The 60,948-nt window shown below is 45.7% G+C and overlaps 1 protein-coding gene across 1 annotated transcript; it reads right to left on the bottom strand.

The window, feature by feature from the left end:
- Positions 1 to 3,915: 3,915 nt before the first annotated feature.
- Positions 3,916 to 48,529, bottom strand: LOC116971871. Its single transcript, XM_033019049.1, has 3 exons — positions 48,277 to 48,529; positions 11,528 to 11,689; positions 3,916 to 5,283 (listed from the first exon to the last, which is right to left on the bottom strand). Exons 1-3 carry the CDS (start codon positions 48,502 to 48,504, stop codon positions 4,330 to 4,332), a joined length of 1,344 nt encoding a protein of 447 aa, XP_032874940.1. The 5' UTR covers positions 48,505 to 48,529; the 3' UTR covers positions 3,916 to 4,329.
- Between the last annotated feature and the right edge of the window lie 12,419 nt (positions 48,530 to 60,948).

The following is a 60,948-nucleotide window of genomic DNA, read 5'->3' as shown; positions in this document are numbered from 1 at the left end:
TGCTGACTCTGGAGAGGGGCCAGAGTGTTCCCAGAAATGAGTGGGTTAACATATGATGAGCTTTTGACGGCACTGGGCCTGTACTCGCTGGAGTTAGATGAGGGGGAACCTCATTGAAACGTACAGAATAGTGAAAGGCCTGGATAGAGTGAATATGGAGAGGATGTTTCCACTAGTGGGGGAGTCTAGGACCAGAGTTCATAGCCTCAGAATTAAAGGATGTTCCTTTAAGAAGGAGAGGAGGAATTTCTTTAGTCAGAGGGTGGGGAATCTGTGGAAATCTTTGCCACAGAAGGCTGTGGAGGCCGTCAATTAATATTTTCAAAGCAGAGATAGATAGATACTTGATTAGTATGGGTGTCAGAGGTTGTGGGGAGAAGGCAGGAGAATGGAGTTAGGAAGGAGAGATAGATCAGCCATGATTGAATGGCGGAGTAGACGTGTTGGGCCGAATCGCCTAATTTTGCTATCACTTATGACCTTATGATGGTTCACACAGATTGCTGAGGAAAGCAGAAAAAGTGATGAAAAACTTAAAAAATGTTTAATTTTTTTAAATGCATACTTTTACACAGATACAATTATGCACAATATGCCAAGGCACATTTTACACATACAAATTCCACGTAATTTATATATATATATATTGACAAATGATATGGAACAGTGGACTTAGGTTGGGCAACAAATAATGTTGTGTATCTTCTGAAATGGGAGCAGGATACATTTGAATAGAAAATGGTCTAAATGCAAAATATATATATATATTTAAAAAAAACTTACATCTCTTTATTGAATCAGAAGGAAAGAATCATGCTTGAAATTTTGCAGTGAAATTAAAATGAAGAATAGCTAACAAAAATACTGTATGTCTTGAAACCAAAACATAAAAGACCTCGTCATTCTAGAGAACATTTCGCAACTGCTGGGTATCCCAATGGCTTACATCTATAACATATTTTTGAAGTGTGATCATTACATTAGCATGGACAATGTGTCAACGATTTGTCCTGGGTCAAGATCACATGAACTGCAATTAAATTAATGGCCAATTAATCTATTTTTAAGGATGTTGAATGAAAGATACATATCGCTTAGGTCACCAGGGAAACTGACATTAAAAAAAAATAGTATCAAAGGATCTTTGGTATTTAACAGAGAAAGCAGGATCAAGGGAGGGGGAAGAACAATGGAGGAACCGGTGTGGTGGGACCGACATGAGGGGGGGGGGGGGGGGGGGGGGGGTTAACAAACAGATACTCTGTATCTTTGTCAGCGCCCTTTATGTGGTGACTATTTGCATACCTTGGGTTTGCAAGCAAAGAATTTCACTGTGACTAGACACATGTGACAATAAAGTATTTATACATCCCTTATTCTCAAGAATGGAGCAAATAAAAATTAATATCTAAATATCTTAACATTTATTTCACTGCAGTTTATGTCATGACTAACGAATTCTTATCTTATCGTCCAAACGTGATGATGACAGGGACAGAGTGGTCAGGCTACACTCGGTCCCAAAGGGATGTTTAGACCTACCCTACTCTGGGTTGTCCTCTTCCTGATCCTAAGATGCTCCTACAAACATTTTCCTTATGGCTTGCCTGAATGTTGGCCTCCATTTCTTGCCCCACCTGGGATTGTCTCATTCAGCTCCACATTACACTTCTGCTTGTAAGAAAGGTACCTGGTTGATCAGACGTGTAGATGACCCCGTGCATTTAAATGTCAAGGTCAGAGGCTCCCAGCAAACTCTCACCCAATGTGTTACAGATAGTTTAGTTTAGTTTAGTTTAGTTTAGAGATACAGCGTGGAAACAGGCCAACCAGCGATACCCACACACGAACACAATTTTACATTTATACCATGCCAATTAACCTACAAACCTGTACGCCTTTGGATTGTGGGAGGAAACCGGAGCAACTGGAGAAAACACATGCGGTCATGGGGGAGAACATCACCCCAAGACTGCACCCGTGGTCAAGATTGAACCTGAGTCTCGAGTGCTGTAAGGTAGCAGCACTACTGTCGCTCCATCTTGACAGCTTAATATGAATAGATAGCTCTCAGCATTTACTGTTTTCCCTCACTTTCTCATTTCTGTGTCCTTCACTTATTGATCTTCCCGAAAATGGAACAAAACACAAAGGGCTGGAGGAACCCAGTGGGCCGGGAAGCATCTGTGGAGGGGAAAGGACAGATATTGTTTTGAATCGGGAAACTTTCTTCAGCAATTTGCGTTTTGCACAAGATTCCAGCATTGCAGTTTATTTTGCGTTCATTCCTGCAACTGGAAACCTGATTACAAACAACCACAATGAAATGCTCGATTGTAATCATGTATTGTCTTTCCGCCGACTGGATAGCACACAACAACAGTGTTTCACTGTACCTCAATACATGTGACAGCAAACTAAACTGAAATTAACCTGCTCCGCCCAGGCGAAGTAAACCCCTGGATTTTCTTTGGCTCCAATTAGCTGAACTGTCCAGTTCTGGAAAACCTTCTCAGCATATTCAACAAAGGCTTTACATGCTTCCAAAACGTGATGCTCAGAATTCCAATGTTAATAATTTGATTATGCGATTTGATTAATTGAGATTTGTGGACTGCTAATGATGAAACATAAATAAAAAATGTACGGTAGACAAAAGTGCTGGAGAAACTCAGCATCTATGGAGCAAAGGAAATAGGCAACGTTTCGGTCCGAAACCCTTCTTCAGACTGAAATAGGGTGGGTGGGGGCGGGGAGAAGAAAGGAAGAGGAGGAGCCGGAGGGCTGAGGGAGAGCTCTCTCTCAGCTCTCCCTCAGCCCTCTAGCTCCTTCTCTTCCTTTCTTCTTCCTGCCCCCCCCCCCCCACCCTACATCAGTCTGAAGCAAAGATCTTTGGTCTGAAGAAGGGTTTCGGCTCGAAACGTTGCCTATTTCCTTCGCTCCATAGATGCTGCCACACCCGCTGAGTTTCTCCAGCACTTTTGTCTACCTTCGATTTTCCAGCATTTGCAATTCCTTCTTAAATAAAAAATGTACGATTGTTTTGCTCTGGAATAGTTTTCTTCTGCTATTGCAATCAGTACTTGCGACTAGTGTTATTATTTTTGCATGTCGTTGGATCAATGCTTCGAATTCTCTCCAAGGTATACAATATACAATAATACAATACAATATTTATTCCATGTCATTTGAACCTCAGTGAGGCTCAAACGAAACTCCGTTTCCACAGCCATACAAACAAAGTCAATTCCTACAAGACATACAAACAATTCAATTTACACAAACATCCATCACAGTGAATCTCCTCCTCACTGTGATGGAAGGCAGTCTTTTCTCTCCCCTGCACCATTTCTCTCCCGATGTCGAAGCCCCAGGCAGGCAATGGTAAGTCCCACGGCCATTTAAGGCCGCGCCGGGCGATGTACGGCCCTGCTCCAGGCCCAAAAGTCACAAGTTGGAGCCCCCGGCGGGCGCTGGAATGTCCCGCGGCCATTAAAGCTGTGCCGGGCGATGTACGGCTCCGCTCCGGGTCGTTCCAACCCCGCGACACGGGCTGGCGAAGTTGCGTTGCGGGAGCTCCGAAAAGCGGTCTCCCATCCGGGCCCGCGAGCTCCCGATGTCCCAGTCCACCGGTCTGCAGCTGGAGCCTCTGAGCTCCGGAGTCGGACCGCAGCAGCGAGCCATCACCGCACCCCACGCTCCGAGGCCGGCCAGCCACACAATGGTGAGTAGTCCGCAGCTCCGCAGGCTCCGCGACTGGAGCCCCCAGATCATTCCGGTTGAAGGCCGCTCCACGATACTAGGCCCATACGACAACGGAGACCCGACAAGGAAAATTTAAAAAAGTTTTTCCCTCCCCCTCCCCCGCCCCCCACATATACACAGTTAAAAACTGTATTATAAAAAACACGGACAACTACATTTAACTAGACAAAATATTTAAAAAAAAGACAGATAGGCTGTAGGGGGCCGCTGCAACGTGAGTCGCACCGCCGCAGTTATGCAATATGCACTGTATTTTTCCTGTTTTTACAGAAGCAATTATTACTAGTTGCAGAGATTTCTATTTGCAATTGACTTCGATCACCCTTACAGAATAAAAATTGGTCAACTGGTTCACCTTCACGTAATTAACATTAGAATGTTAAACTTATGGACAGCAATAAATTAAATGTGCAAATGAAATCATTGTATTTTGGCCTGCTAATTAATCACACATGCTGCTTTCATTAATGCTGTATGAAAGTGTACAGGGTAAACCTTCCCTTTGAAATTGACACGTAGATGGCTTATTTTCTGTACGTTCAAGATTCTTAGCTAACAATTAAGTTAAATAAATACAATTTTATCTTCAATGGATTCCTTGTCAGCCACCCGTCTTTGTTTGGTCTCTAGATTATTTTTTGAGTCAATATGAGACTTGTTCCCCTCGGGAATCAAATCCAGCAATTGGGAATCCACATAGGAAAGCACACCTGAGTCCTTGGACGATGATTTCTCCAGATCTTTAAATTCCGTTTCGTAGTTTTTATGGCTCGGATAAGTCACAGGTCTCGGCACTGCGTACTTGTTCTCCTGGACCATTTCTAGGGGTATTTCAAAGGCAGCCGGGCCAATTTCACTTAAAGAGCGCTTCAAAGGGTTGTGCTGGAAGTCTGAAGCTGGAGTAGGCCAGGAGACATCATGGCATATTGAAGAGCACAGGCAGGGCCGTGGCACATCATAAATGGCGTAGCTACTGGAGTCGGGAGATGGCGGCTCTGGGATGCTTGCTGCTGGCCGGGACGTGGGCTGTTTTGTAGCTTTCTGGTCAGTTTGGGTAACTATGGAGTTTTTGTTTGGAGCATGGATACATGTTGGCGATTCTTTGGTCTGTGGAAGGATGTTCCTCTGGGAATTGCTCAGCTCTCTCTGAGAACAATTCCTGGAAGCATTGTTGTGGGAAAGTGGCGAGGAACATTTGGAAATATTCAATGTCAACTGGCTATTCCCTCTGACCCCGTTGGCATGTCTCGCCGAATCCATGTCAAGTGTTGCTTCATTGGGAAACTCCAGTGAGAGGGCTCGGACCATTCCATCAGGAAGATTGTGGTAAGGACACTTGGTTATCATCCTTTCCATGCCATGTTCACTGCCAGTTTCCACAATGCCGTTATTTCCCTTCACGTTTCCACTGGTGCTAACCGAGTCCTGGTCCTTCCTTAGTTTCTGTGCCAAAGGAGTTAGATGTGTGCCAATTTGTGCGTAAGTCTCATCATCTTTTTCAGACAGCATTTTCTGGATCTGGAACAGGAAATGCATTTTTTTAAATCAGAGCTTATGCGGAAATTAAGCAAGAGAGAAGAGAGTTATTTGGTGGCAATGGCATATGTTTATTTTAGAAGATAATTTAAAGTGACATCAATGATTTTCCCTATTCATTCATATGGGATGTGGGGAGAAGGCAGGAATGGGGTACTGATTTTGGATGATCAGCCACGATCATATTAAATGGCGATGCTGGCTCGAAGGGCTGAATGGCCTATGCCTCCACCCATTTTCCATTATTCTATACACTTTTCTCATTTACATGGGGCAGGATGTGGAATTGTCACATTGCCATGGTTTAGTCATCTGCACCAGTACAAATTCAGCCTCTTGAAGAGTTGATATTATTGTCTGGGTTCGACGTAAATACCCTCCCCTGCAACTCTCTTCCTTTCTTTTGATCAAAAAATGCATCATCCAGCATTACAGACCATGCATCAGATATTTAACACTTCAGAGACGGTTCACCTGCATTTTAGGTGAGACAAACCCAGAAAAAACCTAGAAATACAAAATAGGCCAGGCAGCATCTGATGAAGGGGCATTAAATGGAAACGAATCAAATGTCAAATATTTCCAACACTTGGTGTTTTTATCTCAGTTTTTCATTGGCTGCAGGCATTTGCTTTTCCTGTACTTGTGGTAAGTCTAGCATGTCTCACTTGATCCCCCGACCAGCACTGATTCTCTGATTCCTCATTCTTTGACAGCAGTGCAAGCCCTATCATAGAGTCACACAGCATGGAAACAGGCCTTTCGGCCCAACTCGCACAAGCCGACCAAGATGCCTCAGCTAAGCTAGTCTCGGCTGCCCGCATTTGGTCCATATCCATCTCAACCTTTCCTATCCATGTACCTGTTTGAATGTCTTTTAAATGTTTAGGCTTACTTTAGATACACAGTGTGGAAACAGGCCCTTCGGCCCACTGAGTCCACGCCGACCAACGATCGGTCATATACTAATTCTATCCTACACACTAGGGACAAGTTACAGAAGCCAATTGACCTACAAACCTGCATGTCTTTGAAATGTGGGAGAAATCCCGAACATCCAGAGAAAACCCACGCGGTCATAGGAAGAACATGCATACTTTATACAGACAGCACCCAGAGTCAGGATTGAACCTGGGTCTCAGGTGTTGTAAGGCAGCAATTCTACTGCTGCGCCATTGTGCTGCTCGGTACTATTTTTGCCACAACTATCTCCTCTGACAGCTTATTCCATATACCCACTGCCCTCTGTGTGAAAAAAAACTGTCCCTTAGGTTCCTATTAAATCTTACTTCTCTCAACTTAAGCCAATGTCCTCTGTTCTTGATTCCTCTTTTCTGGGTTAAAAACTCTGTGCATTTACCCTATCTATTCCCCTCATGATCTTATACACCTCTGTAAGATCATGCATCATCCATCTGTGCTGCATGAATAAAGTTCTAGTCTACCCAACCTCTCCCTATAGCTCAGTCCTTCAAGCCCTTCAGGCCTTCAACTCCTGGCAAATAAATCTTCTCTGCACACTTTCCACCGTTACTATAGCTGGGTGACTAATAACCCTGTCCCACGGTACGAGTTCATTCCAAGAGTTCTCCCGAGTTTGCCCTGATTCGAACTCGGACATTTACGGTAATGGCCACTCATCGGTACTCGGGGCTCTCGTGGACATTTTTCAACGTGTTGAAAAATCTTCACGAGTCTTCCCGTGCTTACCTGTCATTAGCGAGTCTTCCCGAATACCTGCCGTTAGTGTTACGAGCCGCTAAGAGATGTCCCCGAGCTCCGACGTACCCGCTACGTTCATTCGCCGTGCTTACCACGAGTTTGAATTTTTAAAAACTCGGGAGAGCACTTGAATGAACTCGCACCGTGGGACAGGGCTATAATACTGAACACAATACTACAAATGTGGCCTCACTAATGTTTTGTACAACTGTAACACAACTTCTATTCACAACACCCTAACCAGTGAAGGTCAATGTGCCAATAGCCTTCTTGACCACCCTATCTACCTGTGATACCGCATTCAAGGAACTATTGTGTGTGCACTTCTAGATCCCTCTGCTCTACGACACTGCCTAGAGCCCGCCATTCACTGTGAAAGTCCTAACCTGGTTTGACTTCCCAAAATGCAACACCTTGCCCTTATCTGCATTAAATTCAATTAACCATTCTTCAGCCCACTTGACCAACTAACTGATCAAGATCGTTCTGTAATTTTTGATAACCATCTTCACTATCTACGATACCACCCACTGTAGTGTCAACTGCAAACTTGCTAATCATCCCTTATACATTCTTAGCTCTGGGCTAAGCTCCGATCCCTGAGGCACACCACTAGTCACAGGTCTCCGATCCAATAATTTAGTTGAATTTAGTTCAGTTTAGCGATACAGCATGGAAACAGGCCCTTCAGCCCACCGAGTCCACACCGACCAGCGATCCCCGCATATTAACACTATCCTACACACACTAGGGACAATTTTACATCTATACCAAGCCAATTAACCTACAAACCTTTACGTCTTCGGAGTGTGGGAGGAAACCGGAGCTTTCACAGGAAACCCACGCAGATCACGAGGGGAGCGTACAAACTGCGTACACAACACCTGTAGTCGGGATCGAACCCGGGTCGCCGGCACTGCATTAGCTGTAAGGCAGAAACTCTACATCTGTGCCACCGTGCGACCCTTAATCTTCCACCTTCGCCCTCTGCTTCCTTCCATGAAGCCAATTCTCGATCCAGTCGGCTAGCTCTCCCTGGATCCCATACAATCTATCCTTCCAGAGCGTCCTACCATCTGGAAGCTTATCAAATACCTTGCTGGAACATGCATGCCCTCAACTCTTGTCGTCACACTTTTAAAACCATCCCGCTTTCCGGGTGTTCCTTTGCCCGCAGACAACTTACTCCAATTAACTCGAACAAGTTCCTGTCCAATACCATCAAAGTCGGCCTTGCCCAAATTTGGAATTTTAACTTGTGGGCCCTCCCTGTCTTTATCCATAACTATCTTAAAGCTAATAGAAGATAGATGGAGCAACTCAGCGGGACAGGCAGCATCTCTGGAGAGAAGGAATGGGTGACCTTTCGGGTTGAGCCCCTTCTTCAGACTAGAACAGTGGTCGCTGGTCCCAAAAGACTCACTCACGGACACTTCAGGTCACTTGCCCTTCCCAGTTTCCAAATAGTAGATCAAGGTTTGTCCTCTCCCATGTAGGGCACTCTCCATATTTCCGGAGAAACTTGCCTGAACACATACGACAAATTCTACCCCGTCTACGAGCTTGGCACCATGATAATAATAATAATAATAATGCATTTTATTTGCTGGCGCCTTTCTGGACAACCAAGGACACCTTACAGGACATAAAATCACAATACATTTATCAATATTACAATCAAGTTGATTAAAAAAAAAATATATATATATATATATATATATATATATATATATTCTGATATTCCCAGTCGATATTGCCTGCAATCTCCTGGCATATTCACTCTTCCAATTCCTGTTGACTATTTGGAGGCCTGTAGTACACTCCCAACAAGGAGATCATCCCCTTTTTATTACTCACCTCCACTCATATAACCTCCCTGAGCAGTCCTTCAGAAATGTCATCTCAGATTACTGCTTAATCAACAAAGCAACATCGGCTCCTGTTATACCCTCACCTCTCTATCTCTCCTGTAGCACATGTACCCTGGAACATTAAGCTGCCAACCCTCTCCCTTTCTTAGCTAGGTTTCCACAATGGGTACGTGTGATATCCCAGTCACACGTTCCTATCCACGCTCTGAGTCCATCCACCTTACTTATCAGGCCTCTCGCATTAAAATGTGCAATTCAAACCAACTGTCCTTCCTCACACCCTCCTATGTTCTTGCCTATTCGCTACATGGAAATTTCTTTCATCACCATCCATAGTGACTTCAAGCTTCTCACCCGTCTCAGTCCTGCATTGGATCTCACTCCTCTACCAATCTAGTTTAAACCCACCCAGCAAACCTGCCTGCAAGGATATTGGTTCCCCTCCAGCTCAAGGTCAACCCATCCCTTCTGTACAGGACACCTCATCCTCAGAAGAGATCCCAATGGTCCAAAGGTCTGAATCACTGCCCCCTGTGCCAGTTCCTCAGCCACACATTTATCTGTCCTATCTTCCTGTTCCGACCCTCACTAGAATGTCGTACCAGATGTTTTCCGAAGATCACCACCTTTTAGGCTGACTCCCGATAATCATTTTGCAGGACCTCATCCTTTTTCATACATATGTGATTTGCACCAACATTCACAAGGACTTTTTTACTTTAGTTTAGAGATACAGCACGGAAACAGGCTCTTCGGCCCACCGAGTTGGCGCCATCCATCGTTCCCCGCACACTAACGCTATTCTACACACACTAGGGACGATTTACACTTATACCAAGCCAATTAACTTACAAACCTGTACATCTTTGGAGTGTGGGAGGAAACCGGAGATCCCGGAGAAAACCCGAGCAGGTCACGGGGAGAACGTACAAACTCCGTACAGACAGCACCTGTAGTCAGGATCGAACCTGGGTCTCTGGTGCTGTAAGGCAGCAACTCTACCGCTGCACCACCGTGCTAACTTCTTTGGCTGTTCATTATCCTTTAAGTATTGGAAGTGAAAGCCAGCAGATGTGATGAATATTAATTACAATTAGTTTATTGTAATTAATAATAATTCACATTATATAAATTATGCGAATAATGTAAAATGAATCATTACATTCCAATGATTTAGGAGAGGGTTTTTCAGTATTTCAGGCCCAATATAATGGATTAGACTTTGGATAAACTGAGCCAGCAGGTTAGAATATAAAGTTGTCTCACTCACAATAAAAATTCAAATAGAATTTTTACAAATTCAAACATTGTGGGATATTTTTTTATACTTTTACGCTAGAATAACATAAACAGTAGCACAGGTGGTGGGAGCAGGTATTGAGGCAGGTTGTTCTAGAACACCAGAATCAACTGTTGAGGCTTCCGGAGGTGTTGTGGGCCTGACTCAATGAAACACCAGTGAAGGGAGGTGCCCACTTGATAACCCCAATGATATGCTGGCATCTACATAATTTTTCTTTTTTACTGAGGTAGTTAACATGTAGGTAGCTGTTTGGCACATATGGACTTAGTTATTGTCCTTAGCATAAGTGGTATATTCAGTTAGATAGTTAAACAACAGACAATAGAAACATAGAAAATAGGTGCAGGAGTAGGCCATTCGACCCTTCGAGCCAGCACCGCCATTCAATATGACTGATCATCCAATATCAGTACCCCGTTCCTGCTTTCTCCCCATATCCCTTGATTCTGTTAGCCCTAAGAGCTAAATCTAACTCTCTCTTGAAAACATCCAGTGAATTGGCCTCCACTGCCTTCTGTGGCAGAGAATTCCTCAGATTCACAACTCTCTGGGTGAAAAGGTTTTTCCTCATCTCAGTTCTAAATGGCCTACCCCTTATTCTTAAACAGTGATCCCTAGTTCTGTACACCGCCAACATGGAGAACATTTTTCCTGCATCTAGCCTGTCCAATCCCTTAAGAATTTCATATGATTCTATACTTTGGCGTTGAGCTTGGTTTTCTTAATTGAGCGCTTATCCTGGAGTTATGGCACACGTACTTTGTGTTTTAATTGTAATCTACAAGATGTAAAATCAAACATCACATTTTCAATTGAACTGGCGTGGATATGAAACTCTTGCCCACAGATTTTTATCAGGTAAGGTTGTCCCGGGATATAGTGTCCAGGCAGGATGACGGTGCTGAACTCCCCGATAATAATAATCTATTGAAATAAAGGGGTGGCCTGAGAGAATAGGAAGGAACTGCAGATAGACACAAATTGCTGGAGTAACTCAGCGGGTGAGGTAGCATAAGGAATGGCCGATGTTTCGGGTCGAGACCCTTCTTCAGACTGAGGGTCTGGTTCAGACTTCATTTCATCTCTCCTAAGATGCTGCCTCACCCGCTGAGTTACTCCAGCATTTTGTGCCTACCTTCGATTTAAACCAGCATCTGCAGTTCTTTCTTACACACAGGAATTGTAGATGCTGGTTTACACCGAAAAGAGACACAAAATGCTGGAGTGCTTTTTAGAATGCCCCTTTCTACAACCACAGAATGGACAAGCAAATCTTTATTTTGCATTTTTTACCATGCAGCGTGCATGTTAATTTGTAAAGTGTAAGTACCTGACTCAGTTTAAAATAGATGAGAGCTACTCCAATGACTGCTGCAAAACACACCAACAGAACTATCACCAGCAAGGCAATGGCCACTATTAAGTATGGCTGAAGAGGATTGGAATCATCTTCTACTCCATTAGTACCATTTAGTTGTCCAGTCACAGGCACCTACAATTAAAAGAAAGACAAAATAAATGCATTAAATAATTTTCCCAAAATCAGAGAAGATTTACGAGGATGTTGCCAGGACTAAAGGGTCTGAGCTATAGGGAGAGGTTGAGTAGGCTGGGTCTCTATTCCACAGGAGCACAGGAGTGTGAGGGGTGATCTTATAGCGGTGTACAAAATCATGAGAGGAATAGATTGTGGGTAGATGCACAGATTTTCTTGCCCAGAGTTGGAGAATCGAGTCCCCCAACCCAATTACAAAGAGTCCCAATACAATGTTTCTACAGAAGCTTCTGGAAAGTAGTCAGATTAACTGCATAATACAACATTTACCCTGGTAGTACAAATAATTCAGCCAGGGCTTTACACTTCAGCCAATCATCAAACAGCAGTGTAACTGTCCTGCAACATTATTAACATTATTTACAATCACTTTGCAGCAATCCAATCGAAAAAAATGCACCTACAACACCTCAGAGTTTCTCTGCAGTCCTCATACATTCTATGAATTGGGAGGACATCTGGACCTCACCTTATCTGATGCATTGATCTGGGACCTAGACTTCCTGGCGCCAGCTCACAGCTTGAGGCTTCTTACAGAAAAATACTAACAGGCCTTGTAGATGCATAAATCATTTGCTTTATTTTAGCTCTGTTTTGGCCAGGATTTACACTGTAGCCGAGCCAATCACACAGAATAAGCTCTCCACCATTGACTCCGTCTACACTTCATGCTGCCTGGTGAAAGCAGCCAACATAATCAAGGACCTTTTTCATGCCAACCATTCAATCTTTTTCCATCTCCTGTCGGGTAGAAGATACAAAAGCTTGAAGGCACACACCACCAGATTCAGGAACAGCTTCTTCCCCTCTGTTATCAGACCATTGAACGGTCCTTCCATTGGTTAGGGGGTATTCCCAATTTTCCAACTGACCTTCATTGTGGACATATGACTTTTTCTCTGGAACTGTAACTGCTACAATGCTGGAAACCGATATTCTGCACTGATATTTTTCTTTGTCCACAAGCTAAAGCCCCTGTCCAACTTACGTGTCCTTGGCACGCTAATTACGCGACGGTCCCGCGAAGGTAGCACACAATTTAATGCGCCCGCACAGCCGTCTGGAGCGCGTGACGTCAGTTGAAGATGGACACAAAATGCAGGAGTAACTCAACGGGACCGGCAGCATCTCTGGAGGGAAGTAATGGGTGATGTTTCGTGTCGAGACCCTTCGTCAGTCTGAAAGAAGGGTCTTGACCCGAAACGTCACCCATTCCTTCTCTCCAGAGATGCTGCAGGTCCCGCTGAGTTACTCCAGCATTTTGCGTCTATCTTCAATTTTCTTGGCCCCGTTCTGGGAGTAGAAGTGGGGGCCGATCCGAACCGCAACGGCCGTGAGCCCCAGGCCGAGTTCGGCGATCGTTTGCCTGCTTCTGCTGCTGTTGGAGTTGAGATGTTGTGTTGCACCAGGGTCTTGGGCCTGTCCCACTTTGGCCGTCAGTTCCGCAACAGGCCGTTGGTGCGCGAAGATTTTGTTCGCTACAAAAATTTCGGAGCCCCGCACGATGTCGCGCACAACTACATACCCCTCCGCGCTTCTCAGTGGGACCGGCCCCGCGCGGCCATACGATGCCCGTGCGCCTTAACGCGACCACGAGGTCGTGTAATTTGTGTGCCAAGGACACGTAAGTGGGACAGGTCCTTTATGCACTTCTGCATGGCTTGGTTGTACTCCTAGATAGCATGAAATGATTTAATTGGATAGCACACAAGCAAATGCTCCTCACTGTACCTCGGTACATGTGATAATAATCGGCAATAGTAGTGGTGATTGTTGAAAATTCCAGCAGATACCTGCAAATACCAATGTTTCATTGTCTTACTCAGGACCCTTTAATTCAAGTTCAAGTTCAAGTTCAAGTGAGTTTATTGTCATGTGTCCCTGTATAGGACAATAAAATTCTTGCTTTGCTTAAGCACACAGAAAATAGTAGGCATTTACTACAAAACAGATAAATGTGTCCATATACCATGATATAAATATATACACACATGAATAAATAAACTGGTAGTGCAAATAACAGTAAGTGGTTGCTAATAATCAGAGTTTTGTCCGAGCCAGGTTTAATAGCCTGACGGCTGAGGGGAAGTAGCTATTCCTGAACCTGGTTGTTGCAGTCTTCAGGCTCCTGTACCTTCTACCTGAAGGTAGCAGGGAGATGAGTGTGTGGCCAGGATGGTGAGGGTCTTTGATGATACTGCCAGCCTTTTTGAGGCAGCGACTGCGATAAATCCCCTCGATGGAAGGAAGGTCAGAGCCGATGATGGACTGGGCAGTGTTTACGACTTTTTGTAGTCTTTTCCTCTCCAGGGCGCTCAAATTTCCGAACCAAGCCACGATGCAACCGGTCAGCATGCTCTCGACTGTGCACCTGTAGAAGTTAGAGAGAGTCTTCCTGGACAATCCGACTCTCCGTAATCTTCTCAGGAAGTAGAGGCGCTGATGAGCTTTTTTGATAATTGCGTTAGTGTTCTCGGACCAGGAGAGATCTTCAGAGATGTGCACCCCCAGGAATTTGAAGTTCTTGACCCTTTCAACCATCGACCCGTTGATATAAATGGGGCTGTGGGTCCCCCTCCTACTCCTTCCAAAGTCCACAATCAGTTCCTTGGTTTTGCTGGTGTTGAGGGCCAGGTTATTGCGCTGGCACCATATGGACAGTTGCTCGATCTCTCTTCTGTACTCTGACTCATCCCCATCAGTGATACGCCCCACAATAGTGGTGTCGTCAGCGAACTTGATGATGGAGTTCGCACTGTGGTTCGCTACGCAGTCATGGGTATAGAGTGAGTACAGCAGGGGGCTGAGCACGCAGCCTTGAGGTGCTCCCGTGCTGATTGTTATTGAGGCTGACACATTTCCACCAATACGAACAGACTGTGGTCTGTGGACGAGGAAGTCGAGGATCCAGTTGCAGAGGGATGCGCAGAGACCAAGTTCTGCGAGTTTGGTAACCAGTTTGGAGGGGATGATTGTGTTAAATGCCGAGCTGTAATCAATGAATAACAGCCTGACATATGAGTTTTTGTTGTCCAAGTGGTCCAGTGCGGAGTGGAGGGCCAGCGAGATCGCATCCACCGTTGATCTGTTGTGGCGGTATGCGAACTGCAGTGGGTCCAGGTTTTTGTCGATGTAGGAGTTGATTTGCTCCATGATCAACCTCTCAAAGCACTTCATCACCACCGGCGTTAGTGCTACTGGTCGATAGTCATTGAGGCACGTCACCTTACTCTTCTTGGGCACCGGTATAATTGATGTCTTCTAATTCTCTTGGAAGTTAAAGCTGACAGGTTACACATTATTCCTCCAGTTTCTAACAATAACAGGCTATAACAAGCTGCAGGCTTATCTTTAGTTTTGTTTATTTAGTTTAGTTCAGAGATACAGCGCGTAAACAGGCCCTTCGGCCCACTGAGTCCGCACCGACCAATGATCCCCACACACTAACACACATGTGGGACAATTTACACTTATATCAGGCCAATTAATCTACAGACCTGTACGTCTTTGGAGTGTGGGAGGAAACCGAAGATCCCAGAGAAAACCCACGCGGGTCACGGGGAGAACATAGAAACTCCGTACAGACAGCACCCGTAGTCGGGATCGAACCCGGGTCTCCGGCGCTGCAGGCGCTGTAGAGCAGCAACTCTGCCGCTGCACCACCGTGCTGCCCTTAAATCTATTTAATCATCCTGTGCACCAACGTCACCAGAAATGTGACAGCTCGTCTAGAGTGAAATAACACTCATGAACACTGCGCCCAACTTCCTAATGGATGGCATCAGGTGCCAATTGACTTTCAAGCACCAAGTAAAGGATCTGTCCCACTTAGGCTATTTTGTAAGCGACTACAGGCGGCTAGGGTGTCGCCTGTATGGTCAGGAGTAGTATCCTCAGTCGCCCAAAGTGTCGTAGCGCCTTACTGGTTGCCGCTGAATTTTCAAAATTTGTCGGAGGCAATCGGCGACAGTGGGTTTGACACCAATGTACGTAGCTTGACTTCTCCTGACTTAGGTGTTGTCGTAGTTGTTGCCACGGTAACGTAGGTTGTCGCCAGGTGACGTAGGTTGTCGCCGGTGCTGACCGGGTTTTATTTGTTGTTAAAGTAATGATTCTATTTCAAATTTTATGTCAAAGGGAGATCCAGTCGCCGGTTTTTCAGCAACCTGCTACACTATGACAATCGCCGACAGTCACCTAAATATAGCCTAAGTGGGACAGGCCCTTAAGACCTATCAGGTGCACTCTCTCCAAAGTCTTGTGCAATAGAGATCTGCGTGGGCATCAAGCTTGAGATTTTTTTCCATGCCCAACCTGACAATCTTGGGAAGATGAAGTTGGGTTAAAAAATATCACTGAAAGCAGTATTAAAGGAGAAAAGAGTGACGAGGTAAAGAGAAAGGCACATTGGGACATCTAAAACTATCCTAAACAAACACGTTTCACCTGTATTCGCAAAGAAAATGGATTTACTATTTGGAGGATACAGCAAAGGGAAATCCTAATCGGTTTAGGTTTATTAATGTCATGTGTACCAAGATACAGTGAAATACCTGTATGTAGTTTTGTGTGCTATCCATTCAGATCAGGTAATGCTATGCACAAATACAACATCACACTCATGCAATAGGTAGATGAAAGAGGACGATACAGAGTGCAGAGTATTATTCTCAGCATTGTAGCGCATCAGTTAGTCGACTACGTCCAATGTTCACAATGGGGTGGAGATGAATTGCACAGTACCCCAGCTTCTGAAGGACCATTGCAAAGCTTAATATCAGAGAGGAAGAATCTGTTCTCGAGTGTGGTGATGCACACTTTCAAGCTTCTATATCTTCTGCCTGGTGGGAGCGTGGAGAAGAGGAATAACCGGGGTGGGACAAGACTTTGATTATGTTTGCTGCTTTTCTTGGGCAGCATGGTAATACCGGTCTTCGTAGAATTAAAGGTGGATAAATCCCCAGGACTGGATGGGATTTAACCCATGCTATTGTGGGAGCAAGGAAAAATGTTTCTTTGGTTCTGGCTGACATCTTTGATGGACACAAATAAGGTGCCAGAGGACCAGCGGATGGCAAGAATGGTTCCCCTTTTCTTTGCTTTCTCTTCCGCCTTCCTTTACCCTTCTTTGTGGTCACCCAGCTACTTTCTGCACCTCACTAAAGCTCCTATCTGTGGCTCCCTTGGCTTCCGGATGATCCTGAGTTCATCAGCTGCAGCTCCGGTTCCACAAGGATTGGTGCTGGGATTTTTTGTTGCCTGTAATATTTGAGAATGATTTTTGATGTAGACGGAGGAGGCATGGTCAGTAAGCTCGTGGAAGACACAAAAATTGGTGATGTTATTGATGGTGTGGAAGGTGATCAGGCTTCAGGGGAGACTAAAGTGTTGGTGAAATGGGCTTACCAATGGTGTCTGTACGGAGTTTGTACGTTCTCCCCGTGATCTGCGTGGGTTTTCTCTGAGATCTTCGATTTCCTCCCACACTACAAAGACATGCAGGTTCACAGGTTAATCGGCTTGGTATAATTGTATAAATATAATATTTTCCCTAGAGTGTGTAGGGAAGTATTAATGAGCGTGGATCGCTGGTCGGTGCGGACGCAGTGGGCTGAGGGTCTGTGTTGTGCCTCTAAACTAAACTAAAATGCAACGAGTTGCAATTTGGGAGTGCTAATGAGGTTACTACATATGCCATGAGCAGCAGAGGGACCTTGGTATTTGAGACCAATGACCCTTGAAGCTGGCTGTGCAGGTAGCAAATAGTTTTAAGGGCATATGGACCGTTGGCCTTCATTAAGGACCTGTCCCACTTAGGCTATTTTTTAGGCGACTACAGGTGACTAGACTGTCACCACATGGTCGCCGTGGTGTCGCCTGTATGGTCGTGAGTCGTCTCCTCAGTCACACAAAGAGTCGTAGCGTCTTTCTGGTCGCTGCTGGATTTTCAACATGTGGGTTTGACGCCAATGAGCGTAGCTTGACTTCTCCTGATGTAGGTGCTGTCGTAGGTTGTCGCCTGGTGACATAGGCTGTCGCCAGTGCCGACTTTTGTTTGTTTTGCTTGTGATGATTCTATTTAAAATTTTATGTCGAAGGGGGGTCCAGACACCGGTTTTTCGGCGACCTGCTACGACTATGACAGTCGCCTGCAGTCGCCTTAGAATAGCCGATGTGGGACAGGCTCTTTGGTCGGGTTACAGTGATACAGCATGGAAACAGGCCCTTTGGCCCAACTTACCTATGCCGACCAAGATGCCTCATCTACACTAGTCCCACCTGCCTGTGTTTGGCCCATATCTCTCTAATCATTTCCTATCCATGTAACAGTCCAAATGTTTTTTTAAATGTTGATACAATGTATACCTCAACTACCTCCTCTGGCAATTTGTATCATATATCCATCACTCAATCTGTGAATAAATTCCTCCTCGGATTCCTATTATACCTTTCTCCTCTCACCCTAAACCTATGTCATCTGGTCTTTGATTCCCCTACTCCTCTGTAAAGGACTCTGTGCATCTAACATCACTGGGTTATTCAATACAAGCGCAAGAGGTTATACTTCAGATTTATAAAAATTGGATGGATCTCAGCTGAAGTATCACAGTCAGTTCGAGTCCCCATGTTTAGATTAGTTTAAAGATATAGCATGGAAACAGGCCCTTCGGCCCACCGGGTCCGCGCCGACCAATGATCCCCGCACACTAACACTATCTTACACCCACTAGGGACAATTTTTATATTTATACCAAGCCGATTAACCTACAAACCTGTACGTCTTTGGAATGTGGGAGGAAACCGGAGATCTCGGGGAAAACCCATGCAGGTCACGGGGAGAATGTACAAACTCCGTACAGACAGCACCCGTAGTCGGGATCGAACCCGGGTCTCTGGCGCTGCATTCGCTGTAAGGCGGCAACTCTAGCGCTGCGCCACTGTGCCGCCCCTAGTATTTCAATGATTAGGAGACACAAGAGAGGTTAAAGTCTGTTTCCTCTGGAGAGAAGGATCTCAAGGGGGACAAAATTGAGGAATATAAATTTACGAGGCATAATTGAGGTACAGGTATATAAATTTACGAGGCATATTAGGTAGGGCAGGAAAAAGGGTGATAGCAAATCTGAAGGGGAACTTTTCCACCCACAGAGCACCAGGAATAAACTGCCTGAGAGAATGAGGGAAGCAGAGTTACTGACAACATTTAAGAAGTTTTTCGACTAGCATTGTCTAGGCATTGAAGGCCGTGAGCCATTGTGCTGGATGTGGGATTAATTTGGATGTGTGCCTTGGTTAATCCTGGCTAAATTGGACCAGTCAGGACTTCTAAAATGGGGCTAAATTTCAGGGCTTGTTGGGAGATTTGGTCAGATTGGGAATGATTTCTGCAGAGCTGGGACAGGCTGCGAGAGGTGCCAGAGAGTCTGGAGCTTCGATATATGCAAAAGGTTGGGAACCTGCTAGCCTTGTCAATCTGATTCCAAATGCATAGAATGGATTGGGTGATTTCAAACTAGATAGTGTTGCAGATCTAGATAACGTTGCAGAATCGGACTCTGCTGGATGTTTATTGGATGGAGTGTTAAGCTTCGTCTGGAAACCCTGTAAATCAGGGTACATATTTCAATAGGCCAGAGTGAGCAACACCGGAAATTGGAGGATCAGCACCTCATATTCCGCTTGGGGAGTCTGCATCCTGGTTGGATGAACATTGAATTCTCACAGGTACACAAAAATGCTGGAGAAACTCAGCGGGTGCAGCAGCATCTATGGAGCGAAGGAAATAGGTGACGTTTCGGGCCGAAACCCTTCTTCAGACAGTTGAATTCTCACAATTCTGTTAGGCCTTGCTGTCTCCTCCCCTTCCTACCTCTCCCTCAGCCCTTGGGCTCCTCCTCCTCCTTTTTCCTTTCTTCTCCCCGCCTTCACCCTCCCCCCCCCCCCACCCTCCACCAGTCTGAAGAAGGGTTTCAGCCCGAAACATTGCCTATCTCCTTCGCTCCATAGATGCTGCTGCGCCCGTTGAGTTTCTCCAGCATTTTTGTGTACCTTACATGTTTCAATAGTTGACTTCACCCTGTAGTTCGTTAGCAATACAATGTATTGAGCTGTTGTATTATTGGGTTAGGGAAACGTCAGTTATGTATGGGGATAATCGATATCTGTTATTGGGTAATTGTAAGACAATCCCCTGTGTGGTTCGGCCCTTGAGTTCGCGGGGCATATAAAAACGGTGATGACGAGGTTCGTGGTCGATGTCCTGGAGAACTTCTGGAGTGTCTCTGTCTTACGCGAGGCCTAGAGGGTTTGAATAGACGGAAGCAGGGATCAAACCCACGATGGGGATAGTAGATACAGTGTTTGATCTACGATGCGCTTTTGGTAAAATAAACTTTAGTCTTTTCAAGTGCTTGAGTCGGTGGTTTTACTGAAACTAGACTGGAGGGAAGGTCAGAAACGAGCAATTATCACCTTCTTGGTGTTCACCCAGCTACTTTTGGCCTTACAGTGCAGAGACCTGGGTTCAATCCTGACCACGGGTGCTTGTATGTACAGAGTTTGTACGTTCTCCCCGTGACCTGCGTGGGTTTTCTCCGAGATCTTCGGTTTCCTCCTACGCTCCAAAGACGTACAGGTTTGTAGGTTAATTGGCTTGGTGTAAATGTAAAATTGTCCCTAGTGTGTGTAGGATAGTGTTAATGAGTGGGGATCGCTGATCAAGTTTCAGGATGATGGGATCAGGGTGTGAGATTAATTTGGAAGTGATCCTGGTCAGCATGGACATTGTGGACCGAATGGCCTGGTTTCCATGTTATGTATTACTGTGACTCTGTGAACATTGCCGTGATTATGGCAGTCTCTCATTCCCTTTTCATGAGAGATGGTGCTGTTTTTTTTCCTGATCTGGATAGATTTTTTGCACATGACCATCTTGATCACATGTGAATCTGCAATCCTGACCCAACCCAAGCACACACTTGTGGTCGAGTTCTGTCCTTCTTGCGTTGGTAACAGAGAAACACAGAAACATAGACAATAGGTGCAGGGGTAGGCCATTCAGCCCTTTGAGCCAGCACCGCCATTCAATATGATCATGGGTCATCATCCAAAATCAGTGCCCTGTCCCTGCTTTCTCCCCATATCCCTTGATTCCTAAGAGCTATATCTAACTCTCTTGAATACATCACAGAGCGGAAACAGGCCCTTCAGCCCAACGAGTCCGCACCGACGAGCGACCCCCATATATTAACACTATCCTACTACACACAGATGATGGTTAAGAGACAAAAGGACTCAAGGTGCTGGAGTAACTCAGAGGGTCAGACAGCATCTATGGAGAACTTGGATAGGTGACATGGTTGGAGCCCTTCTTCAGTCTGCTGAGTTACTCCGGCACTTTGTGCCCTTTTGTCCACTAACCATCATCTGCAGTTCTTTTTTTCAAATACATACAATGATAATGCCTTACTCATTTATAACAGATAATCGCCAATAATGAACACCATTCCCTGTCACCTATGGTCCATTATAATGAGGGTTTACTGTATACTATATTATTTACTGTATTTACTCTACACTATATTACCATATACTATATGCTGAAGTAACTCAGGGGGTCAGGCAGCATCTCTGGAGAACATGGATAGATGGTGTTGAAACCCTTAGAGTCATAGAGTGATACAGTTAGAAAACAGGCCCTTCGGCCCAACTTGCCCACACTGACCAACATGTCCCAGCTACACTGGTCCCACCTGCCCGTGTTTAGTCCATATCCCTCCAAACCTGTCCTAGCCATGTACCTGTCTAACTGCTTCTTGAACATTGGGATGGTCCACTTCTTCAGGCTGTTAAGTTACTCCAGCACTTTGTCTCATTTCACCTTAAAGTCAGTAGCCGCTGCTGCTGGGCTGCACCAGCGAGCCCTTCTTCACCCACCTCATGCTCTGATTAACACGGCCATGGTTGCGGCTCAGGTTGTAGCCTCTGGTTAGCAGCGCTTTCTTCAGGCTGCCGCCACTGACAGAGCCGCCCTCCCCTCTCACCAGCTGCGGCTTCTCCCTATCGATCGTCGGTCTCTCCACTCCTCCCTCCACTGCCAATAATTCCACGTCCACCTCCTTCTTCATGTACAATTCTTAAGGGATTGGACAGACTAGATGCAGGAACAATGTTCCCCATGTTGGGGGAGTCCAGAACCAGGGGGTCACAGTTTAAGAACAAGGGGTAGGCCATTTGGGGCTGAGATGAGGAAAAACCTTTTCACCCAGAGAAACATAGAAACATAGAAACATAGAAATTAGGTGCAGGAGTAGGCCATTCGGCCCTTCGAGCCTGCACCGCCATTCAATATGATCATGGCTGATCATCCAACTCAGTATCCCGTACCTGCCTTCTCTCCATACCCTCTGATCCCCTTAGCCACAAGGGCCACATCTAACTCCCTCTTAAATATAGCCAATGAACTGGCCTCGACTACCCTCTGTGGCAGAGAGTTCCAGAGATTCACCACTCTCTGTGTGAAAAAAGTTCTTCTCATCTCGGTTTTAAAGGATTTCCCCCTTATCCTTAAGCTGTGACCCCTTGTCCTGGACTTCCCCAACATCGGGAGCAATCTTCCTGCATCTAGCCTGTCCAACCCCTTAAGAATTTTGTAAGTTTCTATAAGATCCCCTCTCAATCTCCTAAATTCTAGAGAGTATAAACCAAGTCTATCCAGTCTTTCTTCATAAGACAGTCCTGACATCCCAGGAATCAGTCTGGTGAACCTTCTCTGCACTCTCTCTATGGCAATAATGTCCTTCCTCAGATTTGGAGACCAAAACTGTACGCAATACTCCAGGTGTGGTCTCACCAAGACCCTGTACAACTGCAGTAGAACCTCCCTGCTCCTATACTCAAATCCTTTTGCTATGAACTGGCAGAGAGTTATGAATCTGTGGAATTCTCTGCCACAGAAGGCAGTGGAGGGCAATTCACTGGATGTTTTCAAGAGAGAGTTGAATGTAGCTCTTAGGGCTAATGGAATCAAAGGATATGAAGAGAAAACAGCAATGGGATACTGATTTTGGATGATCAGCCATAATCATTTTGAATGGCGGTGCTGGCTCGAAGGGCTGAATGGTCTATTCCTGCATTTATGTTTCGATGTTTCTATGTTTCCGCGCAGTTGCCGTCATTTTACAAGGTGAAGCATGTCGACGACTCTGGGGGAGAAGGTGGCAGTGGAGGTGGGGGCGTGTGTGCGCGTGTGTGTGCATGCGCTTGTGTGTGTGTGCACGTGTGTGTGTGTGTGCATGGTGTGTGTGTGTGCACGTGTGTGTGTGCGCGCGTGTGTGTGTGTGCGCACGTGCATGTGTGTGTGTGTGCATGTGTGTGTGTGCGCGTGCATTTGTGCGCATGTGTGTGAGTGGTCTGCGCGCGTGCGCGTGCTTGTGTGTGTGTGCGCGCGCGTGCACGCAAGTGTGTGTGTGCGCGTGTGTGCACGCGCACGTGCGTCTGTCTATCTCTGCCTTAAAAATATCCATGACTCCACAACCTTCTGTGCGTATTGGCTTTCAGTGACTTGTGGATGAGGCGTATACTCAGATAAAAATCGATCTTTTTCTTTTCCCTTCACATTTTCCCAAACGTATACTTTGTCTGCCATGCTCATACACATGCACACCATTTGTCCATATCTCCTTGCCTCTGCCCTTCACGCAATCCCATCTAATTTTCCAGCATTAGTAAACTTGGACGTACGATACGGACCCCTCGGACGCGTCTTTGATGTATTCCATGAATAACTAGGGTACTGTGGTTCCTTGCCAACAAGTCTGCCTTGCCAACAAGTCTGCAATCTGAAGAAGGGTTTCGCCCCGAAACGTCACCTATTTCCTTCGCTCCATAGATGCTGCTGCACCCGCTGAGTTTCTCCAGCATTTTTGTGTGCCTAATTTAGAAGTCTGCCTGTTTATTTCCACTCTTTGCTTTCTTTCCATTACCTCGACCTCAATCTAAGTCAATATATTACCCTAAATTTCTCATGTCTAACCTGGTTGATCAACCTCCTGTGTGCGATCTTATTAAACGATGTTTGCAAGAGAGAGTTTGGACATAGCTCTTCTGGCTAATAGAATCAAGGGATATAGGGAGAAAGCAGGAACGGGGTACTGATTTAGGATGATCAGCCATGATCACATTGAATGGTGGTGCTGGCTCAAAGGGCCGAATGGCCTACTCCTGCACCTATTGTCTATGTTTCTAACATCTACTGAAGTCCATATACGCAAGGTCGCACACAGCTATTCCACTCGTCACATCATTAAGAAACTTCCACAGATTAGTGAGTGTTCCCTCCTACAGTGAGACAGAGTTTTTCTTTCATAAATCCATGTTGATTCTGCACAATTTTATAACAGTGAAAATGTACTAATCTGGCGTTGCTGGTGGTGGACTAAGAGATTTTCTGGATTAGCGGATGTTATTTTATTTATAATGCAACATACTTTTAATTCACTTTCTTCTAAGGGAGTTATATGGCAAAATTGCAGTTAATTCAGTAAATTTAAAGTGGCTAATCGGAATAAAACTGAGTGAGTTTCAAGGAGAATGGGGATCGGGGGCCAAATGGGGGAGAGCTCATGAAACATGACCCAGGTCAGTGGATGAGGAGTGTGGGAACTACAATCTAGGCAAGAGGATGGTGGGTCCGGTACTTGGGGCCTGTTGCGTAGTCAAGTAGTGCGGGAAACATGGACCCGTCGAGTTTAGTTTAGTTCAGTTTAGCGATACAGGACGGAAACAGGCCCTTCAGCCCACCGGATCCGCACCGACCAGCGATCCCCACTTATTAACACTCTCCTACACACGCTAGTGACAATTTTTACATTTACCAAGCCAATTTACCTACAAGCCTGTACGTGTGGGTGGAAACCGAAGATCTCGGAGAAAAGCCACGCAGGTCACGGGGAGAACGTACAATCTCTGTACAGACAGCGCACCCGTAGCTGGGATTGAACCTGGTCTCCGGCGCTGCAAGCGTTGTAAGTCAGCAACTCTACCGCTGCGCCACCGTGCCGCCCGGTGTCAGGGAATGTAGGAACTGAGGGGCCAGCGCGTGGTGAGGAAGTGTGACAGCTGGGGTCTGGTGGGTCCCGTGATCTGGACGGAGAGCGCAGAAACTGGAGCACCATTGAGCGGACAGCGAGCACAGGCACTCGTGTCTTGTCATAAATTCATGTGTCATAGGAGCAGAATTAGGCCATTGGGCCCAGCAAGTGTACTCTGCCATTCAAACATGGCTGGTGTGTGTCTCCCTCCTAACCCCATTCTCCTGTCTTCTCCCCATAACCCCTGACACCCGTACTAATCAAGAATCTATTTATCTCTGCCTTGAAAATATTATTGACTTGGCATCCACAGCGTTCTGTGGCAATAAATTCCACAGATTCATCACCCTGTGACTAAAGACATTCCTCCTCATCTCCATCCCAAAGGAACGTCCTTCAATTCTGAGGCTATGACCTCTAGTCCTGGACTTTCCCACCAGTGGAAACATCCTCTCCACGTCCACTCTATCCAAGCCTTTCACTATTCGGTAAATTTCAATGAGGTCACCCCTCATTCTTCTAAACTCCAGCGAGTACAGGCCCAGTGCCGTCATTCACTGATGTTGTGAGTGAGTGAGGGTCATTGCAAACATTACCTGGTGAGGCAGATATCACACCGTTGTCTTTTATAAATGGTTGGGTGAGCAGGTTATTGCAACCTTTTCAAGGAATTATCTCATTACGCCCTTCATTTTAGATTCCAGTTTTTTTCCTGCCACTGATATTAGGCTAACTTGTCCATAATACCCTGTATTTTACTTCGGAGTCACGTGAATGATTCCGTGAAGAAGTCCCACTTGTGCGCATGTGCGTCATTACGTCTGACGCATTGGTTCACGGACCAGCATGAGGACACAGCTCCTCCAGCGGTAAGTAGTTTAAAAACCCAGTTAAGTTCAGAAAACTTAGCTGGAAGAAGTCGTTTTTTGCTGTGGTGCCGTGTTTTCTGTTCTAATTTTTTCTAGAAGCACCATGGAAAAGGCGACTAAGGGGAAGAGGCGAGCCGCAGGTAAGCCTAGCGAGAGCCGCGAGAGTGCGGTCGTTGAGCGGCTACCTGGTACCCCCACACAGTCGCCGGCTGGGAGCGGGGCGACTGCAGACTTGCTGCTAGAAAGCACTGAGCCAGCGCCAGTCGGGCGTAAGGCTACGGAAAAGTCTGCAAGACCCTTGGACTCAGCTGTCGGGCCGGGAATCCCTTACGGGGAGCGATACAGTTGCGGAACGGCTATCGCAAATGGAGCACCTTATGCAGAGGTTGCTCCAGCAAGGCACACTCCGTGGGGAGGAGATGTGTGGGCGCCAGGCTGCACAAAGTGCCGTGCCAGCAGCACCTATGAGAGACCTGTGAAACAGCACCCTCAGGGATGAGGTGAGTGCAGAAGGTCAGCAAAGTTCTGACCCCGACTCTGACGGGGACGATGACTCTAGCAAAAAACGCCAGTTGTCAGAGGTCCCATGCCTGGCAGCACTATTCGCTGTCCCGTCAGAGTTTGGAGAGCCACTGGGAGACGAGCTGGCCCAGGTTTTTGGCTATCTGGGATGTAAGTGTACCACCACGCCCAACCCTCTCTCTCATAAAGGTCATATGGCAGTTCTCATGTTGCTGATCTTCCTATGTTACTTCACATATTTTGTTATCTGTGATCTGCTTTGAAGATTGACGCACATGTGCACAGGTGGGACTTCTTCACGTAATCACCAACGTAACTCCTCATAAAATAAAGATCAAACTTCAAACTGGTAAGTTGTCGTTCAATCTTACTATTCTCTCTGCCTCTTTTCTTAAATACCAGGAATATATATTCCACCCTGTTATCCACAGCAACAATCCTAGAATTGGTAGAATTTTGAATCATAATAACCAGACCAGGGATGTGCGGTCAGGGGAGGCAGAGCCTCACGTGTCATACTCCAATGAAATTAGCTGTTACGAAAAGTAAAGAAAAATAATAATAAAATAAAATAAATATAAAGATTTTTCCACTGATCTGTTAAAAATGTCATTTCTGTATGAACCCAATCATTTTTTATAGTAAAAATCGCCAAATTTGCGGAGCTCTGATGCAAATACAGGGAGAGGTGATGCAGCGACGAGCTGAGTCTCCCCTCTGATTGCGCAACCCCTCAGAAACTGGATGGAGCGTGGGCAATAAGCATGTGCCTATTGCTATCTCTCTGTATGTCACTAATGTATTGTTTGTAGACCCCTTCATTACATGTCCTCGCCTTCCATAGACCAGGTAACTTATTTCACGTATAAAGATATTTAGGCTCGCTGGTCTCGTTATAAAACTGCAATGAAAAAGCACCAGGGGAGGCAGCTATCACATCTGCCTCACTGAGGGGGGCGTGTCTTGAGCCCAGTGGAGGGAGAGCGAGCGTCAATTACGTTGGCTCAGCCCACGTAATTGACACTACATGTTAGCGGGATTTTGTGACTTGAAAAATCTACCAAGGAGCCTCAACAAACATGAAAAATCGCCAACTCACATCAAAGCCAAATTGCTTTAAAAACTTTTGGAACTTCAAGGATAGATCTGGTTTTGAATGAACAGCAGCGATCAAATGTCAGCATTCCCAATGCTAATGTAAAGGAAAACCGTGAGATTTTAAAAGACCTTATTAATGCGACCTGCTTCCTGCTCTGATACTAGCCAGTGCCTCCCAAGCCATTGACCTCACTGCACGCCACTGAACAAGAATGTTCACTGTTTCTATTATCATGTGTTTGAAAACTCTGATATGAACATTGTTAAATCCATGGGATTTATTGGCTTTTAGTTCCTTGGTATTCTTTTCAAAACTCATACTTATTTTCTTCAGTTCCTCATTGTAGCCAGACCCCATCCAACAATATATTGAACGTATTGAAAGGAACTGGAGATGCTGGTGTATACTGAAGATAGACACAAAGTGCTGGAGTAACTCAGCGGGTCAGGCAGCTTCTCTGGGGAAAAAGGACATGTGACATTTCGGATCGGGATCCTTCTTTGGACTCATTTTTTAAAACAATTTTTCTGTCAAGGCAGACACAAAAGTAGTTTATTTTTCTGCCATTTCCTTATTTACCGTGATAAAATCTCATTCACTAACTGAGAGGGACCTAGTTGTCTTTCTGCATTCCCATGGAAGCCGTTCCAGTCTATTTTTAAGTTTCTTGCTGCTTATTCTCTCATAATGTAGTTCGTCTATCTTTATCAAAGGCGCAGTTACTGACTTCCCTGACATTCCGTCAGTCATATTCTCTTGTCTGCACTGCTCTCATTTTGGAGCAGAAGGTCATGTTAGCTTTTATTTTGGAAACACAAGAGACTGCAGATGCTGGAATCTGGAACAAAAGTAAACTGCTGGAAGAACTAACACAAGGGGAATGCAGCAGCTTTTCACTCTCAATGTCCTTGCCAAAGGATCTTTCCAAGTAGTCGTAGCAGATCTCTGCAATGTCTTCCAATTTGCTCCTCACTCTGGCATTGGAATCATCATCCTTTGCATTTGCACACATCAATTCATCTCGTTGCTTTGAGGAGAAAAGTGAGAACCGGAAGGACAGAGATCCCAGGAATAGGAATCCACCAGCTTTGCTGGCTTTCCAAAGGTGCAGGTGGCCATAGATTGCACTCATGTGCTCAAGGGATTCCATTACTTACCCAGAACATTTCATCAACAAGAAACTCTTTCAATGTGCAGCTTGTTGAAGATCATTAGAGGACATTTTCACAGTCATAGAGTTATACAGCATGGAAATTGGCTCTTTGGCCCAACTGGCCATGCTGTCCCAGATGCCCCATCTACACAAGATGCCCCATCTACACATTGGCTCACTGGCCTGCGTTTGGTCCATATCCCCCTAAACCTTCCTGTCATGTACCCATCCAAATGTCTTTCAAGTGTTGTAATGGTACCTGCCTCAATTACTTCATCTGCCAACTCATTCTATATACCCACCATCCTCGGTGGGCCGAAGGGCCTGTTTCCGCGCTGTATATCTAAACTAAACTAAACTAAACTAAACATCGCTGGTGCTCTCCATTCACAGCTACTGAGCTCAGTACATGAGTGCTACACGTACCACGATAGCAAAGAACAAAAATGTTTCCCTCAAGATGAGATGTCATTACTTGGACACCCTACAGTATCCAGGCAATGACATGGACAATCTTTCACCTCTCTCTTTGTCCTCTGGTTCTTGATTTCCCAACTCCAGGTAAAAGACCTGGGCAGGACTCTGGATAGATAAGGTGCATTCACCGTATCTATTTTCCTCATATATTTATACACCTCTACATGATCATCCCTCAGCCTCCTGCGCTCCAAGGTCCTAGCCTTCCCAACCTTTCATATAGCTCAGGCCCTCAATTTACAGCAACATCCTTGCGAATCTTCTCTGCATTCTTTCCAGTTTAACAACCCCCTTTCAACAGCAGGGTGACCAAAACTGAACAGAATACTTCCAAGGTACACAAAATTGCTGGGGAAACTCAGCGGGTGCAGCAGCATCTATGGAGCGAAGGAAATAGGCAGCGTTTCGGGCCGAAACCCTTCTTCAGACATACTTCCAATGTGGCCTCACCAACGTCTTGTGCAACTGCAACACAACATCACGTCTTCTATACTCAATACCATGACTGGCCAATGAACCAAAAGCTTTCTCGACCATCTATCTACTTTTGATGCCACCTTCTTGGAATCGTGTATCTGCACTTCTAGATCCCTCGGCCCCAAAACACTCCCCAGAGCCTTGCCGTTTATTGTGAAGGTCCTGCCCTGGTTTCAGCAAAAATACAACCTCACGCTTATCTGCATTAAAACTCCAGTGATCAGTCCTCAGCCCACTTGCTCAACTAATCAAGATCCTGCTGTAATTCAGGTCTCAGCTCTGCCTGGAGGGATGAATCCTATGAGACAAGTGTATTCTTTACATCTGGGCAGTCACGGTGGCGCAGTAGTAGAGTTGCTGCCTTACAGCGAATGCAGAGACCCGGGTTCGATCCCGACTACAGGTGCTGTCTGTACGGAGTTTGTTTGTTCACCACGTGACCTGCGTGGGTTTTCTTCGAGATCTTCGGTTTCCTTCCACACTCCAAAGACGTACAGGTTTCTAGGTTAATTTGCTTGGTAAATGTAAAAATTGTCCCTAGTGGGTGTAGGAGAGTGTTAATGTGCGGGGATCACTGGTCGGCACGGACCCGGTGGGCTGAAGGGCCTGTTTCCGCGCTGAACTAAACTAAACATCGCTGGTACTCTCCATTCACAGCTGCTGAGCTCAGTTACCATGAGTGCTACACGTACCACGATAGTGAAGAACAAAAATGTTTCCCTCAAGATGAGATGCCATTGCCTGGATGCCCTACAGTATTTTAGTTTAATTCCGTTTAGAGATACAGCACAGAAACAGTCCCTTTGGCTCACCACTTCCACGCCCACCAGCGATCCCCACACACTTGCACTATCCTACACACAATTTACAATTTACACCAAGCCCATTAACCTACAAACCTGTACGTCTTTGGAGTGTGGGAGGAAACCGAAGATCTCGGAGAAAACTCACACAGGTCATGGTTAGAACATACAAACTCCGTACAGACAGCGCCCGTAGTCGGGATTGAACCCGGGTCTCTGGCGCTGAAAGGCAGTAGCTCTACCTCTATGCCACTATTCCGTCCGTATACGTGAAGCTAACACGCCAACTCCATTTTGATGTGTTACATGGTGCAAACTGAAGACAAGAGGTGATGCCGAAGGAAGAACAGCAAGGTTATCCAGTGAATTGGCCTCCACTGCCTTCTATGACAGAGAATTCCACAGATTCACAACTCTGGGTGAAAAGGTTTTTCCTCATCTCAGTTATAAATGGCCTACCACTTATTCTTAAACTGGTTCTGGACTTCCCCAACATGGGGAACATTGTTCCTGCATCTACCCTGTCCAATCCCTTAAGAATTTTATATGTTTCTATAAGATCCTCTCTCATCCTTCTAAATTGCACTCAGAAAAGCAACAAACATAACAAAGGATCATATACACCCTGGGTCTTTCCCTCTTCCCCTCTCTCCCGTCAGGCAGAATATACAAAGCTCGATCATCAAATTTAGGAACAGCTTCTTCCCTACTCTCATCAGACCACTGAACGACCTCATAAGCTAAGGGTGTGGCCCAGATCTCCCAGCCTACCTCATTGTGGCCCTTGCATGCTTTCTATCTGCACTTTCTCTGGGGCTGTAACACAATATTCTGCACTCTGGTTACTTTTCTCCTTGCACTACCTTTTCTTCTTGATTATGGTTTAATTGTGCTCATGTATAATATAATATGGGTGGTCACGGTGGCGCAGCGGTAGAGTTGCAGCGAATGCAGCACCGGAGACCCAGGTTCGATCCTGACTACGGGTGCTGTCTGTACGGAGATTGTACGTTCTCCCCGTGACCCGCGTGGGTTTTCTCCGAGATCTTCGGTTTCCTCCCACACTCCAAAGACGTACAGGTTTGTAGGTTAATTGGCTTGGTAAATGTAAACTTTGGCCCTAGCGGGTGTAGGATAGTGTTCATGTGTGGGGATCGCTGGTTGGCGTGGGCCTAGTGGGCCGAAGGGCCTGTTTCCGTGCTGTTTCCCTGAACTAAACTAAACGAAACTTGATTCGATAACATGCAAGATGAAGTTTTTCACTGCATCTCGGTACACTTGGCAACAATAAACCAATACCTGTACCAACCGCTTATCAGGTACGGACAGTAAATCTGGAGAGAGAAACACAATCGTCCATTGTTTGTACATTCCCTGCATATCCATGTGCCTATCTAAAAGTCTCTTAATATCTGCCTCCACCACAACTCCTGGCAGTGGGGTCCAGGCACCCACCACCTGTGTAATTTATTTTTTTTTGCCCTGTACATATTCTTTAAAATTTGTGCCTCTCACTTTAAAGCTATGCTCTCATGTGTTTGATGGGGCTCATGTTGTCAACATCCCCGTCAAAGACATGAGAGCCCTGTCAACTGACCTCAGTCAGGCGGACGACAACAAACAGGGCCAGCAGCAGGAATAATGCAACCTCAGTCGCCGCAGCTTGCAGCCCTAATGCAACCTCAGTCGCCGTGGCCTGGTGTCCATCCGTTTGCATGCACCGTTTTCAGGGCGGGCACCTACGGTTGTCGAACCGGATGGCATCTCCCTGCTGCGGCTGAATTCGGAAAACCTAACTGGCTACAGCGCCTGGAGGGTGTTACATAACCTCTGCTGCTTCAAACGCAAGAAGAAGAAGATGTGTTTCTCCACCCTGGGAAAAAGGTTCTGACTGTCTACCCTATCTATACTTCTCCCAGTTTTGTATATTTAGATTCATATACTTTCCTTTCTGCACATCTAATTTCCCATGTGTTTGTCAGCTGGGGAAGAACTGATTTCACCATCCAGTGCTTGGTCCATGACCTCACTGCTGGGCACTTCAAGCACATCTTCGTGGACATTACCTCCCTCACTGTAACAAGCACCTCTCTTGGAATAATCACAGAAATCTCTCTTGGAAAATTAGTGCCTAAGCGACAGAGAACAGCATACAATGAATTCATAAGATTTTAAGTGATAGCAGCAGAATTTGGCCATTCGGCCCATCGAGTCTACTCCGCCGTTCAATCGTGGCTGATCTAACCCCATTCTCCTGCCTTCTCCCCATAACCCCTGACACCCATACCCCTGACACCCGTATTTATCTCTGCCTTAAAACGGTCCATCGGCTTGGCCTCCACAGTCTTCTGTGGCAAAGAATTCCACAGACTCACCACCCTGCTTCCTATAAGGATGCAATCTTCTTTTTCTCAATTTATAATCTGTTCTCAAGATGAGACCTTCTGTTCTGAAATGCTTTCTTTCTTCACAAAATAAGTTTTTTTTTCTCGGTTGATTGAAGTCCTCCCACGCACTTCCTCCATTGCCTGCAGTATTTTCTTCCCCTCCCCAATCTGGTTACAACTATCACAGTGCAGTGGGGCAGCTGATAGAGCTCTTGCCTCACAGCGCCAGAGACCCAGCTTCGATCCTAACCTCGGCTGCTGCCTGTGGGGAGTTTGCACATTCTCCCCGTGATCACGTGGGTTTCCAGTTTCTCCCCACCACATCCCAACATAGGTTAGTAGGTTAATTGGCTGCTGTAAATTGGCCTTTGAGTGGAGGTAGATAGTAGAATCTGTGGGAAGCTAATTTGTTTACTTTAGTTTAGTTTAGAGATACAGCACGGAAACAGGCCCTTCGGCCCACCGGGTCCATGCCGACCGGCGATCCCAGCTCATTAACACCATCTTACACCTACTATGGACAATTTTTACATTTACCTAGCCAAATACACACACCTATATACACACACAATGCACGCTTATACAAAGTATACAAGGCAATTAACCTACTAACATGTACGTCTTTGGAGTGTGGGAGGAAACCGAAGATCTCGGAGAAAACACACGCTGGTCACTGGGAGAACGTACAAACTCCGTACAGACAGCACCCGGAGTCGGGATCAAACCCGGGTCTCCAGTGCTGCATTCGCTCTAAGGCAGCAACTCTACCGCTGCACCACCGTGACTAATATGGAGAGAATTAAGCTGAATTACATTAGTGCAGGATCATCAGGGTGATTTCCCTGCCAAGCCTTGCATGGAAGCACTGCCAAAACGAAGGGACATTTGGGCAAAATGCCGGTGAAACCTCTCCAATTTGATTTAGAACTTCGGGAGAGGAGATGAGAAAATTATAGTGGAAAGAAAAATAAAGGTCCATCTTGTAGGGTTAAAAATCCACCCTCTGAAAGTTTATTTAAGTCCTTGCCTGCCTGGAAACAGATGGCTATTCCCAGAGGCAAAGACTGAAGGGACTCCAAGTCTGTCTTGACGTGGCATTCAGTCAGATTTGTTATAGTTTAGTGGTGGAGAGTTTCACTGATGTTGCCATGGTTTCACGAGTTCAATTTACCAGTTTCATTAAAGAAATAACACGGTCATGGAATGTGCTGTTTATACCTCTCTGCGGTACATTATGTCAAAACATTTTCATGTGAAGAGGAACAGATAAATTTGCCGAACTGCTGCTTACTCATAAATTAGAAAATATTGCGATTCTATCATTCATTTAATTTTGCTAAATATTTGGACTTCCAATTAACGTTTGGAACATTGATAGCAACATTTTAATTATCTTAACCGTGGATAGCAGGAAAAAATTGAAAGAAATGTCCCTATTTCAAAATAAAGTCAAATGGATGTGCAATTGTGTAAGCATGCATGTGTGGTTGGGGAGCGTGGGTGATGTGTGGGAGTGTTAGGGGGGTATGTGGGTGTGACTATACGTGGAGGTACTAATCAGAACAGTCATTTTGTGCTTACACAAACAAAAACAAAACAGTGAACAAACGAGGAAGTCATTCTTGACATTGTTTTTTCTAAGGATACTGTTATGTCTAAGATAGTTGCCCCAAATCAAGTACAGATTGAAATTATTTTTTGTGTGCTGAGTTTTGTGGCTAAAGACACACAAGCAGAACCATTCATTAACTTTGTTTGGATTTTACTGGTGGAAATTCCTGTCCAAAATCACGACATAAGCTGGCGGGTATTTCTGGCATCCATGTAAAGAGGGAAAGCAACCGAGTGTCTCTTTATTTAATAACATTGCAGAATCGCTAATTATTTAGAATATGAACCAGGAACCGCCTGCAAGCGATTTCAATCAAATGTCGATCCAGTTACAGAAAGCAGGAGGGTTGATAGAAATATGGGAGCAATGAAAAGAAGAAAAAGAGATAGAAGTTAAAAACTCGATTACTATTTATTTAGAAAATCAACAACAATTCAGTTTAGTTTGTTGTCACTTGTACCGAGGTACAGTGAAAAGCTTTTGTTGCGTGCTAATCAGTCAGCAGAAAAACAATCCACGATTACAATCGAGCCATTTACAGCGTATAGATACATGATAAGGGAATAATGTTTAGTGCGAGGTAAAGCCAGTAAAGTCTGATCAAGGATAGCCTGAGAGTCAGCAATGAGGTAGATAGTTGCTCAGCACTGCTCTCTGGTTGCAGTCGGATGATTCAGATGCTGGGAAGAAGCTGCCATATTGTCCTTCTCTCCTTCAATATTTAGGTTTGAAGGAAGTTTGTAAAATTTGCTTATGGAGATGGAAATGTATATAGCATAGACCAGGCTCCTCAACCAATTACATCTGTGGCCACCATTAAGTACCCATCTGCGCATTTACCAGCCAATTAACCATGCCATAGACATTAATGGGCAGCAATTAAGACATCATCTGCGGTTAAAAGGAAAGGACAAGCTCAAATTTATTCTGGTGGGGTTACAGATCAAGTTAAGCAAAACAACACAACTTTCAGTAATTTAAATTGAAAGAAATTAACTGCATCGCGCACTGGGATGGACGGGGATTGTGGGAAATTCTTACAGTGAAATGTTTATTTGCTGCAGCACAACTGAATATGTAAACATAGTACATTGCAAACAATATAATAAACGAGGAAAACTAGTTCAGTGTGCGCATACACACACACACACACACACACACACACACACACACACACACACACACACACACACACACACACACACACACACACACACACACACACACACACACACACACACACACACACACACACACACACACACACAAAACAATCAATAATAGTGCAAATAGACAAAACCAATGCCCCCAAATCTACGTAAATCAGAGCTTATTTGGAGGTTGTTGTGCTTAATAGCCTGATGGCTGTGGGGAAGCAGCTGTTCCTGAACCTGGCCAACATAGTTTTTTTTGGTTCCTGTACCTTCCCAATGACAGTGTATGGCCAGGGCAGTGATGATGCAGACTGCCTTTTTAATGCAGAGACTCCTGTAAATCCCTTCGATGGTGGGGAGGCAGAACCTGTGACTTGGAGAATTCAATGTTCATACCATTGGTTTTGTTCACCACATTTTGGTTTTGTGCTCTTCATCAAAGCCTATTAGGGTTTACCAAGCTAAAATGTTGACCGGTCATCTTTCAACGAATGCTGCCTTAACTGCTGGATATTTTTGGCAATGGCCTATGTTCGTGGGAACAACTTTTAGTGGTAAATGGACTGAGTGGGACCCGTTAGGTCCCATTTTCACAAGGGAGGGCTTGTCCCCCAACACAATATTCCACCTGTCCACCAATTCCAATATTGGTGGCCAGTGGGGGGGGGGGGGTCTGGTTTCCTGAGGGCTGGTATGGACATTGTGGGCCAAATGGATTCTTGGGCTGGCAATTCAGTCACTCAGACCTGGTGGGCTGGCAGCTCAGTCACTCAGGGCTGGTGGGCTGGCAGCTCAGTCACTCAGGGCTGGTGGGCTGGCAGCTCAGTCACTCGGGACTGGTAGGCTGGCAGGTCAGTCACTCAGGGCTGATGGGCTGGCAGTTCACTCACGGCTATTCCTTGAAATTCCATTTCAAGCACAGTGCAAGCCATCACATTCGATTTCACAGCTTTTCAAGCAGAGTGCAGGCCACCACATTCGATTTCTCAGCATTTCAAGCAGATTGCAGGCCACCACATTTGATTTCACAGCATTTCAGGCAGAGTGCAGGCCACCACATTCGATTTCACAGCATTTCAGGCAGAGTGCAGGCCACCACATTCGATTTCACAGCATTTCAGGCAGAGTGCAGGCCACCACATTTGATTTCACAGCATTTCAAGCAGAGTGCAGGCCACCACATTCAATTTCACAGCATTTCACCAGAGTGCAGGCCACCACATTCCATTTTACAGCATTTCAAGCTGAGTGCAGGCCACCACATTCAATTTTACAGCATTTCAAGCAGAGTTGCAGACTACCAAATTGCCAAACAACTCATTGCATTGTCTTTAAGGGCTAACAAATCATTTATTGCAAGTACATTGCAGACTCACCGTTCAGTTGATTCACAGCTTATAATGACAGTTGTGGCCTCTCCCTCACAATCTTCCAGAGTGATTGACTCATGTCCAGGCATCCAAAGTTTTATAGTCCTACCTCCCCCCCCCCCCCCCCCCAGAAGGGGCATTACTTTCACCATGGCGATTGACAGGCAAGAGGACCAATAAGCTGAACTCAAGGTTTTTAAAACGCTCATAACTTTTTTATTTTTCATCGATAGGAAAATTCCTCGCGGCTGCTTCATATGAGGAGGATTGTGAGTAAGATGGCCAAAAATCATAGCGATATAGGGTAGCGTTTTTTCTAAAATCAATATACAGTCCAGACAGGAAGTGGTCAAGATGAGACTTTTAGTTATATAGATTGTACCTTTTACAGTGCAGAAACATCCTATGATATTTCACAGGGCTGTTACTGAAGGGAAACAAGTTGCTGATAATTGATGGTATTTCATTCATTTAAATAGAGCACCAGACAAAGAGACGACCCTTGGATCAATAAAGTAATGGTGGTGGAAGCACATAGCAGGTCAAGGTATCCAACGGCCCAACATCCAGAAACACACGTACCCTTTTCAGTTTTAGAACATGGAACGTAGAAAAGTGCAGCACAGGAATACACCCTTTAGCTCACAAGGTAGACACAAATTTCTGGAGTAACTCAGCGGGTGAGGCAGCATCTATGGAGAGAAGGAATGGGTGACGTTTAGGGCCGAGACCCTTCTTCAGACTGATGTCAGGGGGGGGGGGGGGGGGGGAGATAAAAAGTAGGCGGAGAGAGCAAAACTAGTAGGAGAACTGGGAAGAGGAAGGAGGGAGAAAGCAAGGGCTATCTGAGGAGTCGGAGGGAAGGAGGAATCACAGCGAGGGAGCAGCGAGAGAGCATGTTGCTGAACACTCGTCGGAGAGAGGAGGAGAACTTCTTCAAAGTAGACCTACTATGAGGAGATTTCGCAGCGGAGTGAACAAAAGTATGAGAATGAACTGCAGATGCTGGATAAAATCGAAGGTATTGCTTTCTTTCTCCTTCCCCTTTCCACTCCCCCTTCCCAGTTCTCATACTAGTCTTACTGTCTTCACCTACTTTTTCCCACCCCCACACCCCCCCCCCAAAATTAGTCTGAAGAAGGGTCTCGACCTGAAACGTCACTCATTCCTTCTCTCCATAGATGCTGCCTTTAGCTCACAGTGTATGTACAGAGCATGATGCCAAGCAGAACTAATTTTGTATGCCTGCACATGATCTACAGTATCCCTTTCTATTCCCTGCAAATCATTGTGCCCATCTAAGAGGGTCATAAATTTCACTATCAAATCTGCCTCCACAAGCGCGTCCGAACATCCGCTACCCTCTCTGCAAAAAAACTTGCCCCACACTACTCCTTTAATCTTTGTTATGCCTTATGGGCCTGTCCCACTTAGGCGATTTTTCAGGCGACTGCCGGTGACTGTCAAGTTGCCGGCAGTCGCCTGATAAACCGGCAACTGGAGCGGCGACTGTCAGAATGGAACACACACACACACACACACACACACATACACACACACACACACACACATCACTTCTTTCACAAGCCCGTTATGCAGGCAGCGGGAGCGCTGGGGCAAGCGGGGGGAGCGCTGTCTGAGTGAAATTCACACGATGCAAAGCCAAGGGTAGTAGAGACCGAGAACAAGGAAACACACCGCGATGAACAGGAAGGTTGGCATTGAAATTAAGATGGCTAAAGCACAGTGTACGGTAAGTCCTTTAAATGAGGGAGGAGAGGGAGGAGTAGGGGGGAGAAGGAGGGAGAAGAAGTGGAGACAACTATTAAGAAGCCAGAGATACACGGCTGTGAAGCTCGGCGGACAGTAACAGCACTGGTCGGTTAACCTTGGTTCTGAAAACTATTGCTTACATTTTTTTTCCCCAATGAGTCAATAAAATTCACCGGTCAGCACCGGCTACAACCTACGAGAACCTTCGACCTCCTGGCAACCCACTAGGACCTCATGGCGACCAAACTATGGCACGAGAATTCTCGCTACTCACCATGGCGGCTTCATTCTGGTTGCTGCTAATTTTGCAACACGTTGAAAAATTTGTGGCGACCATAATGAGGCCGCGACTAGTTCACAGAATGCGGGAACTCCTCACGACCATGAAGGCGACTCCCCGGCAACCATCCACGACCATGTGGCGACCATGTGGCAACCACATAGTCTCCTGCGGTCCCCTAAAGAGTCGCCTAAGTGGGACAGGCCCATTACAGTCTTTGACATTTTCCATTCTGGGGAATAAAGGTTCTCATTGCTTATCCTATCTAGGCCTCCCATTATTTTATTTACCTCTATCAGATTAAGAATAACGGGTTGGACATTTAGGACTGAGATAAGGAAAAACTTTTTCACCCAGAGAGTTGTGAATCTGTGGAATTCTCTGCCACAGAAGGTAGTGGAGGTCAATGGATGTTTTCAAGAGAGAGTTAGATTTAGCTCTTAGGGCTAACGGAATCAAGGGATATGGGGAGAAAACAGGAACGGGGTACTGATTTAGGATGATCCACCTCATATTGAATGGTGGTGCTGGCTCAAAGGGCCGAATGGCCTACTCCTGCACCTATTTTCGAAGTTTCTATGTTTCTCCCCTCATTCTCCGATGCATCAGAAATAATAATTCAAGTTTGTCCAATCCCTCTTTATAGCTAATCTCTCTAATCCAGGCATCATTCTGATAAACCTTTTCTATACCTTCTCCAAAGCCTTCATATCCTTCCTGTAATGGGGTGACCAGAACAATATACAATATTCCAAATGCGGCCTAAGCAAAGAATTACAGAAGGTACACAAAAATGCTGGAGAAACTCAGCGGGTGCAGCAGCATCTTCAGATATGGTTTCCTGGCTCCTATAATGAAATGCCCTAACTCATGAAAGCAAGTATCCCAGACATCTTCTTAACCACTCTATCTACTTGTGTTGCTACTTTCAGAGAACTGTGGATTTAGACCCCCAAATCTCTATATATTAATGCTGTCAAGGATCTTTACATTAATGGTATACTTTCCCCTAACGTCCAACCTCCCAAAGTGCAGCAGTTCACTTAAGTTTAGTTTAGTTTAGAGACACAGCGTGGAAACAGGCTTTTCAGCCCATCAGCGATCCCCGCACATTCACCCTATCCTACACACACTAGGGACAATTTACACTTATACCAAGCCAATTAACCTACAAACCTGCACATCTTTGGAGTGTGGGAGGAAACCGAAGATCTCGGAGAAAACGCACGCGGTCACAGGGAGAACGTACAAACTCCGTACATACAGCACCCATAGTCAGGATCGAATCCAGGTCTCTGATGCTGTGAGGCAGCGACTGTCGCCCCTTGGATTAATTTCCGTCTACCACTTCTCCGCCCATTTCTGCTGCTGATCTCCCCCCCACTGTATACTTTTACAGTGTTCCTCACAGTCCACAACTCTAGCAATCTTGATGTCACCTGCAAACGTAACAATCAACCGATTTACATCCATGTCCAAGGTAGACAAAAATGCTGGAGAAACTCAGCAGGTAAGGCAGCAGCATCCATGGAAAGAAGGAATATGCAACGTTTCGGGTCGAGAGCCTTCTTCAGACCAGTCGGGGGCGGGGGTGGGGGGGTCGGGAAAAAGAAAGGAAGAGGCAGAGACAGCAGGCTTGTGGGAGAGCTGGGAAGGGGAAGGGAAGGCGGGAGAAAGCAAGGACTATCTGAAATTGGTGGTCAATGTTCATACTGCTGGGGTGTAAACTACCCAAGTGAAATATGAGGTGCTGTTCCTCCAGTTTGCGCTGGACCTCACTCTGGCAATGAAGGAGGTCCAGGACAGAAAGGTCAGATTCGGAATGGAAGGGGGGATTGAAGTGCTGGACATCTATTTCCATGTTATTTATATCTAACAGAGGTCCCAGCACAGATCTCTGTGGAACTCCACTTGTCACAGACATCCGATACAGAGTGAATAACCGTGTGCGGATGTGGCGCCGATGGATTAGAAGTCGAAGCAAAGAAGTGGAAGTCAAATAACCGAATGGGAACAAAGCCGATACGCCAACTAACCGAAAGGGTGGGACGCCTAAATGCAAACTAACCAAAAGGGCGGGACGCCTAAACGCCAACTAACCGAAAGACTGCATCGCCTAAAAGCAAACTCACCGAATAGCCGCTCTGCTGAAAGGCAGCATCACCTACAAGCTAACGAACCGAATGCCGCTCAACAGAAAAGTTAAATAATGGACACAACATTGCCAGCGGGCGGGACTTGTCAGCAATTGGTCCAGACCCCCACGTCCATCACATCACTGTGGAGGGATGAACATTGTCCCACACCTCCGCTCCACCCGACCCGCAGCCTGCGGAGGGTGGCCGTGGGAGAGTGGGGGCTGCTCCGAGGGATGCGCATCTTCGGCCGCTTACAACTTGGTGCTTGGGTTCAGATTGCCCAGTTACCTATAGCTTGTGTGGGAAAATGAACCCCACCTTCCCATCTCCACCGGCATTCGGTTAGTTGGTTTGTAGGCGACACCGCCTTTCGGGTAGATGGCATTTCGGCAGAGCGTCCATTCGGTGAGTTTGCTTTTAGCTGACGCAGCCTTTCAGTTAGTTGGCTTTTAGGCGTCCCGCCCTTTCGGTTAGTTTGCATTCAGGCGTCCCACCCTTTCGGTTAGTTGGCGTTTTGGCTTTGTTTCCATTCAGTTATTTGGCGTTTCGGCTTCGTTTCCATTCGGTTGTTTGGCTTCCACTTCTTTGCTTCGGCTTCTCGTCTGTCGGCGCCACGTACGGGTAACTAAATAACACCCTTCCACCAGAACCCCCTGTAGTAAGTCACTTAGTAGGTTAGTTCTGAATTCATTCAACCAAGTGACTGTGTATCTTAAACTTCTTGATCAGCCTACGTGGAACTTTATCAAATGTCTTGCTATAATCCATGTCTTACTATAATCCACTGCCCCATTCTCGTCAACCACCTTCATCACCTCCTCAAAAAACTTGATTGTTAGTAAGACGTGACCTGCCGCATACAAAACCTTGCTGACTGTCCCTATTTACTTCATTCCCTCCCACAATGGAGTAAATCCTATTCTGAAGAATCGCCCCTATTAGCTGCCCTATCACTGAAGTGAGGCTTACAGGCCTACAATTCCATGATTTGTTTCTACTTCCCTTCTTAAAGAAAGGAATAATATTGGGGACTATCCAGTCCTCTGAGACCTCCCCTATGGTGAGAGAAGGTGCAAAGATCGTCGTCAATGCTCCTGCAATCTCCTTTCTTGCCTCCGTTAATATCCTGGGATAGATTCCATCAGGCCCTGGGGATGTATCCACCTTAATGCTTTTCAAGAGCCCCAGCATCATCGTCCTTGCGATCTCAAACTGCGCTTGCTTATTGGTATCCTCCACACTAATCTCACTGTCCACCACGTTCTTCTCCTTGACACTCCTTGTAAACTGGTGTATGTAACAGTGCTCACAATGGCATTTCCTCTACATTGGAGAAACCAAATGCAGATTGGGTTTGTACTTTCAAAGTACTTTCCCCCATTTAGTTCACAAGGGTGACCATGAGCTTCCAGTTTATTGCCACTTTAATTCTTCTTCCACATCCATTCTGACCTCCCTTCCACCATTCACTCCAATTATGCCGAATATAAACTTGAGGAGTACTTTTTACTTTATACATTATTATTACATGTAACTAACTACTGTGAAAAGCTTTGCTTTTGTCTACAACCTGGGCGATAAACAAGTGTCTCCACGTGTTGGCGCTGACAAAGTCAGAAATGTAATGAACAGTCCTATCCGCTCCTCGCCTCGCCAGTTCCCCTTCGTTCACGACGCCACACCCTACCCATTCCAGGCCCCCTTTGTTCTCGGCGGCCCTCTGCCAGGTCCACACATTGCTCTCACTCTTGGTCCCTCCTCACTCAGCCCCTCCTCATTCTTGGTCCCTCCTCATTCTTGGTCCCTCCACACTCAGCCCCTCCTCATTCTTGGTCCCTCCACACTCAGACCCTCCACACTCAGCCCCTCCTCATTCTTGGTCCCTCCTCACAGTCCCTCCTCATTCTTGGTCCCTCCTCACAATCCCTCCTCTCTCATTCCCTCCTCATTCTTGGTCCCTCCACACTCAGTAAAGCGACGCGACGCAGCCTTTCGGTTAGTTGGCTTTTAGGCTTTTAGGCGTTCCCACCCTGTCGGTTAGTTGGCGTTTCAGCTTCGTACGCTTTCGGTTATTTGGCGTTTTGGCTTAGTTTCCATTCGGTTATTTGGCTTCGACTTCTTTACTTCGGCTTCTCGTCCTTCGACGCAACGTCCGGGTACCACACACCCTATCACAAACATATCCTATTGTTTTCTCCATCCTCCTCATATCTACAACAAACACACATTATTTTTTCATTTTTCTAGTTCTGATGGATGGTCCTGTATCCAAAATGTCATATGTTTCTCTCCCCACTGATGCTGCTTGACCTTCTGAGTCCTTCCGGAAATTTGTGTTTTTGCAGAGAAATTATTCTAATGCAGCTTTTCTATAATCTGAGAATCTCCCAATTCATCCATTTAATGGTAGATACACAGTTTCTTGAATTGGATATTTAATTTAAACAACAATTGTGAACATTGATAACACAACTGTCATTTTTAGTTTTGTTTAGAATTTAGAAATACAGTGCGGAATCAGGCCCTTCGGCCCACCGAGTCTGGTGCTGAAAGCGCTGTAATGATATGATACTATACAAGGATAGTATGGCGCAACACAAATTTGGATTTAAATCCAAGTATGGGTTGGGTTAGGTGGGTGGGGGGGGGGGGGGAGGGGGAGGTGGGTGGAGAGGGGGGGAACGAGGGGCAGGTATAACTCCACTTTTTTCTTTTTTTCCTTTTCCTTTTCCTCTCTTATACCTTTACTCACTTTGGCCACACTACTTTGTTAGTTTAGGGGTCCTATCTTTTCACTTTTCACCTTTTCCTTCTTTCTCTCTTCTTTTCTCTCATTTTCAGGTTAAAAGGTCAAAATTGAAGCTGTACAATAATTGTATAATTTTACATTACGAATATTTTATTCTTGTACAATTGTTAATAAAAATAATATGATACTATATGATACGATAGAACTTTATTTATCCCAGAAGGGAAATTAATTAAATTTGCCAACGGTCATAAAAAAACACAAAATCCATGAAACATGAAAATAAAGTGACAAATGGGAAGGCTTTGAGGATGTGCAAAGATTTAGGTGGGGGTGGGGGAGGGGTCAGTCTCAGTCTCAGTCTTCAGCTTCAGGTTCCTGGGAGTCAACATCTCCGATGACCTCTCTTGGACCCACAATACCTCAACTCTGATCAAGAAGGCTCACCAGCGTCTCTTCTTCCTGAGGAGACTGAAGAAGGTCCATCTGTCTCCTCAGATCCTGGTGAACTTCTACCGCTGCACCATCGAGAGCATCCTTACCAACTGCATCACAGTATGGTATGGCAACTGCTCTGTCTCCGACCGGAAGGCATTGCAGAGGGTGGTGAAAATTGCCCAACGCATCACCGTTCCTCGCTCCCCTCCATTGAGTCTGTCCAAAGCAAGCGTTGTCTGCGGAGGGCGCTCAGCATCGCCAAGGACTGCTCTCACCCCAACCATGGACTGTTTACCCTCCTACCATCCGGGAGGCGCTACAGGTCTCTCCGTTGCCGAACCAGCAGGTCCAGGAACAGCTTCTTCCCGGCGGCTGTCACTCTACTCAACAACGTACCTCGGTGACTGCCAATCACCCCCCCACCCCCCGGACACTTATTATCACTTATTATTATTTATTTAAATCATTTGCTATGTCGCTCTTCCAGGGAGATGCTAAATGCATTTCGTTGTCTCTGTACTGTACACTGACAATGACAATTAAAATTGAATCTGAATCTGAATCTGAGTCTACCCCACGACAGAAGGGGGAGGAGTTGTATAGTTTGATAGCCACAGGGAAGAAGGATCTCCTGTGGCGTTCTGTCCTGCATGTTGGTGGAATCAGTCTGTTGCTGAAGGTACTCCTCAGGTTGACCAGTGTGTCATGGAGGGGGTGAGCTGTATTGCCCAAGATGCACCAAAGCTTGTGGAGCATCCTCCCCTCCAAGACCATCTCCTATGAATCCAACTCCTCCCCCAGTACGGAGCCAGCCTTCCTGATGAATTTGTTGATGCTATTGGCATCTGCGGCCTTCGCCCTGCTGCCCCAGCACACTACAGTGAAGAAGATGGCACTGGCTACAACCGATTGGTAGAACATCTGCAGCATCTTGCTGCAGACGTTGAAGGAACGGAGCCTTCTCAAAAAGTGCAGGCGGCTCTGTCTCTTCTTGTTCAGGGCCTCAACGTTCCTGGACCAGTCCAGTTTACTGTCCAGGTACACTCCAAGGTATTTGTACTTCCTGGTAAACTGCACATCCACACCATTGATGGAGACAGAGGACAAGGGTGTTCCTCTCCTCCAGAAGTCTACTATTAACTCCTTAGTCTTGCCGGTGTTGAGCTGCAGGTGATTCAGCCCACATCACTCAACTAAGTTGTTGACTACACCTCTGTATTCAGCTGTAGGACAGAAACTATCCCACTGCGCCACTGGTAATTGTTAAATGTTAATTGTGAAATCCAGCCAATACAACCATTGATAGATGCCAAAAATGCTCTGTGTTACATTCAATCCAGAGTTACGAATAAATAAATAAATCATATATGTGCATTATTTCAAAGAGAACCAAGTATTTCCCTCTATTGTTACTGTAGGGAAGTAGTTTCAGTAAAGGTGACAACTGATTAAAAGTGCAAAATTATAAGGAACTTCTGACCTACTATACAAATCTCTACAATGCCGATCAGTAAATACCTATTCAAAATCACTCTGTCATAGATTAAAATTTAATTGAACCATATCCAAGGTAACATTTGAAACTACTACAGGCCTGTATTACACAGGGATCTCAAAAAATACTTAAAATCTACTCAGTAAAAACAATCACTGCGGAATTCTAACCAAGTTAACCAAACACTGCATTGATGAAAATAAAGCATTCTGAGGCATCAGAATTCAATTTGTATCTCAGAACCAATATTTCTAGCAGCAGAATAAATCTCCTTCTACTCTATCATTAATTTGGGAAAGTATCTTCTCATGAACCAATCTGAAGATCTCTATTTGCATTTGCAGACATTTCAGTGACTGATAATCTAGCTTAATCATAAGCATAAATTTCTCCAAATCAGTTTGTATTCTTTCAGTTAAATGTTAAGTGAGAACAGTAATATACTGTATATAGTGGTTAACTTAATGGTCTAGAACGCAGAAGCACAGACTAAATATCTCGAAACAACTGTTCAAATTCCATTGTGGCAGCTGGGAATGTAAATTCACTTAATTAAATAAATCTGGAAATGGAAAGCTAGTTCCAGGACGGCACGGTGGCGCAGCGGTAGAGTTGCTGCCTTAGAGTGCCAGAGACCCGGGTTCGATCCTGACTACGGGTGCTGTCTGTACGGAGTTGATATGTTCTCCCCGTGACCAAGTGGGTTTTCTCCGGGTGCTCCAGTTTCCACCCGCATTGCAAAGCCGTGCAGGTTTGTAGGTTAATGGACTCCTGTAAGTTGTCCCTTGTGTGTAGGATAGAACTAGTCTATGGGTGCTTGCTGGTCGGCGTGGACTCGGTGAGCTGAAGGACCTGTTTCCATGCTGTATCTCTAAACTAAGTTAAACAACGTTGGCCATGAAATGGCCATCCATTGCCCCAATGTTTTTAGTTTAATTTAGCTTAGTTTAGAGATACAGCACGGAAACAGGCCCTTTGGCCCACCAAGGCCGCAACGGCCAGCGATCCCCGCACTTTAACACTATCCTACACACATTAGGGACAATTTACACTTATACCAAGCCAATCAACCTACAACCCTGTATGTCTTTGGAGTGTGGGAGGAAACCGGAGATCCCGGAGAAAACCCACGCAGGTCACGGTGAGTACGTACAAACTCTGTACAGACAGCACCCGTAGTCAGGATTGAACCCGGGTCTCTGGGGCTGCAAGTGCTGTAAGGCAGCAACTCTACCGCTGCTCCACCGTGTCGCCGGTGCAGTTACAGGAAGCAGTTGGCATCTTCGCCTCCCTTGACCAAAATGTGATTCCGGATCTCTGGCAATCTAGGTGACTTTCAGCTGTCATCTGAAATAAGCCAAAGCACCCAACCCCCACCAACACCAGCTGAACCTAGATGCAAGCAACTGCAGAAGCTGGTTTACTAAAAAATATACATAGTGCTGGAGTAACTCAGCAGATCGGGCAGCATCTCTGAAGAATGTGGATAGGTAACTCTTTGGATCAGGACCTTTCTTCAGACTGATTGTAGAGAGCTGAAGCTAGACTCCTGGGAAGAAGGCAGGTCATCATCTTCAATAAATTTCAATTAATGATGGGTATTAAATAAAGCCTTGGTAGCAATGCCCAATATTCACTTATAAATGGAAAGAAATTAGTTTGAGGATGGAAAGGCTTCTAAACATACACTGATCTGGTCCAGTATTTATTTGATAATGCTATAAAACACTAGGGAGACTCTGGAGACGCAAGGAATTGCAGAGGCTGCGATCTACGGCAGCTTTTGCAGATGCTTGAAGCTTACTAGTGGTGAAAAGGAGACTAAAGAATCTCAGAAAAGGAGAGGAAAAGTGAAATGTAAAGACGGAGGGAGGGAAATGGGTGGAAGGGGACCCTACTGACCTTCCCACCAATACCCCCCCCCCCCAACGACCATCAGAAGTAAGAAGAGTCCAAAGCTGAAGCCTGTCCATTCCCTTCACAGATGCTGTATGTCAGGCTGAGTTCATCCAACACTTTGTGTTTTGATAAATTAAACTCAGTTCTTTTCACTACTTTTGCCTCGACTTTTTAATCTCCTGAAGGAAACTTATAAAAATGTTCCTTAATCCTAAAATGAATCTATCAGTGTGCATTCATTATTAGGTCAGCTAAAACATGTCTGATCATTGTCGACCTGTGTTATTTCATAGTAGGACTTTTTTTAAGCAAATCCGCAGATTCTGTGCAATTTACTGAAAACTCTGTTAATATCCTGAACTGAAATATAGTCACGATTGTTGAGATCAGTTAATACCAGAGTTGGCATGATGATACCGGAGAAATGAGCAGAGAAATGGAACCCTTAACAATCTAGTCTGAAGAAGGGTCTCGACCCGAAACGTCACCCATTCCTTCTCTCCAGAGATGCTGCCTGTCCCGCTGAGTTACTCCAGCTTTTTGTGGTCTACAGTATCTTCGGTTTAAACCAGCATCTGCAGTTACTTCCTACACCTAAACCATGCAAACTGTATTCGAGCACTGTATCAGAAGAAGGGTTCCTGACTTGTTAATCCACCCATTTCCAGAAAGTGGATCATTTGTACAAATGATAAAGACAGTAAACGATAAAAAAATAAAAGAATAAATGCAACTTACCGGCAGTAAATCTAACCAAATGTATATTGCCCAGAATACATAGAACACAGTGGTGAACATTTTGGTCTGCTTCTCGGGGACTCTCAGCATTAACTGAGACAGAAATCTATGACTGCATCTGTGGAGACCGCAGCACTTCCAGGAAGATTTATAATTTTGGTTCTGTGTGAAAAGAGGAACTTTGGAATGAAGCACAGTGGGCGGATGACACATGGTTGGCAGGAGCATTTAGGGAAATCTAGAGGGAGGGACGTCATGCAGCATAGGTTTTAACGCAATGCAAGGAGACAATAACTGTGTGTACTAAACCTGCTGGGGAATCACCAGCAGGTCATTCAACCTGATGATTTGATTAGGGGTGCAGATCATCTAAGCAATGCGAAGCGACTGAAAACAAATGGAAATAATTATGGTGTAGTGTGCGCATTATGAACTGAGTAAACTCCCAATGTCAGCTGCACTCTCATGAGAAGAAGTTGGTCAGAGGCCAGGAACTGTAGTACAGGCATTTTGCTAATATGTGCTCCATGAGACAAGTTGAGAGAGGGCTGGGAATAGGTTCTCAGCCAGTCCACATGGAGGGAGCTGGCATTTGATGCCAAGAATCGGAAGGAGCTCGATAAAGAAGTTTAGTTTAGAGATTCAGCGCAGAAACATGCCCTTCTGCCCATCGAGTCTGCGCTGACCAGCGATCCCCGCACATTAACCCTGTCCTATACCCACTAGGGACAATTTTTTACATTTACCAAGCCAATTAACCTACATACCCGTATGTCTTTGGAATGTGGGAGGAAACCGAAGATTTCGGAGAAAACCCACGCAGGTCACGGGGAGAACGTACAAACTCCGTACAAACAGCACCCGTAGTCGGGATCGAACCCGGGCCTCCGGCGCTGTATTCGCTGTAAGGCAGCAACTCTACCGCTGTGCCACCGTGGTCTTCTCTGACAGGGAATCAAGATGCATTTGCCATGTAACTGGAGCCATGATCAGAAATCTCTTTCTGATCCTTTGTTACTACGCAACAGAGAAGGTTGCTGATACTTGTACTTGGTGGGATGGAGAATCTCCCTTGCTTCAATCCCCCCCCCCCCCCCCCCTCCCACATCTAAGTGGTATCAAAGGGGATGAGAAAGGAGATTCTGTGGCCACAAACTGGACTCCAGAATGGTGCGTTGCATCTTTGGTGCCAGGGTCTGGGATAGCGCGGAGCGATTGCAGAACATTGACATGAGAGGTCTCTGATGATACCATCGACAAGGACATATTTTAGGAACATGGATGAGTTCCTGAGCAATTGTGCAAATGTACGAATTGTGGACGTAGCCCAGACTATCACACAAACCAACCTCCCTTCCATTGTCTCCATTTATACCTCACGCTGCCTTGGCAAGGCCAGCAGCATAATCAAGGATGAGTCGCACCATGGCCACTCCCTCTTCTCCCCTCTCCCATCGGGTAAAAGGTATAGAAGTGTGAAAACGCACACCTCCAGATTCAGGGACAGTTTCTTCCCAGCTGTTATCAGGCAACTGAACCATCCTACCACAACCATGTTAAGGACGGCAATGTTACACATTGGTAGAGGTTCTGCCTCTTTCAGTACTGCAGATCCAGGTTCAATCCCGACTACAGGCACTGTCTGTACAGGGTGTTTATGTTCGAGATCTTCGGTTTCCTCCCACACTCCAAAGACGTGCAGGTTTGTAGGTAAATTTGCTTGATGTAAGTGTAAATTGTCCCAAGTGTGTGTAGGATGGTGTCAGTGTGTGGGGATCGCTAGTTGGTGTGGACTCAGTGAGCCAAAGGGCTTATTTCTGCACTGTGTATCTAAACTACGCTAAACTAATCAGAGAGCAGTCCTGAACTAAGATCTGCTTCATTGGTGACCCTTGGGCTTTTCTTGATTGGACTTTGCTGGCTTTACCTTGCACTAAACGTTTTTACCGTATCATGTATCTGTACATTGTGAATGGCTTGATTGTAATCATTTATTGTCTTTCCGCTGACTGGATAGCACGCAGCAAAAGCTTTTCACTGTGCCTCGGTACACGTGACAATAAACTAAACTGAAGTGGTTATGGAGTTAGGAATTAAATTTAAAGGCAAGACATCAAAGATGACAATCTCCGCTTTACTCCCAATACCATGAGCTGGTGAGTGCAGGAATAAAAGGATAGGCAAGATGAATGCATGGCTGAAGAGTCGGAGCAGGGGCAGGGAATTCAGGTTTGTGGCTCATTGGGATGTCTTGTGGGGCAGTGAAGACAAAAGGTTAGGGTTGCCCCTGAACTGGAGGGGAACCAAACTGTTTGCAGGGAGACTTGTTAGTGTAATTTGGGAAGCTTTCAACTAGATGGGGAGGTGGGGGGGGGGGGGGGGGGGGGGGGGGAGTGGGGGGGGGGGGGGGGGGGGGGGGGGGGGGGGGGGGAGTGGGGGGGGGGGGGGGGGTCCTAGAGCGGAAAGGAGGCAGATGACAAGTTGACGTCTAATACCATTGTCAAAGAGAACAAGTTGAGAACCTAGGATAGGCAGCCGCACAGCAAAGAGAAGTGAAAGACCGATGGTTTAAAATGCATTTATTTTGATGCTAGAGGCATGGCAGTTAAGGGAGATGATCACACGGCATGAATCTGCCCGAGCGACTGAAATATTACAGCCATAACAAAGATGTGGATGAGAGAAAGGCAGGGCGTACAGCTCAATGTCCCAGGGTGCTGGTACTACGGGCATGGTAGAGATGCAGGTCAGGGAGGAGAGGTGGTTGCCATTTTGATCATGGAGGACATAAACTACAGTGCTTCAGGAGAATATAGTGGGATCATCCAGTGGGGCTAGACGGATAGAAACAGGAAGAGAATGATCACTTTGATGTGACTGTATGAACGAGCCAGTGGGAATTAGAGGAGCAGATCTGGATCAGGATCCAGTGGCATGGAGTCCAAGACGACCGGAGACCCTTTTCTGCTGCAGCCTTCATCCACCTTCCCAGCCGTTGTGACGCTACACTAAGGTCAGCCATCGTCCTCCGCCTGTTCCACTGATGAGGTCTTGGTTGGATTGCTCTTTGTCATTGTCCTCCCCCTCGACCTTACCGCCATGGGTGGCCCTACCAGGAGCATAGCTCCAGACGGCATCGCTCTCAGGATCTCAGGACCACACAGGTTTCTCCACCACGACAAGGTGACAATCCACGGAGAAGACATAGAGTTATACAACATGGAAACAGGCCCTTTGGCCCAACTCGTCCATTGCCGACCAAGATGTCCCATCTAAGTTAGTCCCAAATACCAGCCTTTCCCATATCCCTCTAAACCTTTCTCACCAAGGAACTATCTACGTGTCTTTTAAATGGTGTTATTGTACTTGCCTTAACTACCTCCTCTGGCAACTCATTCCATATACCCAGCACCCTCTGCGTGAAACAGTTGCCCATCTTGCTGCTCTCACCTCAAACATAAATCCTGTTGTTCTTGAGTCCCTTACCCTTTGTAAAAGACACATCTGGATGACTACATTGAAGACTGTCTCATGCAGATGTTTTGGCACAGGTGCTACATAAGGAGGCAACAGCTAATATGAAACAGGAGAATTTTCAACTTTGAAATATTGGTGTTGATTTTCTACTCATATATGCAGATGTTGCTTTGTAGCAGGTCTTTGAACGCGGGATGTTGCGATGCATTGAAATGGGATTGGAAGTGAGTGATGAGATGAGATATGTCTGGAGAAGATAGCATGAGCTGTTGGTGTGTTGGAGTTGCTTCAAGTGTGGCCAGAGGAGAGGTTGAGAAGGTACTTCAGGCTTGCAAGTCACCAGAGGACATAGGTTCAAGGTGAGGGGGAAAATATTTAATAGGAATCTGAGGGGTAACTTTTTCACACAAAGGGTGGTGGGCGTGTTGAACAAGCTGCCAGAGGAGGTAGTTGAGGCTGGGACTATTCCAACGTTTATGGAACAGTAATAGACAGGTACATGGATAGGACAAGTTTGGAGGGATATGGAGCAAGTGCAGGCAGGTGGGACAAGTGTAGCTGGGACTTGTTGGCCGGTGTGGGCGAGTTGGGCCGCAGGGCCTGTTTCCACACTGAATCACTCTTTGACTCTATGACGTTGTCAGAACAGAATCATGCTCAGCAGATGGTCATAGTATATATGAAGGCAGCATCCAGCAAAATCCTGCTGAGTATGTCAAGATTGAGAGTCATGGATGAGATCAGTCAGAACCTACTTCCCAGGGTAAAATTGTTAAAGACTAGAGGGCTGAGAATTAAGGTGAGAGGGGCAGGAGTTTAAAATAGATGTGCGCTGTGGGGCAAGTATTTATGCAGAGTGGTAGGTAGCGGAGAGGTAGTGATAGAGGCAAGAATGATAGTGCAAGTGGCTTTTGGATGCTATGGCTGAGATTAGCTTATCTTGGCATTATGTTTGGCAGAGTAAGGAATAAAGGGTCTGCTCCTGTGCTGCGCTATTCTATGTTCCAAGATGGCAGGCTACAAGTGCCCACTTCTCCACACAGGGAGACGGAGATGGCCTGGCCTGCTTTCCCCCCCCTCTTTCATCTGGCATTGGGGCTCCTTATAGGATATGAGTTATGATACGAGTTTAGGTCTTCAACCTAAAATGTTAACACCGTTAATCCCACGGATGCAACCTGACCTGCTGAGCATTTCATAAAGTCATATGGTCACAAGGTCAGAAGGGAGTAGCATTAGGCCATGCATTTTTTTTTTAAATTTAATTTTCTGAAGTTTTTCTACACTTTTCCTGCTTTCCTCAGCAATTCCAGTCTGTGTGAATCATCATAAGGTCATAACTGATAGGAGCAGAATTAGGCCATTCGGCCCAACAAGTCCACTCTGCCATTCAATCATGGCTGATCTATCGCTCCCTCTTAATCTCATTGTCCTGCCTTCTCCTCATAATCCTTGACACCAGTACCAATCAAGAATCTATCTATCTCTGCCTTAAAAATATCCATTGACGGCCTCCACAGCCTTCTGTGGCAAAGAATTCCACAGATTCTCCCCCTTCTGGTGAAAGAAAATTCTCCTCATCTCCTTCCTAAAAGAACGTCCTTTAATTCTGAGGCTATGATCTCTAGTCCTAGACTCTCCCACTAGTGGAAGCGTCTTCTCCACATCCATCGACCCTTGCATTTCCAGCATTTAATCTATTTCTATTTCAGTTTCACAGCATCTGCAAATTTGCCCTACAGATACTGGCAGGCAGCAACTTGAAAATGGCCATAGATATTGTTGTTAGTAGTGAAGTAAGTGCCTCTGCAAATCATTCTGTTGAAAACCATGAGATCAAATTTTGCATCACATGGACTCCTGGTTGAGCAGGTTACTGACAATGATCCGCAGTTTAGGGCAGCACAGTTTCTCACATTCCTGGAGTTTGATGGATCAGTATTAAACAATATCTAGCAGGGAGGCTGATTGATCAGTTCTCATGCTGAAGGAGGCAATGAGGTTTAGTTTAGTTTAGAGATACAGCGCGGAAACAGGCCCTTCGGCCCACCGGGTCTGCACAGACCAGCTATCCCCACACAGTAACACTATCCTACACACACTAGGGGACAATTTATATTTGTCCCAAGCCAATTAACCTACAAACCAGTACATCTTTGGAGTGTGGGAGGAAACCGAAGATCTCGGAGCCAACCCGCGCAAGTCACGTAGGAGAACATAGAAACATAGAAAATAGGTGCAGGAGTAGGCCATTCGACCCTTCGAGCCTGCACCGCCTTTCAATATGATCATGGCTGATCATCCAACTCAGTATCCTGTACCTGCCTCCTCTCCATACCCCCTGATCCCTTTAGCCACAAGGGCCACATCTAACTCCCTCTTAAATATAGCCAATGAACTGGCCTCAACTACCTTCTGTGGCAGAGAGTTCCAGAGATTCACCACTCTCTGTGTGAATTTTTTTTTTCTCATCTCGGTCCTAAAGGATTTCCCCTTTGTCCTTAAACTGTGACCCCTTGTCCTGGACTTCCCCAACATTGGGAACAATCTTCCTGCATCTAGCCTGTCCAACCCCTTGAGAAATTTGTAAGTTTCTATAAGATCCCCCTCAATCTTCTAAATTCTAGCGAGTACAAGCCGAGTCTATCCAGAACGTACAAACTCCGTACAGACAGCACCCGTAGTCGGGACCAAACCTGGGTCTCTGTCGCTGTAAGGCAGCAACTCTACCACTGTGCCACCGTGCCGCCCACGGGTGTGTAGGAGGGAAGAAGGGTCTCGACCCGAAAAAGTCACCCATTCCTTTTCTCCAGAGATGCTGCCTGTCCTGCTGAGTTACTCCAGCATTTTGTGTCTATAGTCGAGGCAATGAGGTGGCATTTACTGGACTAAGTGTGAATCATTGGCAGATCCTGCCTCTGTTCATCATGGATATGTTGGCTTGTCATTAGTGGTGGATACGGGGAGCTTGATCTGATGAAGATGGGCAGGTGTACAAGAGCCAGCTTGTGGCGTTGTTTGTCACAAAGTTCGGCACGGACTAGAAGGGTCGAGATGGCCTGTTTCCGTGCTGTAATTGTTATATGGTTATAAGCAGGTATTTACCAACTTCTGTTTTCCTTTGTCTGTATTTGGATGTTGCCTGCTTTCTTCCCCATGTTGTTTACTAATCAATGTTCTACAGTAATTTAACTAGTTTGTTACTACAAGCACGAGGGTTGATTAACATAACATCACAGGGGAATACGTAGGGGGATTGCACATTTACTCACCATAGGAGAATCAAGAAACAGGCAAAATGTGTAGCTCTGACTGTCTGACAAAATATCTGACTGTCCCCGATTACATTTTATCTCTGTTTGCTTTGTTGTTACCTTCTCCTAGCAAACAATGGTCTATTCGACATTTTCTTTGATCTGTACCCCCTTTGATGTCTCCTTCTCACACCTTACACTTCCTCATCTCCGTATCTCACCCTCCCCTGACTAAGTCTGAAGAGGGTCTCGACCCAAAGCATCATTCATTCCTTCTCTCCACAGATGCTACCTGTCCCGCTGAGTTACTCTGGCCTTTTGTATCTGAGAACCAGACAACATGGGTTTAGGATGAGAAGTGCAGAAAGAATGGGAACCGGAGGGTATCTTTTTCACTCATAAGGTATATGGAATGAGCTACAAAAAGAAGCAATTGAGGCAGATGCAAAAACAGCTTTTAAAAGGCACTTGGTTGATTAGCCAAACGCAGGCAAATTTGACTAGCGAAGTCGGGGCATCTTGGTCCGCATGGACAAGTTGGGCTGAAGAGTTTGTTTTCCTGTTGTTTGACTTTATTATCATTGAATCTGTAGTTTAAGAGCAGAAACTTAATACAATACAATACAATACAATACAATACAATTTATTGTCATTTGAGCCTCAGTGAGGCTCAAATGAAATTCTGTTTCCACAGCCATACAAACAAAGACAATTCCTAGACATACACACAATTTAGTTCACACAAACATCCATCACAGTGAACCCACTGTGATGGAAGGCAAAGTCTTTTCTCTCCCCTGTTCTCCATGTCTCTCCCGATGTCGAAGCCCCAGGCGGGCGATGATAAGTCCCACGGCCATTTTAGGCCGTGCCGGGTGATTTACGGCCCCGCTCCCGGTCTAGAAGTCTCGAAGTTGGAGCTCCCGGCGGGCGCTGGAATGTCCCACGGCCATGAAGCCGTGCTGGGCGATGTATGACCCCGCTCCAGGTCATTCCAACCCCGCGACACGGGCTGGAGAAGCCGCGTTGCGGAAGCTCCGGGAAGCGGTCTCTCCCCCCGGACCCGTGAGCTCCCGATGTCCCAGTCCACCGGACCTGCGGCTGCGTTGCTGGAGCCTCCGAGCCCCAGGAGTCGAGTCGCAGCAGCGAGTCACCACCGCTCCCCACGCTCCGAGGCCGGCCAGCCCCACGATGGTGAGTAGTCCGCAGCTCCGCAGCTCCGCAGGTCCGCAGCTCCGCAGCTCCGCAGTCTCCCGAGCCCCCGGGTCGTTCAGGTTGGAGGCCGCTCCACGGTGCTAGGCCCCAACGACAACAGAGACCCGACAGGGAAATGGTCGGGTCTCCCAGACAGGAAAGAGATTTCAAACGGTTTCCCCCTGCCCCCCCCCCCCCCCGCCCCCCACATATACACATTTAAAACCAGTATTAAAAAACACCAAACACTACATTTAACTAGACAAAAAAAAAAAAAGACAGACAGGCTGTAGGGGCCGCTGCAACGGGTGAGTCGCGCCGCCAACATAATGTGCACTTCATTTTACTTTTGCTGATGCAGGATTACAGCAGTTTCACTACTGAGTGGTGGTTTGGCTGAGTTGAAGGTCTTTGTTACATACCAGATTACTGCATGTCATCTACACTGGTCTGAGTCAGCTAAATTGGTTTAACTCGGCATCATGGTTGGACATGGACATTGTGGAACGAAGGGCCTTTCCCTGTTATGGATGGTTCTGCCTCCTATGCTCTCAAATGATTCCCTGCGTTTAAAATCCTGCACTGCATGATAAAACCTCTGTGTGTTATCCAAATGATACCAAAGCTGAAAGAAAATTCAAAGAAAAATTCTTCCGTTTGTGGGCTGTTGTAAAACCCAATACTCAAGGTGACAGTGGCAGCAGTGAGTACCAAGAGCTTCAGTCCATGTGTAAGAAGGAACTGCAGATGCTGGTTTAAACCAAAGAAAGACACAAAAAGCTGGGGTAACTCAGCAGGACAGGCAGCATCTCTGGAGAGAAGGAATGGGTGACGTTTCGGGTGAAGAAAGGTCTCGACTCCCGTTGAGTTACTCCAGCTTTTTGTGTCTAGTTCCAGTCCATATTCTAAATGGGGACTTGGAGAATAACAACATTCTCTTTGTTGCTATTGTCATACATTGTAGGATAATCAATAAAAGCAGCCAAGTGTACAGTCAACATATAAAATACACTCGAGTATTCTGAGGTAAATGGAACATTCATATGCTGGATGATCCTTGGATGGATTTCATTACATTCCCCACATCTGAATTGAATTTAGCAAGTTTGCTCAAAGAATGAACTTATTAATGATCAATTTCATTGTGGTTGTCTAAAACTAGACATTTGGAAACATTTTTAAAATGCCATGTTGGTTGCATTAACTAATTTAAGTCGGAGCTCATGAAAACTTCAGAATTGCCAAAGGCAGCAAAATTACTCCAACTATGGTGATCACGTGGCGATTAATTGCTGCAGTTAACCAGTACTGTGAAGATTGTAGAGATGGAGATTCAAAGCATTCACTCAGGATGTGGGAAATGTTTGTAACTTTTAGTTCTGAACTAAAACATGTGGTATCAGGTCCATGTCATCTGAGAGAGAGCTCCAGCCCAAAACGTCACCAATTCTTTTTCTCCAGAGATGCTGCCTGACCCGCTGCGTTGCTCCAGCATTTTGTGTCTATCTTGGGTACAAACCGAACTGTTGGTAAGTCTTTGGTTAGCACACAACAAAAAGCTTTCCCCTGTACCTTGGTATACGTGACAATAATAAACTGAACTGACCTGAATAAACCAGCATCTGCAGTTCCTTCTGACACAATGTAGTCTAATTTTACTTTGCATTTGTTATTACTACAGTCATGAATTTGCTGTTCATTTCTTTGCAAGAATATGGGGCGTAATTTTGATAAGTTTATGTTACATATGCTCATAAGGTCATAAGTGAACATCAAGGGTTCACGGTCTCGGCAGAGGTCGAGTCGGGTAGCTCTGGAAGCCGCACGACTTTTGACAAATCCGACCCGAGATCAGATCGCTGGCGCGGGGGAGCTGAGATTCCCTGCCGATGCAGGAGCTGATCGTCCCGTCGAGGAAGGCCCGCCACTGGCTACAGGAGTCAGATCGTCCCATCAATGGAAGGCCTGAAGCCCCCGACCATGGGAGAACAAAGAAGGGAAGAGATTGAACTTTTTTTCACCTTCCATCACAGTGAAGAATGTGGAGGAGTCACTGTGGTGGATGTTTATGTTAGAATGTGTTTTGTGTGTTCTGTTTCATTTTATTTGTATGACTGACTTGGCAAATGAAATTCCTCGTATATGTTGCAAAACATACTTGGCTAATAAAGTATTATTGTATTGTGATAGGAGCAGAGTAAGGCATTTCGATCCATCAAGTCTACTCTGCCATTCAATCATGGCTGGTCTATCTCTCCCTCCTAACCCCATTCTCCTGCCTTCTCCCCATAAACCACTGACACCCGTACTAATCAAGAATCTATCCGTCTCTGCCTTCAATGTGCTGATCATGGGTAACACGCAAGTACCAGCAACAAATGTTTTAATCCTAGGCGTCTCCCTGTGCTGAATGGGGAAGGATCCAAAACAGCAGCTGTCCTGCAGCAGATTGCACGACATGAATGTGCCGACAACTAGACATCATCATACAGTAAGTAAAGAACCATTTCACAATCATGCCTCGATTCTACAAAAATACATTGAAAAGTCGACCCAGCTACTAATGGTGTTTCTTTTTAAAACTGCTATGGAAAATTTTATACTCTATCTCTGAGTTGACAAAAATAACTTTCCGGCAGCTTAAGTTGAACAAAACTCTCAACAGAATGGATGAAATGTTTATATAATCCTTTATCATGAGAGAAATTGGATCATTTTGTGAATGAGGAGTAAGCGTGGAGTGCAGGAGACCTGGTGGCTGTACCTAATGAAAGCAGGTACACCCTTTTGGGAGCTGTCGGGGCAGACGACGCATCCAGCCTGACAGGTGGACGGGTCGGTGGCTCCAACGCAAGTGATGAGAATCGACCGAAGAGACCGACGTCAGGCAGAGTTATAGTGGTGGGTGACTCCATTGTCCGAAGTACGGACTGGAGATTCTGTGGCGGCAGCCGAGACTCGAGGATGGCCTGTTGCCACCCTGGTGCCAGGGTTAAAGGTATCACAGACCGACTTCGGAACATCCTCGAGAGAGAAGGTGAACAGCCGGCAGTAGTTGTGCACGTGGGCACAAACAACATCGGGAAGAAGAGGGAGGAGGTTCTGCAACGCGAATTTAGAGAGTTAGGAAGGAGACTGAAAGCAGAATTTCTAGGGTATTTATCTCTGAATTGCTTCCAGTACCTCATGCTAGTGAGGACAGGAACAGGGAGATAGGGGACCTGAATGGGTGGCTGGGGGTTGGTGCAGGGAGCAAAGATTTAGCTTTATAGACCACTGGGACCTCTTCTAGGGTAGGGTTGACCTGTACAATAGGGACGGGTTACACCTTAACTGGACGGGACCAACATTCTGACAGGCAGGTTTGCTAGTGCTGCACTTGTGGATTTAAACGAAATAGTGGGGTGGGGGGAAGGATTAACAAATTGGGAGTATGGGAAGGAGAGTTCGAGAAGGGATAAGAGAGTAATGTCATGGCCAATAGTGTGAGAGGGGAGGTGAATACCAAAGTCAAAGTGTTTTATATGAATGCGCGAAGTATAAGAAATAAAGTGGATGAGCTTGAGGCTCGGTTAGAAATTGGCAAGTATGATGTTGTGGGAATTACAGAGACATCGCTGCAAGAGGACCAGGGCTGGGAACTGAAGATTCAAGAGTATACGTCCTATCGCAAAGACAGGCAGGTGGGCAGAGGGGGTGGGGTAGCTTAGTTGGTGAGGAATGAAATTCAGTCCCTTGAGAGGAGTGACATAGAATCAGGAGATGCAGAGTCACTATGGAAAGAACTGAGGAATTGTAAGGGAAACATATTCCCGACGTTGGGGGAGTCCAAAACCCGGGACCACAGTTTAAGAATAAGGGGTAGGCCATTTAGAACGGAGATGAGGATACACTTTCTCACAGAGTTGTGAGTCTGTGTAATTCTCTGCCTCAAAGGGCGGTGGAGGCCGGTTCTCTGGATACTTTCAAGAGAGAGCAAGATAGGGCTCTTAAAGATAATGGAATCAGGAGATATGGGGAGAAGGCAGGAACGGGGTATTGATTGTGGATGATCAGCCATGATCACATTGAATGGCGGTGCTGGCTCGAAGGGCCAAATAGCCTACTGCTGCATCTATTGTCTATTTTCAAAATTGGAATACTCTAAGGAGCATCCGTGCTGGAATTTACTGGTGAGCTTTTATTAAAGATTTGAGGAATTAATTCATTATTTCCAAAGATTTGGGTTCTTCTTTGACAGGTTTATGCAGGTAAACTAAACATTAATGAAAAGAAGCATTCTCTTAATACCATCTACAGGATAACACAGATTGCATGTCCTTGATTATTCTGAGATTCATGCATAGTTACAACAAGACTTGCCCATTGTTACTGTTTCAGCAGTCTTTTATGAGCCATTTGCAAAAGAAAATATGAAATTGAGTTCAAAATATTTAGATTAATTTAAACTTTCAGAATATGTGTTATGTAGATACAATTGTTACAAGTAACTTGAATGTTGTGAATACTTCATAAACCTTTTGTAATATATTTAAATCACTTTCTACACATTTCCACAAATAGATTGGATATTGAGTCAAGCTGGAATTTCTCACGAATATAGACACAAAAAGCTGGAGTGACTCAGCAGGACAGACAGCATCTGGGCTTGTGTACTCTGGAAGGAGTGGCTGGGCTTGTATACTCTGGAATTCAGAAGGATGAGAGGATATCTTATTGAAACATATAAGATTATTAAGGGTTTGGA

This window comes from Amblyraja radiata, chromosome 1, assembly GCF_010909765.2.
Source record: "Amblyraja radiata isolate CabotCenter1 chromosome 1, sAmbRad1.1.pri, whole genome shotgun sequence".
Taxonomy (NCBI): domain Eukaryota; kingdom Metazoa; phylum Chordata; class Chondrichthyes; order Rajiformes; family Rajidae; genus Amblyraja; species Amblyraja radiata.
The sequence above is the reverse complement of the archived record's forward strand: the minus strand, read 5'-3'. Positions and strand labels throughout refer to the sequence as shown.

What these genes read in the sequence shown, in the direction of transcription:
- LOC116971871 (XM_033019049.1), bottom strand. Translation starts at nt 48,504, where the DNA reads ATGCTCCTGCCAACCATGTGTCATCCGCCCACTGTGCTTCATTCCAAA. An exon ending in TTTGGTTAGATTTACTGCCG is followed by an intron (nt 11,690 to 48,276) that starts GTAAGTTGCATT and finishes TTTTAATTGTAG; the next exon opens with GTGCCTGTGACTGGACAACT. An exon ending in TCTATTTTAAACTGAGTCAG is followed by an intron (nt 5,284 to 11,527) that starts GTACTTACACTT and finishes TTCCTGTTCCAG; the next exon opens with ATCCAGAAAATGCTGTCTGA.